The sequence below is a fragment of the Phyllobates terribilis genome, unplaced genomic scaffold (genome assembly GCF_046119375.1).
Source record: "Phyllobates terribilis strain yellow unplaced genomic scaffold, ASM4611937v1 Scaffold_7__3_contigs__length_470593459, whole genome shotgun sequence".
In the NCBI taxonomy this organism is placed as follows: domain Eukaryota; kingdom Metazoa; phylum Chordata; class Amphibia; order Anura; family Dendrobatidae; genus Phyllobates; species Phyllobates terribilis.
In genome coordinates this window covers 422,464,268-422,536,356 of record NW_027362767.1, presented here as the reverse complement: position 1 = coordinate 422,536,356, position 72,089 = coordinate 422,464,268, and the positions used below count along the sequence as shown (strand labels likewise).

At 44.3% G+C, this 72,089-nt stretch overlaps 1 protein-coding gene across 2 annotated transcripts; it reads right to left on the bottom strand.

Moving 5' to 3' along the window:
* Positions 1–17,062: 17,062 nt before the first annotated feature.
* LOC141155137 (regulator of G-protein signaling 3-like) lies at positions 17,063–56,862 on the bottom strand. Of its 2 annotated transcripts, none has more exons than XM_073641815.1 (7): positions 56,788–56,862; positions 40,433–40,873; positions 31,288–31,364; positions 30,802–30,870; positions 29,064–29,125; positions 25,647–25,813; positions 17,063–18,659 (listed from the first exon to the last, which is right to left on the bottom strand). In XM_073641815.1, the coding sequence occupies exons 1-7, from the start codon at positions 56,842–56,844 to the stop codon at positions 18,480–18,482; spliced, it is 1,053 nt and encodes a 350-aa protein (XP_073497916.1). In that variant the 5' UTR covers positions 56,845–56,862; the 3' UTR covers positions 17,063–18,479. The 2 variants fall into 2 exon arrangements, with proteins under 2 accessions (XP_073497916.1, XP_073497915.1); XM_073641814.1 differs by lacking the exon at positions 56,788–56,862 and adding an exon at positions 56,528–56,773 and having other exon boundaries at positions 17,077–18,659.
* Between the last annotated feature and the right edge of the window lie 15,227 nt (positions 56,863–72,089).

Here is a 72,089-nt window from a genome sequence, read left to right as displayed (position 1 = left end):
AACAAGAATTGGGGGTTTTGTAATTTTATATAAATCTATATATCAATACATGTTTCGTAATAGTATTCAATCAAAGACCCTGATGAAGCTCCCAGTACAGGGTCGAAACGCATTGATATTGTATAGTACTGTGGATTAAAGTATGACTCTTGGCAATAAGAATTTCTTTCCAAAATATCAAGCCAACAAGGTCTGGCATTGGGGTATTCAATATGGGTTCTCCCTGAGATATTTATCGTGTCTGAATTTTTCATTTGCCATCTCCAAACATTTTGACTAAGTTTTTTCCTAAATATTTTTTATTGGTTTTATTTTTCTTCTTCCCTCCATAGTATTGATGAAATGTTTCGCTCCAGCTTTGCACTTCTCTGGATCTTCTGTTTGAAAGGTTTGCATCTGTTTCCTAATTTCGAATATTGAATAAAAAAGTCAACTTTTTAGTTAAATGACATCGAGACACAAATATTTATAAAGAAAAATACAAAAAAATATACAAACCAACAAAATACTCAGTGAAGAGGAATTGTAATATATTTGGTTAATATGCCATAGAACAGGAAGCACACGAGTAATGGGTCAAAGACATCGGTTTTCGCTGGTCAGGTCTTCCTTGGTCATCATTTGGGTCAATAATTCTATATGTATACTCCAGGTTTTCGATTTTCCAACAAATAAAGGTGACCATGCCGAATATTTTTAGAAAATAATAATAGAAATGTTATATATAAACATCCTAAAAACAAGTAATACAATTCTTTGTGTTTCAATATTTTTGTCATTTTTTAAAATAATTTCTGAAAGGACAAGAGCAATATTATTTAGTTATACATATTCAGTCATAACATTTAAACCCCTGACAGGTGAAGTGACTAACGCTGATTATCTCTTGAATCTTTTGAAATTGGAATTTGCCAAATTTGTAGAATTTTTCCCAACCATTTGATTTGCAGATAATCGATTTGCCACAAATCGAAATACTGGAAAGTCTCTAATTGCCCATAAAAAAATGTGTGTAACACTCTGAGGTCTCCTAGGACTTTATTGAACCCTTTTCTAGCTCTTTAATGCAAACACAGCCTTAGTAATGTCAAAGTGACCTCCACATGTCTGGCTGTGGGAAATCGGATGGAAACTGGTGGTAATCAGCAGCCTGATTAACAAGAGAGTGCACAAACAGACTTTAGTGCTTTTTAAAATGTAAAAAGGGTACAAAAATTATCCCTTTTTTGGGGCAGATGACTGCTGTGCCGAAGTTTATATACCTTAGATTCATATGGAAGAAGCTGTGACTTTTTGGCAAGCGGTGGTCCAAAAATTATCCTTGTTTGGGGAATAGCAACAGGTTTGTTGTTTGTGAAATGAAGAAGCATTGACTATTTAACAAGCCTTCCAAAATTATCCCTATTTTGGGAGCAGCAACAGGTTATGGTTTGGGAAATAAAGACGCCATGGCTTTTTAAAAAGCAGCGCCAAAATGACCCCCTTTTTGGGAGCAGATTTACACTGTACAGGGTAGGATTCCAAGCAGCAGCACAGTATAGAAAACATTGGACAGGCAAGAGATATGGCTGTCTTAACAACAGTGGCAGCGGCAGCAACTGCACAATATATAGGGCCAGCTCAGGTAGCAAAGCATAGATACAACAGGATGGACAGACAGATGCGTAGTTGGGCAAGTGGCATCATCAATGTCAGCAGCAGTACAGTGTAGAACACAATGGACAGGCAGTCAGATGCTACTGTTTATGTAATCATTAGTATTAGCTGCAGGTGAATGAAAGTCGGCACTGATTCATTTTGAAAAATGTAAGGTTTTACACACTTGCGGAGGATAACTTGGTCTTCGACGGGACAAGGCCACCGGTTGTGCTGAACACCATCTCTGGAAGCACACTGGAGGCTGTACATGATAGTACTGGACTAGTGGCAAGAACTGGCCCAATTTGTTAACCCACAAGTCAATGGGATGGAGGCTCACAGTATCTGCTGGGGAAAGAATGCAGTCACTGTTCAGTCGGTGAGTCGCTGTTAGTAGAAGTGCATCAGGTTATGGCAGAAGCAGATAAAACATCTGGTCCATCCTGTCACATATATTGTAATCGCTGCTGCCTCAGCTAATTATTGTAGCTGTAGTGCTGGCAAAGGTGAGAGAGCGTTAGCTCTGCAGGTAGTGGTCAGACTTATGGTTGGACGAAAAGCTTTGCTAAGCTGGAACACAACTTTTCCTGTTAATGCTCCAATTTTGACTCCCTTTCAGAGGGCAGAAACAATTCACCCATTTTGTTTTTATGATGAGGGTCTAAAAGCATGGCTATCCAATAGTCAACTCTTTGCCTGATGCTAATGATACACCTGTCAGCTCACAGGCAGACATGCATGCAGCTTACCATGCTCGCCAGCACGACCAAGGGCTAGGTTGGTTCACCTTTCGCACCTTGATACAACGATTGGTGCTCACGGCCATGGTTGACAAATGTATTTCACACTGACTGTCAGTCTCGTCCCCTGCCTGTGTCTGGGATACTTCGATGTTTCCCTCCAGATCCACCTGCTGCTGCTTCTCCTTTTGCTCCACATCCTGTTGCATGTAACATTGACCTTGAGGGTCCCTAACTGCCTCTGGTTGTTGATAAACATGTAGAAGTTGTTGTTCTTCTGCCACATGAGCCTTCTTGGCTGATGCAATCTTTTGCTTTATGTAAAAAAGAGTGGCAAGCATCTTTTTAGCGGCTCACGCAAATTGAACCACTAACTGTAGTAATTTGCCAGGTCTAGCAGATTTCCTAAGATTGTACACAATTGTGATTTGCATCAAATCAATTTACTGATTTATATTCATGACAATGGCACCTGTTAGGGGTGGGATATATTAAGCAGCATTTGAATGGTGAGTTCTAGAAGTTGATTTGTTAGAAAGGGAAAAATAAAGGGGGAAGCATAAGAATCTGAGCAATTGTGATGGCGAGATGACTGGGAAGGGCTTACAAAAAAATAAATAAATCTGGATTTCACTACTCCAGGGGGTTCTAGATGTGGCTCACAACCTTCTCTCAGAGCTGAGTGTGTCCCTCAAGGTAAGAAATGTTGGGGATCACTGAGTAGGAAACAAAAATCTGGCCATGCTTGCATTTTTGGAAAGGATTTGGTGGGTGCATTCTAGCAAACGGATCATCTTGGGTAGGTGGCTAGCGGTTATAGAAGCATAGTCACCAAAATTTTGTGCTGGTAACTTAGAGACAGTTTAATCTCACCCTCTTTAATACTTACACACAACAGCCCATTTGTCGGTGTCGATTGTATAAATCTTATCCTTTTGGTCCAAGATGCAACAAATTTGCCATGATTGTTTCTGAAAAAATGTGACAGTCCTGGCAAATTTGTGAAAACTGTCATATATGTAGAAGCGCAGTGGGAGGACAGAGAGGCCACTATTGGTGAGCAGGGGCTTGGTGACTATAGCAGAATTGGAGGCTGATGATCATAACATTGCCTTTAACAATACTAGTGTCCTTTCCTGTGGCTCAGGGAGCTGCAACTGTTACCTCTGCACTCTCCAGCTACACATTTACATTTTTGGGGTATTCTACAGCTACACTTTTACATTTTTTGGGTTCTCTCCGGCTACACTTTTTGGGTTCTATCTAGCTACACTTTTTCACTTTTTGGATACTCTCCAGCTACACTTTTTAGGTTCTCTCCAGCTATGCTTTTACACTTTTTTGGTACTCAACAGTTAGTTACACCTTTTGTGTTCTCTGCAGCTACGCTTTCACACTTTTTGGGTACTCTCCAGCTACACTTTTACACTTTTGGGTACTCTCCAGCTATGCTTTTACACTTTTGGGTACTCCCCAGCTATACTTGTACACTTTTTGGGTACTCTCCATTTACGCTTTTACACTTTTTGTTATTCTCCATCTACGCTTCACACTTTTGGGGTATTTTCCAGCAATGCTTTTTGGATACTCTCCAGCTAGGTTTTTACACTTTTGGGTACTCTCTAGCTATGCTTTTATACTTTTTTGGGTACTCTCTAGCTGCACTTTTTGGGTACTCTACAGCTACGCTTTTACACGTTTGGGTATTCTCTAGCTACGCTTTTACACTTTTGGGTACTATCCAGCTATACTTTTACACTCTTTGGGTACTCTCCAGCTAAGCTTTTTGGGTTCTCTCCAGCTACGCTTTTACACTTTTTGAGTACTCTACAGCTACACCTTTTGGGTTCTCTCCAGCTACGCTTTTACACTTTTTGGGTTCTATCCAGCTATGCTTTTACACTTTTCGGTATTCTCCAGCTACGCTTTTACACTTTTTGTGTACTATCCAGCTATGTTTTTACATTTTTTGGGTTGTCTCCAGCTATACTTTTTGGGTTCTCTCCAGCTACGATTTTACACTTTTTTTTAGTACTCTACAGTTACACTTTTTGGTTTCTCTCCAGCTACTCTTTTACACTTTTTGGGTTCTCTCCAGCTACGCTTCTACACTTTTTGGGTATTCTAGAGCTATGCTTTTACACTTTTTGGGAGCTCTCTAGCTGCATTTTTTGGGTACTCTGCAGCTACGCTTTTTACACTTTTTGAGTACTCTCCAGCTATACATTTACACTTTTTGGGTACTCTCCAGCTACGCTTTTTACACTTTTTGAGTACTCTCCAGCTATACATTTACACTTTTTGGGTACTCTCCAGCTACGCTTTTTACACTTTTTGAGTACTCTCCAGCTACACATTTACACTTTTTGGGTACTCTCCAGCTACGCTTTTACATTTTTTGGATGAAGGGACATGCAGACCTGAGTGTCCTTTTTTATGGGCCTCTCTATGATACATAAGGTTATGATTAGACTCAAAGCAAACATAGTGTTCCCTCGAAATTCACAACTTGTTTGCTGCCTTTATACCAAGATTGTGATCTCCCTTTTTATAAATATCCGCCCATAATCTTTTCCTGACCTGACTTATCCACAACCGTCTAACATGGACCTGTCTGGCCTTGTCTCTTGCGTAAACCTGCATTCTCCAAATGGCGAGCGCTCACAACAACTACAAGGTAATGTCAGATTGGACTTCAGCCAAACTAAATCTGATAGGCGACATTCCTCAGAAATCTGCTCTGCATCAGACCGTACAAATTGATGATGTGTGACATGTTGTCATCTATCCTCTTTGCACGGTTTAAAGGGCTTCTACAGAACTAGAAAAACATTGCAGCTTTCTTCCAGAGACAGCGCCATACCTGTCCTGAGGTTGTGTCTGGTATTTCAGCTCCGCTCCATTGAAATGAATTGTCTGAGCTGCAACGCTGCATATAACCTATTGACCGTTGTGGCGCTGTTTTTGGATGAAGAAAGTGTCTAAATTCTATTTTTGTCTTTCTTCCTGCCTCTCCCAAAAGAACGAAAAAATTGATATACTATAATATAATTGATAAGTCATTTATTCATTTTTGCTCCAAATATGAAGGAGCGAACCGGATGCTGGACCACGACAGCGCCGATTTTTATTTTTTTGCTCAACTCTACCAAAAACAATGGCTATGTAGAGGAAAAGATATAAAAAAGTTTTGGCTTTTGAAAAGATTAAATAAAATTGCTTGGTTCTGAAGATCCAAAAGGTGTTGCGCAGTAGTTTGATATTAAAAACATCTTTGGTCCGTTGGGAGTCCAACACCTGGCACCCCACCTATCAGTGTTACCAACTCTGGTGGTGGCCGGATGTGCACAGTGTATAACATGGCAGTAACACAGACATGTCCGCTGAGTAGTGGTCGGTGTCGGGTCCCTAAAAAAATGTTTTTGTAAATTTTGTTGTAAAAATTAGAAATCGCTGGTCAACTTTTAACCCTTATAGCTCCCTAACAAAAAAAAATGTTGTTCCAAAATTGTGCTGATGTAAAGTAGACATGTGGGAAATGTTATTTATTAACTATTTTGTGTGACGTATGTCTCTGATTTAAGGGCATGAAAATTCAAAGTTTGAAAATTGCAAAATTTTCAAAATTTTTGCCAAATTTTTTATTTTTTCACAAATAAACGCAAGTGATATCGAAGAAATTTTACCACTATCATGAAGTACAATATGTCACGAAAAAACATTCTCAGAATCAGGGGGATCCGTTGAAGCGTTCCAGAGTAATTACTTCACAAAGTGACAGTGGTCAGAATTGAAAAAATTGGCCTGGTCACGAAGGCAAAAACAGGCTGTGACTCGAAGTGGTTAAAGACTATTGTGACCAAAGGGATCCAACCTCCATTGGTCTTGAGAATGAGGGGCTGCTACGCCGCCACCAAAATGGGAGCTATGAAAGTAGTGAATTCGAGTCATGTTAGCGGTATGAACAGTGGTTATATGTATGACCAGTATATATCCGCATAGATAACTACAGAGAAGATGAAAATCTCGACATCCTGTGGCTAGTAATGGATGGATAAAAGTAGAGTGTGACCACATAGGTGATGGCCGGTCAAGTGTTTCCTGCTCGCACTGATGTTTTAGCTTCTAAATACAGCATATGCTGTTATATCAGGGCCAATGCAACCGGGCCCCCAATATTACATATCTTTAATAGTATTGGTCTTCTCATATGGGCCTTTTGGGTCTCACCCTAGGATCCTCAACCTCTTCACTCACTCTCGTTACGCCCCTGTCCTGGGCTTGGGTTGCATGGACTTACCAACTTTTCAGAAGGGCCATCAGGGAGATTTTGGGTCTTTCTGATCTCCCCAGGGACACCAGCCCAATATACGGCATTTGCTATAATTTATCTCAAAAATAGCAAATGTTTATAATTTACAGAGGGTCATGGAGCAGTTGGCAGATCTTTTGGGTGCAGTCATAGCCTCCGAGAACATCCCGGTAGGCAGGTTTCAGAGTCTTCATCAGTGGCTTAAGCACATTCAGTGGTCACGGTAGAGGAGTGAAGGAGGTAGGAATTTGGTGTGGTATAGACTTGATTGGGCAGGACCTAAAAAGGGACCACAAGGGATAATTTTTGGGAGGTGCCTAAAAACTACCCAAATTTTGCAAGTGTGTAAATATGACCTTTTGGACCTCAAAATGACAACACATAAAAACCTTCTAAAAACATATGCAGATACCAGACCACCCATTTGCAGACTCCAAACTACTCCTTTGCCAATCTCTCCCTATCCCTGCACTCCGTAGATGTGAGCAGAAAAAGTCAGGTGACAGGCTACAACCAATTGGTGTGAAGATGCAGAGCTTCCACGGACTGGGCTATGTGTCTGCCATTTTCTACGTCCGAGAGATCTCCCCTATTTTATTTTTTTTTTAGTCTCCTGTACCTTTGGGGAGAGTTGACATATATGGGGTAACAATGGGTCTGAACCTTTACTATGGGACCCTTAAAGAGAGGGGTTAGTGCCATTCCTTTTGCTTTTGGGTTGAAATATCCTGTCAAGACTCCCTCCAAAGAAACAAATGGGTGTGGTATCAGCCCATGGGTCATAGGAAGGTGATAAAAAATGTATTTATGTTTGGGGATTAGTATTTAAATGACCATCGTTATTAGTTGATGCAAAAAGTAAAAATCAAGCCAAATAGAAAAAAATTGTATGAAAAATGAAAGGAAATCCGCAAATGTGTAACTACTAGAGAGCTCAGGGCCGAGCTGTGGTTAGGCAGCGTTGCTGTAGACGTTGCTTTGTGGTCCTGGCCTCGGACTACTGCTCTGCAAAGGTGTGAAACTGTGTAGAGAGCAGAGAACAGGAAAGCAACAGCGGTGCACAGCAGGGGAGATACAAGTAACCACAAACCTGTCAACAAGGAGCTGTATTACGAATTATAATGTGACATTTAGAGGGGAATTCTGGTTTTGGAAAACCCCATATTGAAATACCCAATTAGAGACTTTGGAGATAAGGAGACCCCGGCGAGGAGACTGGCTGCAGAGAGTGTACCTCACTCTGGATGACCCATTGCATCCATCCATTACATGGACAGCCCATTGATTTAAATACTAGATATGTAATACTTTATTTGCCCTGCGGAGGTGCTGCTGGGGAATTGATTACTTACTTCCCACAGATTACTGCTTACTTTTTTTTTTGGGGGGGGGGGCGGGGTGAGTCCAAGCAACCAGATACCTGTTGATTAGCTTATTTTTGGGGGACCTTTCTAACAAAAAGGCTTGTCCAAAACAGGAACCCTCTCTAAGAGCAGGTCTCCAATCACGATCTATTAGGATGCAACATTTACACTTTATGGCTTTGATGTAAAATACAGTAATATTTTATCTGATTATTAAAGCTTCTACTGTTAGTAGTAGAGTTGGTGTGAATTGATTCTCATGACCCGGTCCATCAGCCATGTCAGTAATCTCTGGGGAGCCATAAAAAAACTTTAAATGGGGCTCGTTACCGACCTATAATCTCGACTTTTCTTGGTAATCCAACTATTTGGATTAATTTCTCACTTGTTTCATCCTCCATCATCAACGAATATCACTGACTACCAAGTTACTTGTGCCCCCTGTATTTACTGGGCCCCATAAGCCTACTACCTACTATATGGGAGGGGGTTAGTGTAAGAATGGCTGTTAGCTACTCCATAGGGAATGTCTGTGATCTAAAATGGGCACATCTGGACATAGTAGTACGCTATCTACTACTGGCGTTGAGTGAAAAATTAGAGACATGTAGACCCCACTGTCAGGAATGAAACCCCAGTTTTGGGCATATTTTTGCTAAACTTCACCTTTTTTTGTGGACAATTGTCAAGTATATACTAGGGAGTATGGAAGTGTCCAAGCCTCAGGAGCTCCTGACCTCATATACGTGCAGGTGGTCTGGTCTTGTGGTGCATGTACCGTCCCTGTTTCACGGATATGTGAAACGAGCCATAAAGAAGACTGGTGAAGAAAGTACTAGAAAAATAGAAAGCTAGTGGTTGACCGAGTGACTAAGGACAGTGCTCCATAAACCTTCAATATGGCTGACCATGGTTGCAACTTCCAGTTGTCGGTAGAAGAAACAGCTCTGGAGCACAAACTGCTGCTCCAAGTAGAATGAATAGCAGGCAATAAGCGCCCATACACATTAGACTGTTGTCCAAATCCATCGGTATTGGCCAACAGTCTAATGTGTATGGAGATCTCCCAACTCTCCCCGACTGATGACGTCAAGGAGGACAAGGATCCAGCCTATTACATCTCAGCATTTTTTTCTGCGAGAGATACAAAAGGAGCTTGGCCATCGGGTTTGTGTTCCTGGGCATGGGGAAGAGACGGGAGAGGTAGCCAATCATTCAGCCGCCATCTAATGTGTATGGTGGCCTTCTCCGGGTTCCCCAGTGAAGACAAGTTATCATCTATCTGAGGAATAGGTAATAACTTGCTGATTGGTTTGGATCTGACTGCTGGGACTCACAACGATTGGCGAAATGGAGAATTTTTGTGCGTTTCAAAATGGATGTTCCACCGCCGCTCCATTCATTCTCTTTGGGGTCGCTGAGTGCCATCCTCGTTTATTTCCAGCAGCCCCATGGAAAATGAATGGAGTCGCTGTTGGGCGACCAACCTGCTGCTCCATTTTGATCGTTGCAGGTCCCATCGGTCAGAACCCCTCCGATCCAGACAGCCCCGTTAAGAGACGGGTAACACTATGTACACATTACATGCATTTAACCTAGACTATATCCTGTATATATCACATGCATACAGTACCAGACCCTATGCGTATGGAGTATTTTGAGTATTTTGCCCGCCCTCCCCCTCTCGGCTTTGGATGGATTTTTATAGTCATGAGACTCGAGGTCTGTTCTTTGAGTTATACTAAATTAGCAACAACATGAAATAAATATTTGGCTGCAACGAAGCAATTCTCCACGGTGAATATTTAGAACAATAAAGTAGAAAAAAAGTTTCCCATGTCGGGGGTGGGGTTCAGTTTGGGATTTGCCAGTCTAGATCTTATCGAGGAGGTGTCGGCCAGGCTTGTGCACTCAGCAAGGCATTGTATGCTGATACCTCAGGGATTAGCGCGAACGCCGCACAAAATAAACATGAAGCAAAAGCAGAGGAGACCTAGAAACTAAACACAACAGTGCCCTTTTCCCCTAGAATTCCACATTAGGACCCCGCAATCCGGTTAAGAGATTCCCTTATCCTGTTATATTGCTTTTTTTCAGCATATTTTGCCAGTCTAGTGAAAAAATGGGCAAGCGATCTCCCGAGTCAGAATTGTGGTCCTGGTAGTTGCCGCAACTCTTCTCGGTGTATCCCTAAGTGGGGGACAAGAAGGAGCACAGGAAAAGAAGTCTTATTGCTTTTAACTTCCCTTAAAGGAATTGTCCAGTGAAAACAGGTTAGCGCTTATCCGTAGAATAGATGATAACTTACTGATCGGTGGGGGTCCGACCGATGGGATCCGTACCGATCGGCAGAACGGAATGGAGCAGTGAACGAGCTGGACCGCCGCTCCGTTCAGTCTTTAAGGGGCTGTGCCGAGCACTGCGCTCTTTTTTTTTTCCCTGCAGCCCCAGACAATCCCTTTAAAGGGTTATTCCGGTAAGACATTATCACCTATTTACAGGATAGGTGATAACGTCTAGATTGGTGCCAGTGACCCCCTACGAATACCAGAATGGAGAGGTAGTAGTGCACATACTACACCGCCGCTAAATGCTCTCTCTATGGCACTGCCGGAAATGGCCAAGTACAGCCCTCAATGTCTATTAGCGGGGGTCTCGGTGATCACATGAAGTTTGGTGGGTAGGTGATAACTTCTTCTCACTGGAATACCCCTTTTAACTCCATCCAAGACCATAGTTGGAGCACACTGACTTACTACTATGTCGAAAGCCCAGGAGGAAGGATGGCGAAACACAACCTCATTCCCTCTGCTATTGATTCTGTGCCAAATTCTGGACAATTGGTATTTTTTTTGGACTTCTGGATGCTGGACTAACATACCTTTCATGTTTTTGAGATGTAAGATCCGCACAGGTCACTAAAAACATTCTAACCTTGGCCAACATTGACCACAAAACCACTCCCCCCCCATAAAAAATGGTTCACTCTCATGTATGTAGGCAAACGCCAGATGAGCTTTCACACGGGTGTTTTTGAGTAATGGCTTATGTTGTGCTCCCGTCCATACAAGTCAATATTAACACAATTATTATGTCCTCTCGAGGTTCCAAAAAGTTACTTTCCAAGACCAGAAACCCCCGTGTGGTGCTGATCCTGAGCGTTTACCCTTTGGCACCGGATTTTTGTTGGCAGGTCCCAGTGGATCTGCTGACAGTTTGGTATTTTGGGGACCTCTTTATGGTCACAGGAAGGAAGAATCCTTTATTCTCTTGGTGTTTAAAGGGGTTGTCTACCTTTGGTGACAATTTTTGTTTACAACTCGCATTGATTTTTTTTTTTGCTAAATATCATTTTTGTAATTGGGTTTCAGTAAAAATTTTGCACCGCTTTTCTTCTATAGCCTCTGTGTTGCTCTGTTTATTGCTGGCTGCTGAATGGGCTAACTGAGAATCTGTCAGTGACCTCATTCTGATCATTTTTTATCACTTATTCTGAGCTTCTCTCGGCTGATTTATGACCGCAGACTCCATGAAAGTTGCTAGCGTAGGGAAACAAAGAGCCTGTTAAAGCCAAAGGGTGCAAAATGTTTAATGAAATCCAAGTGGAGAAATTATTTTTTAGCCCCAAAGCATTTGGACTCCTAAACTGCGCAATAAATTGACTCTTCTTGGCCCCAATGGCACCACATTAGTGCAAAAAATTAGTGACAAAGTACTATGGCTTTATTTATGTAAATCATGACACAGTGCCTGCACTGGTAAATTAAATAAAGCATAAGATTCCCATTAAAGGAATAATACAAATGATTTCCACTAGATGGCGATGACCTGCTTTATACTTCTGTAAACATTACCAAAGTAATCTAATCCAGGACTTAAAGATGACCTGTCAATTGCAATAAATATGTATTTTTTTGCCTGGTGTAAATGCCGCTGTTCTCCTGAATCCGGCGATGTTTTCCTTTTGTTCCTGCGCCTCTCCGTTCCTGAGATATGGTCGCCTCTTCCCTGTGTATAAATCTAGTCTTGCTATCAAAGGGGCGTGACTCTCAGAGGAACACACCCACTTGACTAACACGACTAGATTTATACAGAGGGAAGAAGAGGCCATATCTCAGGAATAGAGAGGCGCAGGAACAAAAGAAAAACATCGCCGGATTCAGGAGAACAGCGGCATTTACACCAGGCAAATTTTATTTTACATATTTGGTATACATTTTTTTTTTATATGTTACAAGTGTGGCCGATTTCCCAGAGCTTATTTTTCGATTATGACACAGGTCGTATCTCAGCGTCATCTGTTGCAATCTGCCATTTAATTTCCTCTCTCTTCCCCTCCGCAGTCGCCTCTTGTTCCAAGGTCATTCAGCATCCAAAATCCTTAAGTGTCCAGGAGGGAGACCTCACAACGATCAACTGCACATTTAACCACGGGGCCGAGCGTCTAGCAGCTTCTGCCGAATTCTACCGAATGCCGGACGAATCGAACCCCATGAACCGTTCCACGGACGGACGCATTACTTTCACCTCCACTGACAGCGCTCTCGTCATGACCATCCGCAGGGCCAGCGTTTGTGACTCGGGATTATACGTCTGCAAGGTGAAGTTCTTTTACGGTGAGGCCCATAGGGCTGATGGAACCACCTTACATGTCATCGGTGAGTTGACTTCAATGGTCATAGCACATTTGGGGCAAGAAAGTGCAGGATATAGTTTGACATCCGCCGATCTCGGTTTGCCGCCATGTTGCCAGGCCTGACTCTCCCAGCTGCTGCGTTTACCAACTTTCTTTTATTAATGTCTTTTTTTTATTACAGAATATAATGGAACTGAAAAAATATCTTACAAAGCACAAAAGATTGTGGAATTGATCCGTATTAGCCTCCTGGCGGTGCTCATCATCCTTACCTTCATATTACTTTGCAAATTTTGGTAAATTCATCTGATATAATAAGAAGAGAAGATTATAGATTAAAGGATATGGCTAGAGTTGAGCAATGCCATGACTGCCATCCCGGAGACTAGTAAATGCCAGAGGCACCCAAGATACCGACTGCCGTAGCGAAGACTGCCCTGGTCCGGCTGCAAGGGAGGACAAGACTGGATGCTGGACCGGGCGGCGCAAATTATTTTGCTGAACTCAAAAGTAAAAGAAAAAAAAATTGCAAACAATGGACTCTAGTAGATGATACTTTTCCAATTCACATACAGGTGCTTCTCACAAAATTAGAATATCATCAAAAAGTTAATTTAGTTCAGTTCTTCAATACAAAGAGTGAACCTCATATATTATATAGAGTCATTACAGAGTGATCTATTATATAGAGCCATTACACACAGAGTGATCTATTTCATGTGTTTATTTCTGTTAATGTTGATGATTATGGCTTACAGCCAATGAAAACACAAAAGTCATTATCTCAATTAATTAGAATACTTTATAACAACAGCTTGAAAAATGTTTTTAAAATGCGAAATGTTATCCTGCTGAAATGTCTGTTCAGTAAATGCCCTCAATACTTGGTCGGGGCTCCTTTTACATCAATTACTGCATCAATGCGGCAATGTGGCATGGAGGCGATCAGCCTGTGACACTGCTGAGGGGTTATGGAAGCCCAGGTGGCTTTGATAGAAGCCTTCAGCTCGTCTGCATTGTTGGGTCTGGTGTCTCTCATTTTCCTCTTGACAATACCCCATAGATTCTCTATAATAGATTCTCTATGGGGTTAAGGTCAGGCGAGTTTGCTGCCAATCAAGCACAGTGATACTGTTGTGTGTAAACCAGGTACCAGACCTCAAGCAGCTTGGATTGTGGCCTCTCCACTCTTCCTCCAGACTCTGGGACCTTGTGGAGTGTGTCAATGACTGCCTTCTGGACATCTGTCAAGTCAGCAGTCTTCCCCATGATTGTGGAGCCTACTGAAACAGACAAAGGGACCTTTTTAAATGCTTAGGAAGTCTATGCAGGTGTTTTTTTTGTTAATTTTTTAATTTACTGAGATAATGACTTTTGAGTTTTCATTGGCTGTAAGCCATCATTATCATCAACATTAACAGAAATAAACACTTGAAATAGATCACTCTGTGTGTAATGACTCTGTATAATATATGACTTTCACTTTTTGTATTGAAGAACTAAAATAATTTAACTTTTTGATGATATTTTAATTTTGTGAGAGGCACCTATATATAGGGTCTGGAGAGGATGAAAAACTAAGGCCAAGTTTGCAAAACAAAAAAACAAACAAAAAAAAAAAAAAAGTGAAAAAAAAAATCCTCGATGGTAGCGATAATCCACATATATCATTTTCTAACTTGTAGAAGTTTTGGATCATCTATACTCTTGAAAATGAAAATAAAAGCAAACCAAAACAGTTAATACATATTAAAGGTGTGCACAATGTTTATTTATAAGAACTTCCCTTTAAAAGGAAACATCAAGGGCTCCATAAGGCAGAAGCAAAGAAGGTTGATTGCTGGGAAATCCCAGACACCAGGCAATAGACCCGAAGTTTTGTGTCCTGGAACTAAAAACTACGAGCATGAAGAAAGAAAAGGTCAAGATCGCATGCAACACACGTGTCTAGAAATCTACAGATTCCTACAGAGTAGATGTCATTCAGGGAAAACCCCTTTAAAAGTGAATGTATTATCAGAATATGACCCATCGTCTAGTGCCCCTCCTGTCGCGGCCAATTTTCACTTTTTGTAGTTGCATTTATTCCTCTTTTTCCAAAGACCATAACTTTTTTTGTTGTTTGCTTACAGTGGCAGAGATTGACAGTGGCATTTAAAGAGTTAAATGTCAGCGATCGGCGCCGGCGCCAGTCGCTGCTGTGTTTGGCAGATGTTGGCTGTGTAACAGCGCCTGAGCCTGCGCCTTACACCAGCACCCGACATAGCATGTAATAGTGCAGCCGGAGTCTGGAAAGTGTTAAAAAATTGATGTGTACTTTATTAAAAATGCTGATAATGTTTTTATTTTTCATTATTTATATAAAAAATATTTTCCCACTGGTCAGTAGGCGGAATATAAGAGTCCGATTTCCTGGTGGACACATAGAAACTAGCAGCCATAGACTAAAACAAACCATGTCTGCTTGTATAGATATATCACAGTATGTTCTGATCCGGGCAAGTAGGAGGAGGTGAGCTGTGACATCACCTATTGTGAATGGTGGATCCTGTGTTATCTACTGTATATAGAGGTGTTATCAGTCACTGTACAGGAGGAGGAGGAGAGCTGTGACATCATCTATTGTAAATGGTGGATCCTGTGTTGTCTACTGTATATAGAGGTGTTATCAGTCATTGTACAGGGGGAGGAGGAGGTGAGCTGTGACATCACCTATTGTGAATGGTGGATCCTGTGTTATCTACTGTATATAGAGATGTTATCAGTTATTGTACAGGAGGAGGAGGTGAGTTGTCATATCATCTATTGTGAATGGTGGATCCTGTGTTGTCTACTGTATATAGAGGTGTTATCAGTCATTGTACAGGAGGTGAGCTGTGACATCACCTATTGTGGATGGTGGATCCTGTGTTATCTACTGTATATAGAGGGGTTATCAGTCACTGTACAGGAGGAGGAGGAGAGCTGTGACATCATCTATTGTAAATGGTGGATCCTGTGTTGTCTACTGTATATAGAGGTGTTATCAGTCATTGTACAGGGGGAGGAGGAGGTGAGCTGTGACATCACCTATTGTGAATGGTGGATCCTGTGTTATCTACTGTATATAGAGATGTTATCAGTTATTGTACAGGGGGAGGTGAGCTGCGACATCACCTATTGTGGATGGTGGATCCTGTGTTATCTACTGTATATAGAGGGGTTATCAGCCATTGTAAAGGAGGAGGTGAGCTGTGACATCATATATTGTGGATGGTGGATCCTGTGTTATCTACTGTATATAGAGGGGTTATCAGCCATTGTAAAGGAGGAGGAGGAGGTGAGCTGTGCCATCTACTGTTGAATTGTGGATATTGTGTTATCTACTGTATATAGGTGTTAACATAATATCCACCATTCAATAGGTGATGTGACAGCTCACCTCCTCCTCCTGCACAATGACTGATATCACCTATTGTGAATGGTGGATCCTGTGACATCCACTGTATATAGAGGTTATCGGTTATTTACAGGAGGAAGATGCGGAGGTTTTTTTTAAAAAAAATATATAGGAAACTGAAAACATTTATTTTTTTATTTAAATACATATAACCTTAAAACCCAATGTATTCTGATTCCCTTTAAGGGATGAATTGCTGGAATTTTTAGGTACATACATTATATAATATAGGAGTTTCACTTTTTGGATTGAAGAACTGAAATAAATTAACTTTTTGATGATATTCTAATTTTGTGAGAAACACCTGTATGTATTTTCTCTTCTTTCTTCTTAATACTCTTAGATTACCTGGGTACCAGAAGTTACATGACAGTACAGTCTCAGTATCGCCAACACTCGAGACCTATACTCACTAGACCTCACAGGCTCTCTCTCCCATATAATATTAAATAACACTTATTTAGATAGTCATCTATAAAAGTGTAAACTTTTTTTATTCAATTACTCTCCATACATTTTAAAGTTATGATTTTTTTTTTGTCATACACTTCATTATTACCTCATTTTTGTTCCTTCTCTCTCAATGCTTTTCACGCTCCTTTCATCTGCTGCTCGGCTAAGATCCTTACACCATATTCAGATAGTCGGAGTATGGGAATTCCCGTCTTAGCAGAAAGGCTCAGACAGAGAAAGTCCTGTACACAGACTGTCTGAATGTGGATCTTGGCTGGGCAGCAGTTCAAAGGAGCTTGTAAAAGGATGAAGGAGTTTCCCCAAATCCATCATTCTCATAATATAAATTCAGCAAAGATTTAAAAAGTTATTTTAACCCTTTATGTTGAATTAATTCGCCATCCAGTATGAGTAGGATTTGAGTGTAGTGTATGAAAGAAATGGGAACCAAGTTGGGAAATGAACACTTGGAGGCACAGGCCAATACTGCATATCTTTATTCAGTGCTTAAGACTAAGTACAGATTTACTCATAAAAAACATTAAGACTTCATCGACCGAAGAACCACATTTTTTTCCTGATTTCGTACTTATAGCCACAAAAAAAATAAAAATAATAATAATAATAAAAAAAAAAAAAAAAAAGAAGACGTACAATACTCTACAGGTCTCAAGCACGAGGAGTCATGAGGAGTGGGGGGGGGGGGGATGTAGCAGGCGGTAACAAAAAGTCATGTAGGTGAGGCCTGGAGATGGCGGACACTTCTTCAACGTGGAGACTACAGACACATGAACCAATAAAAATACACGTAAAATGGAACGACGCTGAGAGGTGACGGCCATGTTTTACCGCAGCCACTGAAACTGAGGCAGCAACGTGCGTAACGGTGAAAGGGGAGGAGGGAGGGGAAATGGCTTCAGTGCATCAATATGGAGGCTTTAAAAATGGCAGAGAAGGCGCAAAAGGTATTAACAGTGCAAAGAAAAAAAGGCGCAAGGCTCCTAAGGTTATCCATACCGTTACGAGTGGTAACTATTTTGGGGGTTGGAGGGGAATCGGGGGCGGAAGGAACGACATAGCTTACAAAGAAATGTACACCTTCCATGAAGAGTTCGGAATGGCCGACTTCCAGCAGATGAAACACTATGGATCTGAAAACCCGCCATGCCCAACTTCTCAAGAAATAGTTTTGGCAGACGTTTCCCTTCCGTCCTAAAACAATGGGTGTATAAAAAAAATATAGCAAACGGAAAATGTTAATCCCCCAGCAAACCCCTGAAAAAAAAGGGTAAAGCCTTTGGAATGGATTACGGTCTACCTAAAAAAAAAAAAAATCCCAAAAAATAAAAATCAAAGATGGCTTAATAAAAAATGAATAGTGTTCCAAAATGGCCACGGTTACATGCTTGGGGCCTACATCGGAGGCCAAAGTCAAGCCAACATGGCAAAGAAACCAAAAACATTTCTGTTGGGTCTGCATATATCCATTAGTGTTCAGGTTAGCCAACACTATCACAGACAAGAAGCGCTGACATCACGGACTCCATCTTGAATCAAAATGGTCACGTCTGACTACGTCCTGATTCAAAATGGCTGACAAGGCAAAAAGCTCTACAGTTCAAGAATGGCTTAGCCTAGCAGGTTATGGCATAGAAGCATTTTAGTCCATTTTTTGGATCAAAATGGGGCATACTTGAAGAGATACTCATTGATCAAAATGGCCACTCCTGACAGGCTTTGGCATCACTGAACCCAACCACGACCTGGGTCATGCAGTCCTTCAAAATGACCTTTCATATTTGGTCCATTCAAGTTCGGAAAGCCTGCTCCCATAGTGGTGGGTCAGGCCAGCTCCTTTATTTTTCCATCTCTCCGGGGTCACCACTCTTCTCTTCCCTCAGCACGCCCCATTCGGAGGATGGAGCATGCTCTGATAGAGATCGGAGCGCAGAAACCGGGGATAGGAGTCTCGCTCCATTAGGCCGTAGATCCGACGTTGCGCCTCGTTGAAGGCTGTACGTGTTGGGAGGAGAAGGTTGTGTTCAGTCAACTCTCTTGTGCTGGCGTCTAGGTTGACCTAGAAGTAGAAACGAAATGGAATATCAATAATCACATTACAGTAAAAAATGTCTGGTGGTTCAAAATGACAAAGGCTGACTGCTCTTACTGAAAAGAACCCTTCTACATTTAATATGGAACCACTTTCCTTCTACTTTTACATGATGTCCTCCTGCCTTTTGTACATTGTTTGGAATAAATTGGTAAATTTCAAGCCCTTTTCATTAATAGATAGAAGCCTCCTTCCCCACCCCCATACTAATAATACGATGTCAAGAAATGATTTAAACACACAGGTGCCGGAACAAGGATACCGTGACCAGCAGGGTGGCCGGAACAAGGATACCGTGACCAGCAGGGTGGCCGGAACAAGGATACCGTGACCAGCAGGGTGGCCGGAACAAGGATACCGTGACCAGCAGGGTGCCCGGAACAAGGATACCGTGACCAGCAGGGTGCCCGGAACAAGGATACCGTGACCAGCAGGGTGCCCGGAACAAGGATACCGTGACCAGCAGGGTGCCCGGAACAAGGATACCGTGACCAGCAGGGTGCCCGGAACAAGGATACCGTGACCAGCAGGGTGCCCAGAATAACACTACCCTGACCCGTAGGGAGCCGGAAAAAGGATACCGTCACCAGCAGGGTGCCGGAATAAGGATACCATGACCAGCAGGATGCCGGAATAAGGATACCATGACCAGCAGGATGCCGGAATAAGGATACCATGACCAGCAGGGTGCCGGAATAAGGATACCATGACCAGCAGGGTGCCGGAATAAGGATACCATGACCAGCAGGATGCCGGAATAAGGATACCATGACCAGCAGGGTGATGAAATGACCCGCAGGATGCCGGAATAAGGATACATTGACCAGCAGTGTGCCAGAACAACATATTACCGTGACCCGCAGGGTTTCATGAATAATGCTACAGGGATCAGAAGGGTGCAGGAATAATGCTAATGTGGCCTGCAAGGTGCTGAATAATGCCACCGTGATCCACAGAGTGCCAGAATAACGCTACCGTGACCTGCAGGATGCCGGATTAACTGTACCGTAAACCCACAGGGCGCAAGAATAATGGTACCCTGACACACAAGGTGCCAATCTAAAATATACCTGCCCCCCCAATATTTTAGGCACCAGAACACATGAACAGAGACGCGGAGCTTCTTTAGCGCCGACACTGAGGTTTACAACAGACTAATTAACATTAAAGCTCCTCCAGACATCGGCACCCTGACACACCAGGTGCCTGGACATTGTCACCCTTGTGTAGAATTGTGAAGACTCTATCTGGATGCTTCCAATTATTACAGAGCAGCGGTCACATAATCCCCTTGGTCAGCAGAAGACGTCCCCGGATTCTGCGATGCTTCCCTTACACCGGGCCATGTTGTCTCCTTGCATAAGAGCACGGTAACATTACATTACAGGCCTGTGCAGTGACCTGCAGCCTCCTGCAGGGGGCACTGATGAATAGTCATCGCCTCGGGAAGTGCTATGACTAAGGGTTTGAAACGCGTGAAGCCTTCACCCGCTGTATATTCTCCACCATCTATTTTCTGCTCCTTTTCACTATTTTTACTCCATACGAGGTGGAAACAAAGATCCAAAACGGGAAATCTAATTGGAGTATTGGAAACGTGTGAGCCAGATTTGTTCCATAACCCGCGGAGGCTTATAAAAAGCTCCTCCGCAATTAGGCGACTTTAGCGCCTTCAATGGGATGACGGAAATCTATCACTTTATTTTTGTATTTTCTTCCTGTGATTATCACGGGTTTCCAGAATTTCTGCAAAGCTTTTTGTCAGGAATAGAATCGGTGCGCGCCGTCCGTCTATATCCGGCTCCTTCTCATTTATCTATAATTTGGTTTTCTTTTATGGTTCCCACATCTCCGACTTTCTCTCCTTGTACTATTGTCCTTATGCAGATATTTGCTCCATTTAGATATGACCATTTATCACATTTGTCGGTTGAACATCCATCTATATGATATTTATTTCTAGACCGTCCATTCGTCCTTCAGATATATTTTCACAGGACCTTGGTCCGGAGGCCAGATCAGTAGTCCATGGCTGCCGGACAGTCGCCCTGCGAGCTGCCTCCTGCCGGCCGGCCGCCCCGATGCCTCTTCTGATTACTACGGCTCATGCAGACGTCCCTGTGTCTCGGTCTGATCACGGACCACAATACATGGACTGGCCACGGGTTTCGTGACCAAAGTATGACAGCTTCATATGTTTCTATAAAGGTGTCACGCTTGGGTCAGGAGACCCATGGCTAGTCCATGTATTGTGGTCCGTGATCAGACCGAGACACAGGGACGTCTGCATGAGCCCTTACTTATAGTTTACACTGTGGAGTTCAGTTTTGGGTGAAGATACCACTGAACGAGGGTCCGGCGAACAATCACTCATCTCTAATAACTGTTGAATTTCTAGTACTCTCTCATATATCTCTCTAATTTGTTTCTGTCTGACACCCATTTACTCTCTATTACTCACTATCTATATAGCATCTATGCAGTACCCGTGCATCATCTATCCATCCACCAGTATATATCCATTTAGCAAGCATGTCGTATCCATCTATGGAGATATTATTCATCCTCTTTAAATTTGTTGACTTTGGCACAGAAGAGACAAATCTAATAGAATATTGGTACCTTTAAAGAACGGGGCTCCTTGTAGTGGCTGGTGGGCACGCATAAATTGGCCAATTTGTGTGCCAAGTAGCTCAATTCTACAGGTCTGGTCTATATGGCAGTAATGCAGTTTACAATTCATATATTCAGTGCCTGCATGTTTCTCAGCGCGGTGTTTGGTATGTACATACTGTATGTAGCCATCTATCAATATTGTGTATATCTATGTATCTATCTACTTCTCTATCCATCCATTTTAACATTTGTTGAGTTTGGTCTGGGAGGGTCCCATAAAAAAAGGCACACTTTTGTCAATTTGTATGTGCCCACCAGCCACGACAGTTTGTGTGCCAAGTACCTGAGTTCTATATGGCAGTTTACATGTATCTCGGCACACAGGAGCTGAAGCACTCTTTGTTATGTATATACGCATCTGTCCATCCATCTTGTGTCACATCCGGCCCTCTTGCAGTTCCAGCCTGGACAGATACAGCTCAAGGGCTGAAAACACTGGCCCACGGGCCGCACCATGCGTCCAGATTTCACCGCTATCCGCATCCTCAGGATGGCACATAGCATTGAATACAATGGTGGAGGAAGGAGCAGCTGGCTCCTTCTTCCACCAATCAACGTGTGTGACAGATAGCAGACGTGATATCGTCATTACATCACGTACTGTATATAGGGGCAAAGTGGGGTCTTATACTGAATATAGGGAGGCTGTGAATGTTCATACTGTATTTAGGGGCTGTGTGTGTCCCCACTGTATATAAGGAGGCCAATACTGCATACAGGGGGTGTTTGCATACTTAATTCTGCTCAATATTAGGAGATGCAATTAATATGTTAATAAAAATATTGAGTACAATTAAATTCAGCCTATTGGTTTGGCCTCCACAACAATCACGGTCTCTCGTGGCCCCTCGGAAAAATTAATTCCCCACCCCTGCTCTAAGGTCTATATATCTATGTATGTGCTGACCAAATTCAGACTAGAACCAGACCCCCACAATCTGAACATTAGATCAGATATCTCCTGTATATTACGGCCGCTCCACCTTCATCCCTCCGATACATCGTTATCCTGCATTCTCTCCTCTTTACGGACCGGCCTTTTTCTTGTGGCATCCCCCTCCGCTTTGTGTCATATGACATTACCACGTCCTCCGTCTGATCTCTGGGAAATCATTAGAAAACCGAGACTGTAACAAATTCAATATAGATGTAGAGCGGCGGAGATGAAAGCGTGCGCCATCGCCGAGCGAGAAGTTACGTGGGTGCCATCCACACGACGGGGGTGGAGGGGCAGCGTGCAGGCAGGTACCCATGTAATGAGCCTCCTTCGCTGCTGATACTTTTCTCTACAGAACGGCTTCAGAAAAAGGAGAAGAAACTGTAACCGGACCGGAGATCCAGCCAGGAAAGTACAGATCAGGGTGATTAATTTTACACCGACGGCTGGACAGAAAAGCCGCGTAAAATAAACATTATTACTAAGCCGAGGACTCTTTTAAGAGATTCTTTGTCATCGGAAAAGTATGCCCTTTAAAGGAGAAGGAGAGCCGAGACGTCGGCTGCTCCCGTACGACCGGGCACCACCAACAATTACAAGAAGAGCCCACCATGTGTGACTGTGCCACTGTTCAGGATCACAGGGGCATTAGCGGCCTGTGATGGAGACATATTTTTTTAATCCTATTACACAAAGTCTCTATTTTTGAAGGGTCTGATCAGACTTACAACTTTTTCTTCTAGATAGTATTAAAGCTCCAACACAAATTTATTTTGCACAAAATTGAACTAGGCACAAACATGAGATAGATATATATATTTTTGTGACGGGATCCAACGAAAATCCCAAATTGTTGGGCCTGCCATATGCAAAAAAAAACATATATGTCTTTAGGAAGCAAAGAAAGGGCCCGCATGCTAGGGTTGTATTCACACACTATGAATATGTAGTGTTACTCCATAGATGTGAATTAGATTTTAGCAAATCCTATTTATGGGTTGTGGTAAAAAAAAAAAAAAAAGAGCACGGGTGAAAAATATCTATTTTTTTTTCAACTGGTGTAAATGCCGCTGTTCTCCTGAATCCGGCAATGTTTTTCTTTTGTTTCTGCGCCTCTGCGTTCCTGAGATATGGCCTCCTGTTTCCCATATATGAATCTAGTCTCGTTAGCCAAGTGGGTGTTGGGGTCTTCTTAAGGATAACGCCCAGTTGGCTAAAGCGACTAGATTTACATACAGAGAAGAGGAGGCCATATCTCAGGAATGGAAAGGAGCAGGGAAAAAAGAAAAACATCGTTGGATTCGGGAGAACAGCGGCATTATGACAGATTAAAATTAATAATAATAATAATAATAATAATAATAATAATAATAATAATAATAAATTACAAGTGATCGGTCCGCTTTCAAATTGGTTGCCCACTTTGTACAACACTTTGTTTTGTTTTAAGGGTCTTCAAAAATTTTTTACTATAGGCAGTCTTACTGCTGGAATCCCCAACAATCAGCATTAACTTGCTTGGAAACCTTATAGCAAGTTCTCAGTTTCCTTACAGCGCCGTCACAGGAGAATTAAAGTATTGCAGAATTCTCACTGACATTAATGAGCTATGTGTTTGTCGAGTCCTCCAGAGTGCTAGCCTCTTTGCACCGGCTCTTCGTTCGGGCTAATAGATGAGGATCCTGAAACAGGGAACCCCTTTTACTAAAAACCCACCTTACCCTGGGGCCAGGTTCCCCACCACCCCCTACATAAACAAAACCTTACTATATTCACACAGAGATTTTTGAGTTTTTATGAGAAGACAATCCAAAATAATCCAAAAATTGCTTGTTAAATTCTTCCTACGGCGTTCGATTGTCAATTTGAGCGTTCGATTGTAAATTTGAGCATTTTTTTTTTTTTTTTCACCTGATGACTTTTTCAAAAACATCTGGCAGAAAAAATCCCAGAGCATGACACTTATTTGAAGTGATTCTTGACCGAATTGGGTCCAAAACTATGAATTGTCCAATCAAAAGGCTGCAAAAAAACAAAAAAAACCACACAAAACCACTACAAAAACTTCCCAACGAGGAGCATTTCCTGAACGGACTTCCGCTTGAAAAACTCATCTTTTTTTGAACACCAAAAAAGATCTAACACCTCAAAATACTCCTGCTCATTTTTTTGGTTTTTGCTTTAGGCTCTTGTACTCAGTACAAACAAGGGTGTGACCTCCCTCTGCTGGGTGTCCACAGTCGGGCCCCGCTCCTGCTCGGCCCTTATTCACATTAAGGTCATTTTTTGACACATGGTTAGGTTCTAACATTAGAGATAGTATAGGACTGTCCCGATTGGGTACACCTTGACGAGATGGGATGGCTTTTATGCTTTTTTTAACTATCAAAAAGTTTGTTTACTAAGTACCCTATGTTATATGCACTATTATTTTTTTTTTTTTGCTTATTTTGTTTCTATCTTTGGCTATTAAACAGACAAAACCTCAGTGTGAACACGCTCCTATACGTTGCCTGTATACAAACTTATACTCCGGCTCATTTTTTTGGGGTTTTGTCCTTTGTGAATGGTGCTTAAGGATAATCAATTGCTTTCCTCTGATTAAAAGCTGGAACAAATCATCACCTATCCACGTGTGATTGGGATCTCTTGGGACCCCCCCCCACTGATCGCCAGTAGGGGGCACCTTTATTCCCATTCGAATAAAGCGGCAGTGCACATGCTTGACCGCAGCGCCATTCATTCTTTAGGGACTGCCAGAGCGATGTATTTGGCTTTCCCCAGCAGCCCCTAAGGTAATGAATCGAGCATACGCATTGCTGCACCACCTTAAAGGGGATAAAAGTGCCCGTTCTGTTGAATACTGGGAGTCCCAGTGGTCGGACCCCCCAACGATCTAGAGGTTATCATCCATCTACAGGATAAGTGACAATTTGTTCCACTCAGAATACCCCTTTAGTTTTTAGGACTTGGAAAACACTATGATGAAGGTTCTGAAACGCGTGGCGCCTTTACCCCCCCACCCCCCTCTATATTCTCAACCATTCTTCCCTGTCTGCGGATTTTACTATTTTTACTCTGTAAGAGATGGAAACAGAGATCCAATACAGGAAATCTAATTAGAATATTGTAAACTTGTGATCCACATAACATAACCCTCCGGAGGCTTTAAGAAAACAAAACACTATCAGGGTATGTGAAATTTTGTTTTGTCAATCAAACAATTCCTACACAATTTTATAAGGATGAGATTTTTCACTGTCAAAATGCCAAAAATTCCAGACTCAATGAATAGATCATTAGTAGGGGCTCAGTCGGATCCCCTGTACAATGTACTGTACCTCTTTAGGGGACTGAAACGCGATGTAGTGCTGATAGATCTTGCGCGCTTTGCTGTGCAGGATAAAGTTCGGGTGTGTTTCTTTATAGTCTTCACAAGCCAACCAGAAATCCAGGTTCTCATCACTGAACTCGGACTGTAGGAACACACGAAACACAGCGCGCCCATCTGTATGGTGAAAACACACGCGTTACTTGATCCTAACGCATTTCGAGGGATAGGTGAAAGTTTACATAAAACATTATTTCTCCAGGTAACATATATTCACACACTGGGTATATACTTCTCAATATTGAAACTGCAAAACGAAGAAGGAAAAGTCGCAGAAATAGAGAAGTCACAGGACGGAGATTTTACTGGTCTTCAAATGATGAAAAGAAATGGAAAGACTCCAGACTGGATATATCCAGTGGTTTTGATGATTTTGAGCCACATTCAAAAATCCCGGCACTTCCAGCCTTCACCATCACTGAGGTTAATGGTCGTCTGAGGAAGGTTCTGCCTCGGACTTCACTTGGGCAATTCATCAAGATCCGCTGCTGGCAGCTCCTGTGTAGTCACAGACCAATGACGCTCCCGATGTGCTCGATGGAGACAAGTCTGGAGATGCTGCAGCCATCGGAGCACATTTAGGCTACACAGGCGGCTCACAGCAGGATGAGGAACATGCGGCCTGGGGTTGTCCTGATGAAAAACGTCCTCCTGGGTAACTTTGGATAAATGATGGAACCAATGGTGTGGCCATTTCTCCATCCGGTGCAGCAAATTAAATTAGACGTCTCATACCAAGCCCAAGACATCACACAAGTCAAGTCCAAGTCTGCACAAATCATCAGAAGTTGTTTGAACATTGGCATTGGGCTACGAGCCAGGCGTACAGCTATAGGTGTCTGTTGATCGCACAACACTGCTCTCAAAGGCCATAATGGTGCAGAGCAAGAGGGCAATAGAGGTTGGAGTGGAGGTCTGTCCTCTCCAGCAATTCCTACTTTTGTCTTGCAGGCAATGATAGCCGGAGATTGGTCTGGAGACTACATGGGCAATGCCATAAGAAGGCCTTCACGATGGGACGTCACACCAGCACAAATAGCTATGCGATACATTGATTTGTTGTGATGCGGCCATTTCTCCAGTGTCCCAGGAGCCTTTTTTTTCAACACGACAACTCCAGGCCGAATGTTCCTCATCCTATTGTGAGCCGCCTGTGTGGCCTAAATCTGCTCCAGTGGCTGCAGCGTCTCTGGACTTGTCTCCCATTCAGCACATCTGGGACGTCATTGGTCAGTGATTACACAGGAGCTGCCAGCAGCGGATCTTGATGATTTGCCCAAGTGCATTCAGCGGCAGAACCTTCCTCAGACGACCATCAATAACCTCAAAGATAGCAGCCGAGGCTGGAAGTGCTGGGATTTTTGCACGAGGCTCAGACTCATTTTTGACCTGTGAATCCATATAAATATTCACAGGTCAAATATGGAAGATAAAAATATAAAATTTCACCCTTCTAGTATGACTGCCTGGAAAAAAAAAGCAGGACACGATGCTTGAGGAGGAGGCCTCTTCACGACTGCTGTGAATATTTGGAACAGTTTCATTAATGGGTTAATAAATCTATATTATAAACCAAAGCCCCGTCCCCCCCCCCCTGAGCCCAGGAAACAATATCTCCGGCTACAATGAAGGAGAACAGGCCAGGTCCTTATCTGTCCGCACCAGATACAAAGCAGAAAACAGCCTCCATTCAGGTCCAGTCACCGAGTACGACTAGAATGACACAATGTCGCTTTATCACACCGCAATACAACAGACGGCAAATCCCCAATCCTCTGCTCATTAAAAAAAAAGCACAAAGCCTCCATGATAAAAACTGGATAATGCCGTAGTTAAAATATCCTTGAGTTGTCCTTTTTTTCTCAAGGTGCAAGGAATTTATAAGACGACGGATGTTGTTTTTTTTAAGCTTTATTTATTTATTTTTTAAAAAGGTATTACGCTGTGGAAAAATATATATATATTTTTTAAAAAGATTCAAATTGGTTAAAAAATAAAATCAAAAAGTATTAAATAGTCATCTCCACCGATTCGCCATGTGCTCGGCTGGTCTGGTTGGACTTTACTTCCTGATCAATCGATAAACCAGATTTGCAGTGCATTAAAATGGATCCAAAAAGTAGAGAGTTGCAGGATATTATTTGTTTTTTTTGGTACCAGTCTGAACCCTTTTAAAAAAAATAAAATAAAAAAAATGTATCCACTGAACCACCCCTTTAAATCGGACATTAAAAGTGGTCACCCAGCTTTCCCAGAAATCTGATTGCCAAATCTGCTCAATTATTTAATAATGCAATTAACCTATTCACAGGAGGACAAGAACAGGGTTTCTTGTTGACATTTTATGAGGTCCGTAGATTTTTTTAACATCCCCCCCCCCCCCCTTCAGTTGAACCACAAGAAGGTTTGTTTTTTAATCGATACCATTTTGGGGAACAGATGACATTTTGATCACTTTTTACTAATTGCTATAAAAGTTGAGCTATAAGCTGGGTTTCATAGAATAACCAAGAGGACCGCGATGGGGGCCTTCAACAGGCCAAGGTAACCCATGATAGCTTTGCAGAGGGTCCGATGGGAGCCGGTAAACATCGGCAACCAGGCCATTTAAAATGCTGCTTTCTTGACTTATATGATTAATACTTGCAATAGGTGACACTACAGATCCTCTTCTCTTCCTCTGAACAAGCCATTTGCATTCTTAATTTCCAAGGGAGCATTGCATGGCCTACAAGTCTTCTCATGCCAGCTTAGCAGTCTCTACATTGTTATGCAATGATGCATTCTTTTTCAGCATTGCTGCATACCTGCTGCTCTGGGCTCTAGGAAAGGTGGGTGACAATGCCTATGGGAGCCGTATGGTGGGCATGTTGGTTATCCTCATAAGCAGATAAAGCTACACCAATGTACAGGGTTTCTAGATTTAAACCATATAGTGCCCGAAATGTGGAGAGTGTCTAGTGCCCAGAAAAAAAAATTAATTGTCCAGAATGCGCCTGTTGGGATTTGTAGTACTACGGCAGCTGCACAGACAAGATATTGCTGCCTCTGCGCCGTCTGGATGATGGAGGTCAAGAGACCTTAATATAAAAGCACTGATAACGTCCCCAGGTGATAAGAAGGTAATTACAAACTGTCTCCATCAAATACTCAGCAGAGACAGCGAGCGACATCCAGTTCAGGGCAAAGGTGGCGGCAAGATTTGTGTTTCCAGAGGAGTGAAAAAAAAAAAAAAGTGAATGCAAAACACAAAAAAAAAAATAGAGAAAAATCAAAATGCAAAGTTAATAAAAACACAAAAAATATTTAGAGAAAATGTAAAAAGAGAGAGAAAATAAAAACACAAGAAGTGAATTATTTTACTCACATGGATGAGATAGGAGAACATCAAGTGACTGTCCCCAAGTCTGAACTTCTTCTATACTTGGCCTACAGTGGAAAAAGACAAAGTACATCAAGCAAAAGAGGTTAAATTATATACATTACACACACTGTGTGTACACACAATGGCTTGAAAAAGTATTTATACCTGGTGAACTAACACATTTTTTTCACGTTACACAGACAAACTTAAATGAATTTTATTGGGATTTTATGTGATACCAACGCGAAAGTAGCAAGTATGTGACGTGTAATGGAAATGATTGAGATTTTTTAAATAATGAGAAAACCATGAATGTGAAAATTGTGACGTGCGTTTGTATTTCAGCCCCTCTGAGTCAATACTTTGTAGGACCACCTTTCTCTTCAATTGCTTCTGCAGGTCTTTTGGGGTCTGTCTCTACCAGCTTTGCTCATCTAGAGGTGACATTGTTGCCCCTTCTTCTTTGCACACTCGCTCTCGCTCAGTGAGATTGGATGGAGACGTCTGTGAACGGCAAGTCTTGCCACAGATTATCAATGGGATTTGGGTCTGGAATGTGAGTTCACACACATAAATACCCTCTGATGTAAACCATCTATTGCAGCTCCGGTAGGGTGATTATGGTCGTTGTCCTGCTGGAAGGTGAACCTACGCCCCAGCCTCAAGTCTTTTGCAGCCTGTAATAGGTTTTCCTCCAGGATTGTCTTATATTTAGCTCTATCCATCTTCCCATCAACTCTGACCAGCTTCCCTGCCCCTGCAGAAGAAATGCCTCCCCACAGCGTGATGTCATCACCATGTTTGATGGTGGGGATGGTGTTTTCAAGGTGATATGCAGTGTTAGTTTTCTGCCACACAGAGTTTTGAAATTAGGCCAAAGTTCTACTTCGGTCTCATCTGACCAGAGGACCTTCTTCCACATGCTCGCTGTATCCCCTACACGGCTTTTTGCTAACTGTAAACAGGACTTCTTATGGCTGTCAAAAACGGCTGTATTTTTGCCACTCTTCCATAAAGGCCAGATTTTTGGAGTGTACTACTAATGGTTGCCTGTGGATAGATTCTCCCACCTGAGCTGTGGATCTCCGCAGCTCCTCCAGTGACCATGAGACTCTTGGCTGCTCTCCTTGCTTGATATGTCAGTTTAGGTGGACGGCCACGTCTTGGTATGTTTGCAGCTGTGCCATACTCCTTCCATTTTTGGATGATGGACTGAACAGTGCTCCATGAGAGGTTCAGAACTTGGGCTATTTATTTTTTATTGTATAACCTAACCCTCCTTTACTCTTCTCCACAACTTTATCCCTGACATGTCTGGTGTGTTCCTTGATTTTCATGATGCTGTTTGATCCCTAAGGTTCTCAAACCTCTGAGGCCTTTACAGAACAGCTGTAGCTATATTCAGAAGAAATTACACATAGGTGGACTCAATTTACTAATTATGCGACCAATTAGGTGACTGGTCACTCAGGATTTTATTTAGAGGTTTCAGACTATAGGGAGCTGAATACAAATGCAAGTTACAATTTTTAGATTTATATATTTTTAAAGCAATTAGAAAACCCTGTACGATTCCCTTTACACTTCACAAATGCTTGTTAGTTTGTGTTGGTATATCACATAAAATACATTTAAGTTTGTGGGTGGAATGTGAAAAATAAAATGTGGAAAAGTTCACGGGGTATGAATACTTTTTCAAGGCACTGTACACACAAACACGTATTAGAATAGAGGTAATTACCGTGTAATTTGAGACGAGTGCGAGGGCCACAGTCGGAACAGAGACAAATGACTTCTTTTGTGCTTCTGTCTGAGAGAAGGAAGGCGATACATCATATATATTATATATACACACCCTACATACCACACTTTCCTACCTATACACTCACAGAAGAACATTGAGGAGAACAAGGCTGGATTTGGCACGGGGTCCTGACGCCTGTGCCTCACACTAGCGGAGACTTACATGTGACTCATTTCCTGAGTTAATGTCATATTTTTCTTTTTATTACTAAAAGGAAATTTGCCGAGTACATAACAAAACTCCACTAATGTGGCTGGAAACATAACCGGAGTGTTTGGCCTGCACGCGGGCCCGACCAACAGCAGAGATTTGGGAAAGATTCACCCTCATGGCGGACCACCATTATTCTTTGCCCTGGTCAGGCCGGGTTCTGGCCCCCCACCGTATGTCCGTACATGGCGCCTTGGCCGCAGTCATACTCACTCCTTCTTTTTGTGTCTCGGAGCTCTGTCAGTTTCGCACACGGATCCAATATCTGTTTCTACACTGGAAGCCAACGACTGCAAGAGACGGGATTAGAGGAGATTAGTGTCAACGCACAATTAAGACCGCGTCCGGCGCTTGGCAGGACCTAGTCGACGTTCCTAATTTGGTCAGATCATTTCAACAATTTGTGGTCCGTGATCTTCTAACAAGAGATCTTCAAGAATGCAACGTTGACTCTTCAGGACCGTAACCACAGTAGGTCAATCGAGAACAAGTGGCACCATCATGGATGGCCGTAGACTGGGTTTCCAAACATCAGTAGTAACGGGTCAGACCCAACCAGCGATGTGGCCCCAGTTGGAGTGTACGATCAATCCCACACAACATCAAGCACATACGATGACCAAAAACGATCCCACGGGAACATTTTGGGATCAGATGTAGCACCAGATATCCTCCATTGCTTCTGTACCATGTCATAAACTCTGGATAGCCTCAGATATTGAAACAAGCCCTTATGGGTGCGCGAACTGGACTTCTAGTGGAGGATCACCCCAGATGACCTGGCACTGGAGGCTTGTGACCACCAAAGACATGTGATGTCCAAAGCTGGAGGTCCCACCAATCACCTTGTTCTACTCTACTTCCTCCAGCAATGAACGGAGAGGCCACAGAAGAACATTGCTGGAGGAAGAGGACCCCTGTCCTAATGATCAATGGGACCCCCAGTGATCAGACATTTATTACCCGTCGTTGATAGTATAGCGGTAGTATTTAGACATTTTATTGCATGGGTATCAGACGACTGTATAAAGCCGTTATGCAGTCACTATAGGTCAGTATTACTTGACACTCTATGGCGATATTCACATTGTTATTTCATTGTCATTTGTAGCCTCGCTTTTTTCTCTTTTGCTCATTACTATTACAGCCATATAGTGGTGAAAAAAATGGCAATATACCACAACAACATCTCCTCAGAATAGGTGATAAATAACTGACCACTGGCCTATTAGGACAGTGGCCTTGTTCCTCCAGCAATGCGGCGGCACTATAGACAAACTAAGTGGCGTCACGTATGTTCGACCACACCGCGCCATTTATTTACAGTAGGATGTGAGCAGGAACACTGTATAGCACTTATGTGGTCACTGCATGTTGATATTATTTGAGCACTGTATAACGGTAGTATTGCATTGCCACTTCTACAATTTATTTTTCTCCAAGGGAAGTACAGCCATAAAGTGCTCAAAAATACCAAGTTACAATTGCTGAATAACATATCCACAAGATCTGTTATATATAAATATCTGAAAGTTGGGGCTCTCATCGATCTCTAGAATGGAATGGGGGTCTTGTGTTTTTCTGGCAACGCGCTTGGCCATCTACCACAGTCCTATAGACAAAAAATTAAGTGGCCTCAGGAGTTCTTGACCACAATGCTCCATTAATTTCAGTAGGATAAGAAGGGGAATTATGATCCAATGGAAGTTCCAGAGGATAAATCCCCATCATTTAGACATTTATCATCCATCTTGGAGGGGTAAAACCTCTAATTGTATGGCGGCATTATTTGGCGGTGTTATGTATCATTTGAGCACTGTTTGGCGGCATTTGCATGTGTAACAATGCAACTTTTACAGTTTGTTTTTTTTAATCCAAGTGAAAATCCCGACCTATAGAGCTCAAACATACCCCAATATACAGTGGCTGAATAACAGATCCACGGGATAGGTGATCCAGAATTCATATATTTAACACCTATCCTGCGGATCTATTACTCAGCCACTGTACATTGCTATTTTTTGAGAGCTCTATGGTGGGAAGTCAACGGGGGGAGGGGAGTGGAGAACACAACTGTACACGTTGCAATTAAATGCATGTAAATACCGCCATATAGTGCTCACATGATACCAACATACAGTGACCACATAATAACAGTGTCTTAATACAATAAAAAAAAGGTCTTTCTACCAAAGACAGATGAGGAACGGGGGTCCTGCTCATCTGGCAATGCGCTCGACTATCTTCTACAGTCCTAAAGATAAAGAACGAAGCGGCATCGCACATTCTTGACCAAGCAGTATTCTGCAATATCCATTTCAGTAGGAAGTGAGGGGCGAGAGCTCTTTTGCAGATAATTATCATCTGTTTTTGAATGGCGGTATTATTTAGACATTTCACAGCACTGTTATAATATGGTCACTGTATGCTGGTATTACATTAGTGCTGTATGGCGGTCTTTGCATTGTTGCTTATATGGTTTTTCTTATTCAGAAACGGTGGCAGCACTATTTAGAATTGTTACTATATGGCGGTATTATTTATTTAGGTACTACATTGCACAACATCCATACTTGCTTTTTCTTCCCTGCGAGTACAGAGGATCATCAGGACGAGGCTTATATAGAAATCCAAGATTTTCCAATAAACAGTGAAATATGTCAAAGTTCATTACGAGTTCACTAAATAAACAGCGGCCGTCTCACTGATCGCTCCTTTAAGTAAATAGAAAATTCACATTCCCAGGGCTAATAAAGCAAGGATCACACCCTAGCCTTCCCAGGCGGCAGAAAGTGACATATACATATATATATAGGCTAAAGAACACGGAATCCTACTGGGAGAACTTCCAGGAGGTGTTAACCCACAGCCTATAAAGTAGGTATATACAGCGTAAGCACACTGCTTTATTGTCCGCTTTGCATAAGTGATTGCATGGAAAAAAAAGCGATCAGACCACATTCCTTGGAGAAAGGAAAGGTTCAGGATGTACCATACACTCCTAGCCGAGATACCATCACATTACCAGTGCCAACGGCTGCAGATTTGTGAAGCCGGCGCTAAGTTGGTGTACCAATGTCAGCCATGCGAGGAGTTTAAAGACATGTATACCCGCGGTCACTCATATTGTCACACCGTGCAGCCCAAGGCTAGGGGATAGTAACTAAGTTCTGGTTGCGATCCATTCAAGGACGACAAAAAAGCATCTACAGTTTCAGAGGGCAGAGAACGCAGTGAAAAGTGGGTGGGAGGAAAAAGCATCTACAGTCTCAAAGAGGGCAGAGAACGCAGTGAAAAGTGGTTAGGAGTAGAAAGCATCTACAGTTTCAGAGAGGGCAGAGAATGCAGTGAAAAGGGCTTGGTAGTAGAAAATATCTACAGCTTCAGAGAGAGTACAGAGAAAATATGGAGAGAAAGCAAGAAATTCAGTGCAGTTTTGGAGCTGTGCTGATAAATGAAGGCATGTGAAGCCAGCAGCACCTTGGATATACACAGAGCTCACATCCAGCCTATATTACTGGGAAATACACTCCCACAGAGAAAAATCTGAAACTTTGATCAGACTGCAAGCGAGGGGGGTGGGGGGAGGGTTATAAAAGAATGAAGGCTTGAAGACTGCAAACTGCAATTCAATTAGCGAAAGGTAACTACTACTACTGTGTAAAAATGATTTATTTTCCAGGTAAAAGGTGTCCACAGCTTTTAAAGAGAAGCCGTTTACTCTCCTAATTCTGGTACAGCAATTTTTTTTCTATTCCCCAGATACCATTCATTGCGTTTATGAAACCCGGAGAGGCTGGCATGATCTCCATTGACTTCTATGTAATACATCTGCCAACCATCATAGGACAACTTAGTGCAGAGCTATGGACGAGACTAGGACATCCAGAGACGTCTTCGAGCCTGGCCCTATAGTGCGGGCCTGATCTATACTGACTATAACTCTGTCGCTTCGTTTCATACAGTGCCAATCTGTCAATAGCTTTTCTACAGCTCTGGCAGAGAAAGGGTTAAAAGTCAGAGGTCATGGGAAAACAGCTGTGTTATGAATGCCGCTGCTCCGCGGGAGGGGACAGGAAATAATGGGTCAGATTATAGAGACCCTAAACATCCTCCTCATATAATCTGACACTGCCTTCATATATCAGATCTGCACCTCGCTCTGCCCACTCCTGTATGTACGGTACAGGCAGGTGATAATGTGAGAAGTCTGCATGTGCGGCCTATTTATTAACCCTTCACCTTCCCCACGCACTTTGTTTGGCAGAGGCAGATTTTTAAGGTTTCCTTTTAAAACTGTCCCACAATAATGAGAAAACAGGTCACAACCAGCAGCCGTGTGGGGGGCGCCACTCCGTATTCTGTACAGATGACTTTTCAGTAGTTCCATCATCATTACAGATATAGGTGTTACCTGCAATTGAAACCTTATACACATACACACAATATAGTTATGTCACAGCTCACCTCCTCCTCCTACTGTAAAATGACTGATAACACCTCTATATACAGTAGATAACAGGATCCAACATTCACAATAGGTGATGTCACAGCTCACCTCCTCCTCCTGTACAATGACCGATAACACAGTATTTGTCAGGTGAATCGGGGCCATATAGTTTGATGTGAAATGTGCACTTAGACAAGTGACCACAGCAGATCACGTCCTGTAAAAATCTAGGAGGTTGGACAAAGAAGACAGTCCCATTTTTAAAGGGAATGTATCATCAGAAAATCACCTGTTTAGATCCATGTTAAATGTATTCTTAAACAAAATAGTTTTTTTTTTTTCGAATTTCTGAATCTTACAAATTTCACACTGGACAATAGATCTAATATTAGACTCCTACTTCTGTCCTTTCCAGAAGGCAGCAATATACTGGCTCAGACACCGTTGAGTTGTATGGACGTATTTTCTGGGCATGCTCTGATCTGGGGACTGTACAGGAAGAGGAGGAGGTGAGCTGTGATATCACCTATTGTGAATGGTGGATCCTGTGTTATCTACTGTATATAGAGGGGTTATCAGTCATTATACAGGAGGAGGGGGTCAGCTGTGATATCTCCTATTGTGAATGGTGGATCCTGTGTTATCTACTGTATATAGAGCCGTTATTGGTCATTGTACAGGGGGAGGAGGAGGTGAGCTGTGACATCACCTATTGTGAATGGTGGATCCTGTGTTATCTACTGTATATATTGGTGTTATCAGTCATTGTACAGGAGGAGGAGAGGAGGTGAGCTGTGACATCTATTGTGAATGGTGGATCCTGTGTTATCTACTGTATATAGAGCTGTTATTGGTCATTGTATAGGGGGAGGAGGAGGTGAGCTGTGACATCACCTATTGTGAATGGTGGATCCTGTGTTATCTACTGTATATAGAGGCGTTATCAGTCATTGTACATGAGGAGGAGGTGAGCTGTGACCTCACCTATTGTGAATGGTGGATCCTGTGTTATCTACTGTATATAGAGGCGTTATCAGTCATTGTATGCCTTTTGGCATACAGTGTAATAAATATAATATATTATATATTTTTTTCCTTTTCAATTTGGTCGACTATGGTTCTCTACGCTCCTTTATGGCTACCTTATGGCATCTTAAAGCAGCCTGAATACACATCCCCTTTAATGACTAGTTTTCTAAGCGAGTATAATGCATATCCATGAGCCATCGCACGATCCGATAGAAGCCTGTGTAATCATAATACGGCTTGGACGGCGTACAGGGGGCTCCCGGCCCACCGCCTCTCCCAGTTACCGTAGCAACAGATGCAAGAGTCTGTAAAGATGGTGCCTGCCAGTGTGGAGGGAACTGACGGTGCTAGGATTTGGCACATGTTAATAGCGAGTTAAATGAAATGTGACAGTACACAACACATGGATTACCGGTCTGTTATGTTCTGTGGTTTGTGTTCATTAGTGAACCGAAGAGTAAACATTACTCCGCGCAGATGAACTCGCTGCGGCAGACGAGGAAGATGAGGATGGGAGGAAATCGCTGCAATATCCGACAAGTACCTGTAATGTACATTTCTTAAAGGCACATTTTAAATATCGGCCATGATATCATTCCCCTCGCTTGATCTGTCTAGAGTGGAATCATCATTATCATTTTTATTTCGTAAATCAATATTACACATGAAAATAAGAAGCTTTGTAATATATATTAACAGAGAAATCTGCTTCTTTCTCCTCCTGGACTGATCCTTCATTCTCAATTCATCACTAAAATTTGTCTACAGTGAAGACAAATTTTCAAAATGACTAAAATAGGAGCTGACAGTTGGTGCTCATAAAGTTCTACGGAGGGGGAGGAGCTAGAGGTCAAAACACAGACATTCTACGGTGCACGGTTCTTCATAGAACTTTGTGAGTATTAACTGTCATCTCAGTAATGGGGGGCAAAAAAAAAATAAAAAAAAATCTATATTCGTTGAAGACACATTTACCTGTGAATCGAGAATGATCGTTCAGTTCGGGAGGAGAAAAAAAAAAAAGCTAATTTCACTAATAATGTGTATTACAAAGTTTCTTATTTTCACGCATTCTTGATTTAGGACAAAAAAAAAAAAAAGTTAAAATGATGGGTTACTCTAAAAAATCCCAATCATTAGGGTGAAATATAAAAGTTTTATGTGAAGTTCTATGTTCTAAAAAGTTTGACCCAAGAGGAAACTTGCTGGAAAAAAAAAAAAAAAAAAAAAAGGGTGGGCTCACTTCAGAGATACCAACCCTCACCCTTTTAGCTAAGACCCACCTACAAAAATGGAAGGGGATCAGTGGCTTAACTTGAAGCTTATGGACCCCGTTGCAATTTGTTTAACAAGGCCCTCAACCATCACAAGTCTTTAATAGTATTGGTCTTCTCATGTAGGCCTAAAGGAGGCTTTGGGTCTCCCCTAGGCTCAAGGTGCGCTACTATAGTGGTTGGAAAGGTTGCAGTGGAGTCATGGGGGGGCCAAGTTGAGAAGGGTCCTAGTTGGTTTATATTAGGAGGTTTCAGTATTAAAGGCAAATTGTTAAACGGGTTCTCCGATTAAAGAAGAGTAAATCCTGGAGGGTGGTCGGGGCTCCTCTTTTAATGAGGACTTGAAGCATCTAAGGTGAGCGTTCCCAACTCTGGAAGGAAGATCTGACCTGTCTAAGCATTATTAGACAGGCACACTATTAATTTCAATAAGCAAGGTGTAATACTTCCTTTCCCCTGCAGAGGCGCTGTATGGATATTGATGCCAACAAACATTTGAACCAATTACTGGGGGGGGGGGGGGCGCAGCCACAGGTAATTCAGTAACCAACCTTTGCATTGCGAGAGATTAGTAACAAAGAAAAAGAAGTTTGTAGTAACTTGTGATATTGTTGCTCCTCCCATCTCGAGTCTCCTCCCCCGCGGAGCCGTTACGAGTAACAAAGCAGCCATAACCTTAAAGGAACACATGCCTAGGCCTGCATGGATGGAGTGACCATTCGAAGAGCCAAGTCATTCCTAAAACTCACTGATGTAAACCACTCACTTCACCCTTGACTGTTGCAAATTTTGGAACAATTTTCCTCCTACAATGGCACTCCCCTTTTCTTAGCTGTATTTCTCTCACGCTTTACCCCAATATTTCTTCCTCTCTCTCTTACAAAACAATCTCAGGATTGTGGTTAAACGGGATCCTAAACCTTCAATCACCACACCACCCTCCCACCGTTCCAGCCCCGGGGAGCCCAAACGTCTCCGATGGTTCAAAGCTTCTATTTTTGTCTATTTCTAGACTCCCCCCTCCCCGTAAGTATCTTAGGTGTCAATATACAGACTGGACCAGTTCTATCAGTTTCTAAAAGAAACACTGCAAGAAATCCCCCGGGGCTCGCTGTTTGTCACCGTCTACAGAAGATCGTCTATCATACTTGGCTCTTCTGGAAATAGGATCTTTGCTGTGCTGGTTTCTCAGTTGACCTTTGGTGGCCAGTAAACTATCAGATCTGTAGCACCATGGATTGTGATGGATGAGCAGACTTATAGATCCTGTCTACACCTGTCACTGTGCAAGTCTTAAAAAGGTTGTTCCATAAACAACATTTTTCACCCATTCACAAAATTGGTGATAAACGTATGACCACTGGAGGTCTGATCAATAGGAACGCCACTGATCGTGAGAATCTCAATTCTCCATGTCAATAAAGCAGCAGTGAGCATGTGCGACCATTCGCTGTCTACAGGACTGGTGGTCGCACATGCTCACTACTGCTCTGTTTGGGCCTTCTCCTCTGCAGCTTGGTGGGGTCTCAGCAGCCAGTCCACAAAGATCATAAGTTTATCATCTATCCTGTTAATGGGACAACCCGTTCAAGGCCCCCATCCACATTAAAGTTGGCCAAACCTTCCGATTTTGGCATGACTGGAGGACTATCGAAAGTGCATGGGACCTCCCAATTCTTCCCTGAAAAACAAACATATGCTTACTCTGCGAAATGATCCGGCAGCTGTCTGAAACATATGGCTACCTTAAAAGGGGTTGTCCTAACTCATACATTTAGGATATATCCACAGGCTATCCCAAAAAAAGGTATTCTAGATGTGGGTTCCTCTGCTGGTTATACCATACATTTACCAGAACTGATGCACATGTCATCTCACACAGCTAACCAGAACCGTACAGTAGACTGAAGAAGGTCCGTAACTCCTACACAATGATGTCTGAAGAAGGGCAACACTTTTTAGGCCCAGGTAATGTTTGAAGAGGACTTGCAACAAGTCAGAAGTTTTTTTTTTTCCCCCAAATCCACCATACGGTTCCATAGATATTAGTCTTTTTATTTGGTGCTAACTTTTATAGTCTTCACCAAGGGGGCAAAGCTCACAGGGTAATAATGCAGAAAAGCCCCTGAGGATCCTGCGAGCCATGCCCCCTTAGTGAATACTATGCAAATTTGCACTTAATAAAAACGCCCATATCTCTAGAATCGTATGGCGGATTTAAGAAAACAAAAGATTGAATACTCAAAAAGATCAGCAAGAATAAAATATGAGTAAAAACTGGTGACAGGTCTTCTTTAAAGGATCGGATATTGACTTATTATAGTCACTCATAAGTGGCACTAGAGAGACAGATTACTTCCTCGGGGATTGAATTTACTTTGAATGCTCCCCCCCCCCCTCATGAAGCATTGATGATGCCGAATCTTCACAAGGAGGAACAGTTCCTTTCAAGAAAGGTTGAGGTAGGACCTCTTGAGGCTTATGCTGCAGAGATGGTACTGTCATAGGGGCTGCTGGACAAGTTCTTCTAGGTTTAGAACATTCAACCTTTGGTGCCATTTGCTAAAACTGTGGGGTAAAGGGTCATCTCACCCTGTAATTTTACCTTAAAGGATCCCATAAAAAATGACAAGAGATTCTGTTTTGCAGCGTTGACTTTTGCAGCTCTCCTCTTCTTCCTCAGTGTCTTTGGTGACGGCAAGCTCCATCCACTGCTAGACTTCTTCTTTTCCCCAAGGGACTCTACCCTGCCACCAGAGTCCAAATGCGACTCACTCCGTGTCCTCCACATGGATCCGGGGACCCCCAGAGTTCTATGATCTCCCCCTTCCTCTTCATCACTGTCACAAACTAAGTTACCAGCACTGAATGATCGCTCCACTCTCACTTCCGGGACGGGCAAAGATGGGGCATTGGGAGCAGAAGGATCAGGAACATTAGGAGGTGGTTGTCTTCTGATAGCTACACGCTTCCAGTGTTGAGGGTTATCGGGAGAGAGACAGGTGTCACTGCCAGACTTTCGTAGTGGGTTAAATACATGAAGCATCTGTAGGAAGAAAAAAAAATGGGGTGTTAACATTTTGGCTATAGGTTTTTCCTAGTAACATATGACCCAATTGTAAGTCCCTACACAACCTGTAGGAAATGCTTCATCCATTGATGGACTCTCTGGATGGAGAACATGTGGTTTTGATTGTCTAATATGTTTGTATGGTCCCAAGACAAAAATTGGATTCTTGGCCAGTTCTTTAGATTGACTCAAACATCAACCAAACGTGTCCGTATTCAGTTGACCAGACTTACTACCCTAATTTAGGAAAACATGGCCAATTTGACATTTTTTGGGTTCTGAAATGGGACTTCTGAAAATGAACAGCCCAGTTGATAGTGGCCCAACACACTTCATAAGAGGTCTATCCCCCACCACGTGGGTGTCTAGGACAATCATTTCATTTTACTAGTCTTCATGGATCACTTTCAATGATCAGCTAAAGATATCGGCCCCGAATCATCATCATCATCATCATCACAGTAAGAAGCGCGTCACCTGGAAGAACGCAGGGCAGATGTGGGAAACGGTGCACCAGAGCAATGCCTAAGGGTATGATTGAATGGGCTGCAATTCTGAGGAGAACTCTGGTATATTATGTGTGCTTATATATAGGTTTTATGTTTGTTGTATGCCTTTCCTCACCAGAAAAAAAAAATTAAATTAAATTAAAACACACACACTGATCACTTGATTGGCATCCAATGAAATTGGCCCCAGAGCGCATGCAAATGGTCAACGTGGCTGGAGCCTAAACAAAATATGACTTTACGGCCAAAAGCCCTGTTTATAGGGTCTCAAGTAGCATAAAAAAAAAATAAAATTCCTTCAGCTTGGGACGGACATTTGAAATTTCTTCATTTTAAAGGAGGATACATGGAAAAGCTATGCCGGTTTGGGGTGATCCTGCCCATAGGTTGACTAAGCTGATTTAGGGTTATCCCTTCATTGAGCGGACCGACCATTCTGTTTTTGAGTTCTCCCACCCCTGAATTGACCACATTGATTTAATATTATTCTACGCTTGAATTGACCCTTTTGCTGGTTATCACACCTAGGGATTGACCATGTTTTTATTTTGGGTCATTCGCACCATGGATAGACCAAGCAGTTTTAGGTTATGCTACCCATGGGCTTACAATACTGATCAATTTTTGGGTTCTCTCATGCATGAGTTGACCATGATGTTTTTTGGGTCATCCCACCTATGGTTTTACTTGGCTGTTTTTAAGTAATCCCATCCCAGGTTTGAAGGAGCTTTTTTTTTTTTTTTGGTTAATCTAAAAACCATGATGGACCTCAGGGTGGCATAGGCAAATAACCACACCATTGTTGGCTTGACAGTGCTGTTTAGCATGGCAAGTCCATGGGTAGAAGAACCCAAAACAGTTCGCTCAAACCATGGTTGTGATATCCAAATCATGGGCTTATGCTGACCACACAGTTTTTGGGTTCTCTCATTCAAGAGTTGACAACAATTTTCTTTTTTTGCTATTCCTGAGGTTCACCATTTCCCCCTTCTTTTTTAGATTATCCAAACCATGGTTTGACCAAGCTTTTTTTTCTATTTGAAGATATTTTTTTGGTTTTGTCACATTTATGTGATGCCCTTATTTTTGTCTTTTAGAATTCCCCACTCAAGAGGTTATTATCACGAGTGGAAATCTCTGCAGTATCCGATAGGTTTTCTGGCTGGCAAATTTACAGACCTGTCTCTGCTAAATGGTCGCGTGTAAAGACAAGCAAGGGAGGTTTATGTGGTTATTTCGGGAGGTGCAGCTGCATAATAAAGGTTAATAAAAACAAACAAAAAAAACATCTTTAGATAATGTGAAGTGCAAAGTTTTTGTACAACTCTTTTTGAATGAGCAAGTCCCTTTGTCACAAGAATTTCGCCATAGGATTTTATTGAAAAATTGGCACACTTTGACTTCAACAAACTGGCTGCAGAATGAGTTAACTAAGGATCAGTTAGCGAGCCCCCCCCCCCCCCAACAGGAGTGTTTAATACGTTTATCTTCCTTCCTCTGAGCACCTCTCAGCCGATCTAGGATCACAAAAGTTGAGCTGAACTTTGTAGGCATAAGTCAGCCGAGACGAGTTCAGAAGATAAAAGTTAGAGATGAGCGAACCCGAACCATGAAAGTTCGGCGTTTGTCCAGCCATTTGGTGACTGATGCTAAATGCTGAACATGGACTTTTCGGAGAGAGAGAAAACAAACAAAAAAAAAAAAAACCTTCAGCTTAATAATCTCACTCTTTACCACTGGAGGCTGCTGTTGTGTTCTGCAATTGCCCTTTACTAAGATGGCAGATTCTGAACCTTTGGGATCCGCCTGGTTTCCTGTTTGGGCCTACTTAAAGCCGCATGGATCTCTTACATTACCTGAGTATTGTGTCTAGCTGTTAGGCTAGTTTCCAGTCTCCAAGCTCCTGAACATTCTTACCTAGATTGTTCTCACCCATCTACGTATTGTTTCCTACAACTCCTTTTGCTAACTACAAGATCTTCTACTATCGCTTGCTGACCCTGCTCGTGCTCCTTGGGCCACTGGTTTCGAGCAGTACTACTGCAGTATCGTAACAGAGAAGGAGCTCACTGATTGCTTCTCAGTTAACTCATTCTGCAGCCACTAATAGAGATATAAGCTATAGAAGGGAAAACTGTGCAAAATTATTAATGAAACCTGAATTCAAGATTTATTTTTAGTTATAAAGTACAAGTAAAATTAAATAAAACTACATTAAAAAGGAAATGGGACACTTTTTGGAGGAATTTTTTATTTTCACCATTTATATTGCTTACATCACCCTGGGGGGGCGCTAGTGCACAGGGATATTCAGAGCATTAAGGGATCAGGTGAACGCTCATCTCTACAATTTCCATGACGTATGCACAGGGAGCGCTCTCCGTGATGCCCACCTTAAAAGGGGCGACCACCTAAATATTTGTACCTTATAAAAGGGGCGGCTGTAGCTTTACGACAAGAGCGTCTGAGATTACTCACACTTACGTATGTTGCAGAGACCTTACAGGTCAGCTTGTAATGGCTGATAACAGAGAACAATAGTCCGCAAAGCAAACAAGACAGACAGCAGGTTTAGGTGCATTGCTTCTGCTGTGGTTTCGGAAAAAAAAGATAAAATAAAAATGAACCGTATCTGTCAACTTGAAAGCAGAGGCGGCCATATTGTGGGAAACCACACGCATTTCATTACCGGTGACATCAGACTATGAGGAACCAACGTTCGCTCGTTCCGTGTGCGGCTCTGTGGACTCTGATGTTTGACTGCAGGGTCATAAAATATTATCTATATATTATATTTAGCTGACGGCAATGTCATCAGAATAAACCAGAGACTATTTCGCCACGTTTCCGCTTGTATGTGCGCTGCACGTGACAGGAGAAGTTCCGGTACTTTGTAAATGTGCTTTTCAATTGCTCATCAGATGAGTGGAAGCATACGCGCTTGTTACCAAAGACTAAAACCTGGTCCTGATACTTCTCACAGCTGAGAGTTTGTCACATTGTATGGACTCTGTGCTGAGATAGAAGCCATCACGATTACCCTCAACCTCTTTCCACCCAAAACTAGGATGTAAAGCCTTCCAGATGCCTCCTAGGAGGTCCTTGGAGAGTGTGGCCCAGCCCCGTCTGGTCCAGTCATTTTTATTACTCGGTGGCAAGAACCTCCCATCACCAGTGGTACAACCGTACCAACAAAAAGGGGATGGAGAATTGGCGCAAGGGCCAATAAAGAGTGAAACAAGCACAAGGCCCATCTGTCCTGGGTGGCAAAAACCAGCAACTTGACTGGAGGCTACACTTTTAAAAAACACACCATTGCCCTTAAAACTCATGTTTGTGCGATCGCTGCAGAGTGAGAGGGGCGCGGGGCAGGCGCCACTGCAGCACAGCAAGCGGGAGGGGCGCGGGGCAGGCGCCACTGCAGCACAGCGAGCGGGAGGGGCGCGGGGCGGGCGCCACTGCAGCACAGCTGGCGGGAGGGGCGGGCGCCACTGCAGCACAGCTGGCGGGAGGGGCGGGCGCCACTGCAGCACAGCTGGCGGGAGGGGCGGGCGCCACTGCAGCACAGCTGGCGGGAGGGGCGGGCGCCACTGCAGCACAGCTGGCGGGAGGGGCGGGCGCCACTGCAGCACAGCTGGCGGGAGGGGCGGGCGCCACTGCAGCACAGCTGGCGGGAGGGGCGGGCGCCACTGCAGCACAGCTGGCGGGAGGGGCGGGCGCCACTGCAGCACAGCTGGCGGGAGGGGCGGGCGCCACTGCAGCACAGCTGGCGGGAGGGGCGGGCGCCACTGCAGCACAGCTGGCGGGAGGGGCGGGCGCCACTGCAGCACAGCTGGCGGGAGGGGCGCGCGCCACTGCAGCACAGCTGGCGGGAGGGGCGCGCGCCACTGCAGCACAGCTGGCGGGAGGGGCGCGCGCCACTGCAGCACAGCTGGCGGGAGGGGCGCGCGCCACTGCAGCACAGCTGGCGGGAGGGGCGCGCGCCACTGCAGCACAGCTGGCGGGAGGGGCGCGCGCCACTGCAGCACAGCTGGCGGGAGGGGCGCGGGGCGGGCGCCACTGCAGCACAGCAGGCGGGAGGGGCGCGTGGCGGGCGCCACTGCAGCACAGCTAGCGGGAGGGGCGAGGGGCGGGCACCACTGCAGCACAGCTGGCGGGAGGGGCGCGCGCCACTGCAGGACAGCTAGCGGGAGGGGCGCGGGGCGGGCGCCACTGCAGCACAGCTAGCGGGAGGGGCGCGGGGCGGGCGCCACTGCAGGACAGCTAGCGGGAGGGGCGCGGGGCGGGCACCACGCCCTTTTCTGAACCTCACCCCTCAACACCCAGTTCCTGCATGTCCATGCCCCCCTACACTTGGGAAGGCACCGTTTCCTGACTCTTTGGATGGGTCTACTTATGGGGGGCGCTTGGTCTCAGATCATTGCGCATAATCAGAATCCTAGGGCATGAGTTTTGTGCCAAAAAATGTCTCGAAGTCGCCCACATTAGAGTGCTGATCATGTTTCAGACAATATTTAAAAAAAAAAAAAAAAAAGTCAGAGGGAAATCAAATTTTTATGAGATCCCTAGTTTATCTTTAAAGATAAAACCTATTTTAAGTCCAGATGAAACCCAGACACACAGATGTTACAGAGAGCAATGTGCTAATAATGCACAGTCACACGATGGTTGTGCAGGACTTAAAGGGGAACTCCATCGACGAGGGGTCTTGACACCACTGACATAGTGGATTTTGGATAATCAGAGGTTAACAGCACCTCCACCTAAAATTCTTGACCGTTCTTCAAAAGTTTCTTTTCACAGTTCACAAAATCCTCCAGTTTACCCTACGTGTAACCATAGAGAGGACCCATTGTGGACTGGGCACCCGCTAATTACAGGCCTACGTGGCCAAGAATCAGGTATGCTCCACAGAGCAGCCATGCAAAAACAAAAAAAACCCTATAAAAATGTGAGCAGCTCTATAAAGAAGGATCACATTCACTGGTCCCGGGAAGGAATTCGACAGACCTCAAACAACCCTTACTTTGCATCCCAGGCAGCAACGATGTCCTTCAGGAGGATGGAAGCATGGCGGAGCACCCGACATTCCCGCACATATAGATTACATGGCGATGCTTCGTGAGCTAAGGTCAATACATATCTAGAAAAGATCTATTTAGATACCAAACAGAACTGCAGTATAAAGCATGGTGGATGGTCAGAGCAGAAGCCAAAGTGAAAAAGGATAAGGATGATGAGTAGGGGTCCAGCTGTTATACAATATCAGAATAGCGCTTACCTTAAAGGGTTATTCCCACTTATGATCAGTAGATAACATATCCTTTGAGGGTCTGACCTTTAAGACCCCCACGATCCCTAGAATAAAGCACTGTATCATTTGTTCTCAAGCCATCTGTATGTGTAGATTCCATTCTATAGGGTCAGAGTGGATGGCACGTGCACTGTAAGTCCCCTTCATTCTCAGAATATCAGACTCCCACCGATATTGTGCCATCACTATGTGAACACCCCCTTTAAAGAAAGTTTTGATGACCCGACTCAGCCACCAGGGGGCACATATATAATATACTGGATTTGCAGGGAAATTTACCCAGTGTTTGGCGAGTAGGCAAGAATATCATTTGCAGGAAAATCGGCACCTGCCTTAATGCCAGACCAGATTATTTCTCATCAGATTTTCCTCTTTGAATAACATTATTTTAGGAATTATCATTTATGCAATTGTTCAAATGTTAAGAAAACTGCTCCAAACTGGGCATTTGCAGTGCCTCAATGCTAACCCAGGTCATACATGCAATTCTGTTATGGAATTGTAATTTAAAGGGGTTTCCGCTAGGAACAAAAGTTAATTTTACTCAATAGATCTTGGAATAATAATAAGTTCCACAATTCGATGTATTTAAATAAAATGTTCCTGTGCTGAGATAATCTTATAAATGTGGCCCTGCTGTGTACTGTGTAATGGCTGTGTCTGATCGTGCAGGAACATGGTCTGATCATACCACATCTCCTGGGCAGGGGAGGAAGCAAAAGAGTATACAGACAATACAGGAGGGGATCACAGCTGATTCTTTTTGTAAGGTAAAACATATCACTGTCTGTTTTTAAATAATGTTTTCGTTCAAAAAAAAAAAAAAAAGTGTGATCCCCTGCTGTCCTGTCTGTATACTCTTTTGTTTCCTCCCCCACCCAGGAGATGTGGTATGATCAGACCATGTTCCTGCACAGTCAGACACAGCCATTACACAGTGCACAGCAGGGGCACATTTATAAGATTATCTCAGCACAGGAACATTTTATTTAAACACATCCAATTGTGGAACTTATTATTATTGATTAAAATGAACTTTTGTTAGTAGGAAAACCCCTTTAAGCGATGTTCAGCATGCTGATAATGGGTAAAAAGAGGGTCTCTGCTCAAGTTACACCAACTCCATCTTCTCAACGAGTAAAATGGCATGAATTATAATCACAGAACAATATTCCAACCGGATATGAAAGCAGAATGAGGCTTTTCTTCCCATTTTATAGGAGACTTCCTTTCCGGAAACAAGGTTGGCACTGCCGCCCTGCCCGGCTATTTTGGAAGGCCTGTTATTATACAAGGACATACTTGTTTGTGTGCGCTTATAGTTTTTTGGAATTAATCCTGCATGGGGACAACACAACCGCTCCGCCAGGGGCATTACCTACGCCCAACCCGTGTCCTAGATATATAGGTGGGTACATGTTACGTTGTGATATTTGATGCCCAAACAAATGGCAGCAAAAGGAGGAGATGTTATTGCCAGCTATGTGGACAACCAAGTAGGGCATTTGGGACCTTCTAATACAAAACGGTGAAAAACGAGATGACCCATAAAATGAGGGACATTTCCACAGACAGTCACACTGCACGGTCATCATCTTGTAGAGAAGCCGGAAAGAGCTGAATCAATGTCACCATGAGGATTCATCATGAATGTGTTGTGGTCCTGAACACGATTTTCACCGCATGCAGACGTACCCATCACATACACAACTGCAGGGCCAGCCCCAGGCTTATGCGGACCCTTGGTAAGCAGAGCCCCTCTTTGCTTTTGATCTTTCCTCCTCAACTTCCAAGAGCTATAACTTTATTTTTCTCTCAACAGAGTAGTATGTTCGTTTTCACAGTCATTTTTAGGTGTAGGTTTGTATTTTTTTCCTTCTTTTTTTATTGATTGCAGTGCAAGTTCTAATTTTCAGCATTACCATTTTGGTGTCTATACAACTGGTCTACTTCTGTTTCCCTCTGTGAGGGAGTGTAGCTTAAGGGAGCAAAAAGAAAAAAAAAATTATAATTTATATATACACACATACATACATACATAGTACAGACCACAAGTTTGGACACACCTTCTCATTTAAAGATTTTTCTGTTTTTTTATGACTATGAAAATTGTACATTCACACTGAAGGCATCAAAACTATGAATGAACACACGTGGAATTATATACTTAACAAAAAAGTGTGAAACAACTGAAAATATGTCTTATATTCTAGGTTCTTCAAAGTAGACACCTTTTGCTTTGATGACTGCTTTGCACACTCTTGGCATTCTCTTGACGAGCTTCAAGAGGTAGTCACCGGAAATGGTCTTCCAACAATCTTGAAGGAGTTCCCAGAGATGCTTAGCACTTGTTGGCCCTTTTGCCTTCACTCTGCGGTCCAGCTCACCCCAAACCATCTCGATTGGGTTCAGGTCTGGTGACTGTGGAGGCCAGGTTATCTGGCGTAGCACCCCATCACTCTCCTTCTTGGTCAAATAGCCCTTACACAGCCTGGAGGTGTGTTTGGGGTCATTGTCCTGTTGAAAAATAAATGATGGTCCAACTAAACGCAAACCGGATGGAATAGCATGCCGCTGCAAGATGCTGTGGTAGCCATGCTCGTTCAGTATGCCTTCAATTTTGAATAAATCCCCAACAGTGTCACCAGCAAAGCACCCCCACACCATCACACCTCCTCCTCCATGCTTCACGGTGGGAACCAGGCATGTAGAGTCCATCCGTTCACCTTTTCTGCATCGCACAAAGACACAGTGGTTGGAACCAAAGATCTCAAATTTGGATTCATCAGACCAAAGCACAGATTTCCACTGGTCTAATGTCCATTCCTTGTGTTCTTTAGCCCAAACAAGTCTCTTCTGCTTGTTGCCTGTCCTTAGCAGTGGTTTCCTAGCAGCTATTTTACCATGAAGGCCTGCTGCACAAAGTCTCCTCTTAACAGTTGTTGTAGAGATGTGTCTGCTGCTAGAACTCTGTGTGGCATTGACCCGGTCTCTAATCTGAGCTGCTGTTAACCTGTGATTTCTGAGGCTGGTGACTCAGATAAACTTATCCTCAGAAGCAGAGGTGACTCTTGGTCTTCCTTTCCTGGGGCGGTCCTCATGTGAGCCAGTTTCTTGGTAGAGCTTGATGGTTTTTGCAACTGCACTTGGGGACACATTCAAAGTTTGCCCAATTTTTCGGACTGACTGACCTACATTTCCTAAAGTAATGATGGCCACTCGTTTTTTTTTTACTTAGAATTTGTATTATGGCAAGAAAAAAGCAGCTAACAGTCTATTCAGTAGGACTATCAGCTGTGTATCCACCAGACTTCTGCACAACACAACTGATGGTCCCAACCCCATTTATAAGGCAAGAAATCCCTCTTATTAAACCTGACAGGGCACACCTGTGAAGTGAAAACCATTTCCGGTGACTACCTCTTGAAGCTCATCAAGAGAATGCCAAGAGTGTGCAAAGTAGTCATCAAAGCAAAAGGTGGCTACTTTGAAGAACCTAGAATATAAGACATAAGTTCAGTTGTTTCACACTTTTTTGTTAAATATATAATTCCACCTGTGTTAATTCATCGTTTTGATGCCTTCAGTGTGAATGTACAATTTTCATAGTCATGAAACTGCAGAAAAATCTTTAAATGAGGAGGTGTGTCCAAACTTTTGGTCTGTACTAGATATATATATACATACACACCTCATAAAAATACAGGGAACACTCAAATAACACATTCTAGATCTGAATGAATGAAATATTCTCATTGAATATTTTGTTCTGTACAAAGATGAATGTGCTGACAACAAAATCACACAAAAAATGGAAATCAAATTTATTAACCAATGGAGGCCTGGATTTAGAGTCACCCCCAAAATTAAAGTGGAAAAACACATTACAGGCTCATCCAACTTTGATGTAATGTCCTTAAAACAAGTCAAAATGAGGCTCAGTATTGTGTGTGGCCTCCACGTGCCTGTATGACCTCCCTACAACGCCTGGGCATGCTCCTGATGAGGTTGCGGATGGTCTCCTGTGGGATCTCCCCCAGACCTGGACTAAAGCATCCGCCAACTCCTGGACAGTCTGTGGTGCAACGTGACGTTGGTGGATGGAGTGAGACATGATGTCCCAGATGTGCTCAATCGGATTCAGGTCTGGGGAACGGGCGGGCCAGTCCATAGCTTCAATGCCTTCATCTTGCAGGAACTGCTGACACACTCCAGCCACATGAGGTCTGGCATTGTTCTGCATTAGGAGGAACCCAGGGCCAACCGCACCAGCATATGGTCTCACAAGGGGTCTGAGGATCTCATCTCGGTACCTAATGGCAGTCAGGCTACCTCTGGCGAGCACATGGAGGGCTGTGCGGCCCTCCAAAGAAATGCCACCCCACACCATTACTGACCCACTGCCAAACCGGTCATGCTGAAGGATGTTGCAGGCAGCAGATCGCTCTCCACGGCGTCTCCAGACTCTGTCACGTCTGTCATATCTGCTCAGTGTGAACCTGCTTTCATCTGTGAAGAGCACAGGGCGCCAGTGGCGACTTTGTCAATCGTCCTGCACGGTGTTGGGCTGTGAGCACAGCCTCCATCTGTGGACGTCGGGCCCTCATACCACCTTAATGGAGTCGGTTTCTAACCGTTTGTGCAGACACATGCACATTTGTGGCCTGCTGGAGGTCATTTTGCAGGGCTCTGACAGTGCTCCTCCTGTTCCTCCTTGCACAAAGGAGGAGGTAGCGGTCCTGCTGCTGGGTTGTTGCCCTCCTATGGCCCCCTCCACATCTCCTGGTATCTGCTCTATGCTCTGGACACCACGCTGACAGACACAGCTAACCTTCTTGCCACAGCTTGCACTGATGTGCCATCCTGGATGAACTGAACTACCTGAGCAACTTCTGTGGGTTGTACTGTAGACACCGCCTTATGCAACTGTACCACTAGGGGTGAGAGCAATGGCAAAATGAAAAAGTGACCAAAACAACAGCCAAAAAGGATGAAAACAGAGAAATTGTCTGTGGTATCTTGCTAATTGCCGATCATTTCTAACAGTTCTCTGTTCCATTTGCACAACAGCTGGAGAAATTGATTCACAATCAGTGTTGCTTCATAACTGGACTGGTAGATTTCACAGAAGTGTTATCTGTCTCCTATGAAGCCCAGCCACAGGTTGCACACCATTAGGCCAGATTTCATAGGTGTATAAACATGGCGGACAAGAAGGCCTTCAGTAGGCCCCTCGCTGCTATGACAATGCCATTTACACCTCATTTCCAACATAATCCCTTTTTTTATTTTTTAAACTATTTATTTGCCCCTCGCTATCAGACATGCAACCGAACATTTTGTCACCTGAGCCCCCACAAAACATTGCCCTTGATTTTAGGTCTAATCTGGCATGTTTTTTTTTTGCAACATGGGGCCTGTTCATGAAATTGACCCCAACAATAAAATAGGCCTTATTCCCCTTAGCAACCAATCAGAGCTCACTTTATAATTCTTTAACAGCTTTGGAAAAAAGAAAGCTACGCTGTGATTGGTTGTTAATTGCAACAGTTAAAGGGGTATTTCCCAACTCTGAGATCCTATCCCAATATGTAGTAGGTGTAATAATAATTTTAGGAAATATCTTCAATTAGAAACGTAGTATAGTTCTGCTGATTCGTTATGTCGCTTACCCCATATGCAGGACATTGCAGTAGCTTAGGTATCCATGGTTACAACTGCTAACAACTAACTGTCACTGTGGTCATAACAATGGATACCTAAGCTACTGCAATGCTCTGCACATGCGGATAGTATAGTTTTGAAGATTCGCTATGTCACTTACCCCATGTGCAGGGCATTGCAGTAACCAAGCGACATAGCAAATCAGGAGAACTATACTACATTTCTAATTGGAGGTATTTGAGAATATTATTATACCTACTACTTATTGGAATAGGATCTTGGAGATGGGAATACCCCTTTGAAGTTTTTCTGAACAGTTAATCAATGGAGCCCGTAAAGTGACTCTAAGTCTGAATACTGTGATACGACCATTAGGAAAAAGGATCAACATGTGTCGCTCGTAGCAACCAATCACAACTCTGCTTTCATTTCAACAAAGCAGTTTGAAAAATAAAAGCTGAGCTCTGATTGGTTGCTATGGGCAACATAGACTTGATTAATCAGGCGGTATAATATTATTATTATTGAGCCGTAAAGGCATTTCATCCCCATAAAAAGACAAGGATTTTTCTAAAATAAAAAAAATATATACAAAGCCATTTATCATGACATCACGTGACTGAGCCATCGCCCCCCGACGTTCAGCATCAGTAAATTTATGGCCGTTTACAGCTTTGTCATAAGCAACTATTACATCCAGCCTTGTTGTGATTATCGACATGGCAGACGCACGCGTGCAAGGCCGATGTGTCCATGCACGTCTGCAGAAGTATGCACGCCGCGCTCGCAGAGCATCGCCTGCCATCACCATTGTTTACATGGATATACAGATGTTCCTCGCCAAGTGATAATTAGATCGCGCACAATAAACACTGCGCAGGAATAGCAGAGATGGCTGCGGGGCAGGAAATGCGCGGGGATGATGGGGAGATGGGATGGAGGGTGAGGGAGACATGGGGTAGGATAGCGATGGCGGGCGGCTTGTGCCCACTTGAAGTGATGGATAAGCTCTTGGAGGGTCCTCTAGAGAGATTGCGCGGGTTAAGTGTTCTGAAGACTGGATGCTACAGAGCGCCATTGTCGGGGCCTGGCTACCAGAGAGGAATGCTCAGGGGCCCCCCGGGTATACCGACATGGGGCTTCCCGGCTGTATAGGTGCTGTAAGTGACCAGACCCCCAAAACAAGAGCTCCCAACAGGATATCATACATGTTCATGGTATAGAACCATTATTTAAGCAATATATGGCAGTACTATATACGATGGGCACGATGACGATTTTATTTAGAGAACTGCATAACATTGTTTGAGGACTGCATAGCAGTGCAATTATGTGTTCACTATATGGCAGCGTTATATGGACACTGTATGGTGATACTATAGTATAGTAATATTTGAGCACCATATAGCCAGGCTATTATGTATTCACTATATGGCAGTGTAATATGGACACTGCATGGTAATACTATAGTATAGTAATATTTGAGCACCATATAGCAGTGCCATTATGTATACAGTATATGGCAGCGTTATCTAGACACTGTACAGTGATACTATAGTATAGTAATATTTGAGCACCATATAGCCATGCTATTATGGTAATATGTGTTCACTGTATGGCAGTATTATAGGCACTCTAAGGTGATACTATTTAGTGAATTGTATAGCAATGTTTTAGGCACTGTATAGATATTGAATTATAGCATTTATGCACTATATGGCGGTATTATACGTGTACCATATGGTGATACTCAATTGGGATCTATATGACATTAATATTTAGCAACTATATACACTAATGGTACCATTATATATGCATGATATGGTAGTATTATTGGGCACTATATAGAGATTCTATTTAGGGAACAGTAAATCATTTTTAGGCCGCATATAGTAATAAAATTATGGCACTGTTACAGGAATCGCTGTATTATGCAGGTACTATATGGCAGTAGTATAAGAGTACTATATGGCAACACTATTTGAGGATCTATATATCATTTGAGCACAATATAGCAATAGTATTATGGTACTTACTTTATGGTATTATGCATGCACTATATGGCAGTATTATACAAGTACTATATAGCTTTACTATTTAGGATCTATAGAACATTTAAACACCATATAACAATGCTATTATGGAAATATGTGCTAATTGTATGGCATTAAGAAGTATGCACTATATGGCAGTATTATAGGCAATGCATGATAGTAATATTATACCGTTCCTAAATAGTATTATTTAAGCACTATATATAGTAATGCCATTATAGCAATATTAGGTGTTCACTAAAATGGCACTATTATGCAAGTGCTATATGGTAGGACTGTATGGTAGTATTATTTTACACACTACACCATTTACTGCTTATCAAAACAAATACAAGACGAGGACCCCCAAATGCAGTTACCCTGCGGCATCCACAGATCCGTATACTGGACTTGAAAGGTTATACGGGGGTGGTCTCGATCGATGATCATTATAACACAACCGGAGGGCTGGAATATAAGGGGCTGGTGCAGGAATAGCATTAGTGACAGGGTACCAGACATCATGACGCGCGCTGCGAACCCGGGATCAGCAGAGTGTGAAGATTGTATGGACATATTAATGATAGCTATAGGCGGCACATAATGACGGCGCAGGAACAGCAGACACATCACAGTTAATAACATGGCGGGGGTGCAGAGGTTAACGCAGGCTGATACGACAATATTGTAGGTTTAATCGTGCACGCTGCGGAATAGCAGAGTTATCCTCTGACATTGAGACGTGTGTGGAGGTTACAGGGGGATGAAAAGGAGATAAAGGCTCGATGTCTATGCGTTACGATGAGGAGAGGGAATATGGAGCGTGACGCCAAGTCTGACACGCAGGATGACGCCGTCATATAATGATCTGTGTACATAGGATATAGCAGAGGCGAGTTCGTCATTAGCTATGGCACATTGTGACAATAACCGTGGCTTTCTATTGAACTGCAGGCAAACCTACTACATTATCACAAGCAGAACAGAACAAACGGGTTTAGCTCTGCTACATCTGGATGTAGAGCAAGAGGAGAACGGGTCAGGAATCTTTTGTAAACTTACTCGAGAGGAAAACACGGAAATTATAGTGCGGTGCGGTATGGAATAGCAGAGCAAACATTATATAGTGCCGCTCAGGAATAGCAGAGACGAGTAAACGCTGAGTTAAAATAAAGGTGGAGTTAGGATGTGGTGATTTACAGGTGGGTGTCTGCAAGATAATAGTGCAGCAATGACAGCTAATTATATCCCATCATTGTAGGGATGGATGGGGTATTCTCATCACGGAATAGCAGAGCGCAGCTACAGCAGAGATACCGGACAGGTGGAGAAGGATGTAGTGATTTATCAGTGTGCAGGAATGGTAAGCTGGATGTAGTAGTGAGTGTCAGGGTGTAGTGTCACCATGGAATAGCAGAGCGAGAGGGCGATTTATAACTCTGCGCAGGAGTGGCAATCTGAGGTGCAGCAGGGTAGATGTAGCAGTGTGGATCGCTACAGAGCTGCAGGGTGTAGTGTCACCAAGTAATAGAGTGAGAGGACAGAAGATGACCGATGTAACGGTAGGGATAGATCATCATTTAGGGCAACGAGGTCTAGGTCTTAGTCTAGTTATTGCAGAGTTGGATGAGTGCAGTAAAAGAATGTTGCGCCGTTGAGTTGGGTTTGTGAGCTGCAGGAATGTATTGGATAGTGAGGGTCTAGTAAAAGTCAAGGTTAAAATATGTAGTGTGAGTTAAAGGGGTTAGAAATAAAATAAAAGGGTCAATAGTGGAATAGCAGAGTTGGGTAGAGATGCAGTGGGAATGAATGCAGGAATGGCAGATTACACAGCATGCACTCAGTGCTGCAGGGAGTAGTGGAATAGCAGAGTTGGAGAAGGGTGTAGTGCTTGGTAATTGTGCCAGTGCAGGTACCTGACTGATGGGATCACCTGGGTGATTGCAGTGGCACCAGCAGAGCCCCGTGGATTAGGAACTGTGTGGTCAAGGTCAGTGTTGTGCCCTGAGGAACAGACTGACCACTAGGACTGAACCTGCAGGACTGGCAGCCTGAGCCCCTCACAGCTGGCACTGCCCCCCATGCCCAGCTCTGCCCCCTCAGCACTCACCTTGCAGAGTAGATTGTCAGCTCCTGTGCTTCCCCTGCAGTGTCTGGGAGTCTCCCTCTGCTCTGTCACTGCAGTGTCTCTGTGTATGTGTGTGAGTGTGTCTTGTCTGCCTCTCCACCCTCCTCCATGACGTTCTTCCATCTCTCCACCCTCTGCTCCTCTTCCCTCCTCTGCTGCTGCCCCTGCCACAGCTACCTGCTGCCCCCCGTGCCAGTGCAGGAGCTGCCCCCTGATCCCCCCTGCAGCTGCTGCCCACCTACCCCCAGGTGCAGGGGGATTCTCTGTCCCCCTGCAGACATTGCTGTCCTCTTCCTCATTCCCCTCCTGTTCCTCCACCTCCTGTTTACCTCTCTGTCTCCTCTCCTCCTTCCTCTGTCTCATTCTTCATTTCTCCCCCACCTTGCCCTTTCCTCCTCTCCACCTGATCCCTATCACCTGGACTGCAGCACTAATGATGGGAGTTGTAGTGGAGAATGAATCCTGATCCTTGCGTCATTCTCTTTCGTCAACTTCTTACTTTCCTGGTTCTGTGTGATGAATAATGAAAACCACATTATCATGGAGTAAGACCACCGCCCAAAAATAACCCCAAAAAACAGCAAAAAAAAAAGCCATAATAAATTTGGTGCAGAAATAAAAAAGTCCAAAATTCTATTAAAAAAAGGCGCAAAAAGAATAATGAATCAAGACTTTAATCACTCTTTTTGGGGGACTTAGAGGTCGGACCCCAAAGGTCTAGTAGTTATCCACTATCCTATATTGCTCATAGAACTGGAATATCCCTTTAACGACATCTGCCATTCAGGATTTGGGGAAAGGTGGGCAACAATCCCCCCTTATATTCTCTTGACAGTTTGCTACAATGTATCAGTCTGGAGTCCCCGCTGTTCTAGGGTTTGTTTATATGTTGCAATTTTTTTTTCCAGATTTTTTTTCCAAAATTGTGGTTAAAAAAGTGTTTTCGTTCACTGACAGCGAGCAGAGATCTTGAAGATGGTAAAATGTTAAAAAGGTAAATTTCACCTATGTTATTAATAGACTGCCTGAGAGATCTACGCCTGCCCTGTGCAAAAGAATTAAAAAAGCGCCATTTTCCAGCTTTTAAAACTTTTGTTGAGTACAAAAAAGTTGCAAATTATGGAGAACGTCATGTCTGCGTGATATTTTGCAACTTTTTCCACTTTTTTTTTAAATGTGGCTCGTTAAATTGGGAAAGGGGGATGGGCCGCAAACTCCTCATAGGGTTTTGATTCTGAGGGCCAGGTCTCTAGTTGTTGCAATGACCTGTATAAATATGTCTGCACAGAGCTCCCTCTAGTGGTGACAGCAGATGAGTGCAGTGCATTGCTGTCCATATACTGTATACTCAGCCGCGTCACTGACCATTCGATTATGCAGGGGGGGGGTTCACTAAGTTTTTTTTTTTTTTTTGCTCAATGATTTTGCCATTTTTTTCTAACTAACAGCGAAACATACTCAACAGCCTCAAGCAAATCATTGTGATTCTGCAAAATCAGCTCTGCTACATCTTTTCCTTACATGATGTAGTATGATAACACACTTGGGCGATGCTTTCTGTGCATTATGACAACTCTCTCCGGGTTACCTGCAGTCCTATGTAAATCCCCTTTTACCGTGTGTTTGTCTTCAGTCCTATGCAAATCCACCTATTGCAGTGTTGTTACCATGTATATCATACTCGGCTCTGCTACATCACCATATATCGTTGTCTTACGTGAATCAAAATATGCTTTGAATTAATTAATATCCTTATCATAATGCAGCAGGGTTAAATGCAGTCCTATGTAAGCTCACTGAAGATATATATGAGTTTAGTGAAATAATAAACTCAGCTCTGCTACCTCTGCATTAGTTCCACATCTCTAGTAAAGATTTGTTCTTCTCGTCACTGACATATTTTCAATTTATTTTTTGTGATAATTAGCAGTCTCATGTAAAACCATTTGCGATAGTATGCAGTCCCATGTAAAAAAAACACAGCCATTAAATCACGTTATCATGAATGCTTCCAAATATAAGACTCAGCTCTGCTATATTTGGATACATAATGTAGTTTTTTTAAGAAAGGCAATATAAGTATCTGCAGTCCTATGTAAGACCAATATACACTATTATCACACTCCCCTCTGCTACATCTCATGATCTCTTTATGCACTAGGATACATGCAGCCCCATGAAAAATAAAGACAACATAGTAGCATACAGGGGCTACAGCCATGCTAATGGAATGAGCTGATCTGCAGGCCTATGTAAAACCACACATGATATATTGTGATATCAAACTCAGCTCTGCTACATCTCCAGTAATTGATGTTGTCAATTTTCATTGCCAATGACTTATTTCCAATTCCTACAACCTTCTTTTTACCTGCAGTCCCACTGAAAACCACAAATGGAGCAATGTGATCACCATGAATTGAGCTAAATAACAAACTCAGCTCTGCTACATCACCAGTAATTGATGTTGCAGGTTATTGGATCTAATGTTGATTAATATGTTTTAGCAGCATCCCTCCATGTCCATTGATGTGTTTATTTGCACTCTCATTTAAAAAGTCAGTATCTGGATGAGTTGTGCCAAATAACAAACTCAGCTCTGCTGCATCACCAGTAATTGATGTTGGCGGTGTAGTGTCGATTCTCATCACGCAATGTCCCTTTGATCTGTTTACTTGCAGCCACATTCAGAATCAAAGACGATGCAATGTTATCACTATGAGGAATGCTAAATAACAAACTCAGCTCTGCTACATCCCCAGTAATTGATGTAGAAGACTATTAGATCTAGTGTTGATTTTCATTTTCAGTATCATCCCTCCATGTTCATTGAGGTGTTTACCTTCACTCCCATTCAGAAGCACAGATGAGACAACATTGGATTTTGATGAATCGTGCCAAATAACAAACTCAGCTCTGCTACATCATCATCAATTGATGTTGGCAGTGTAGTGTCGATTTTCATCACCTGATGTCCCTTACATCTATTCACTTGCAGTCACATTCAGAATCAAAGACGATGCAATGTGATCACTACGAGTCATGCTAAATAGCAAACTTCTCTCTGCTACATCACCAGTAATTCGTGTAGGAAATAAAGTGTCAATTTTCATCCTCTGATGTCCCCTCACCTGTTTACTTGTCATCTTAATCAAAACCACAAGTGATTCAATGTGGTCACCTTGATTTACGCTAAATTACCAACTCAGCTCTGCTACATTGCCAGTAATAAATGTTGTGAACTATTGTTTCTAGTGTTGATTTTCATTTTCAGTAGCATCCCTCCATGTCTAATGATGTGTTTGCCTGCAGTCCCATAAAAAAAACACATAAAATGCAACATGATGTCACAATGTGTTGTGCTAAATAGCAAACTCAGCTCTGCTACGTCTCCAATAATTGATGTTTGGGAACTAGTTTTGATCTTCAATGTCCCTGATGTTTCCAAAACCAGGTAACTAATCCTGTTTTTACCTGCGGACCCATGCAAAACCACAAATGATGCAATTTCCTGAGTTGTGCAAAATAACAACCTCAGCTCTGCTACATCTGTGTTGTTGTTATTGCACACGCCCTTTGCACCGGCTAATCCGCATGACGTGACTCATGTGTGAAATGACTTGTGGTAAATGTGGCCCATCTTCACGACTCAGACCCGTCCTGCGCTTCCAGAAATCATTGTTTTCCGCTTTGCTGCGCCGCTTCTCCCTGGTCAAGGACGCGTCTTATCACAAATACCTGCGCGCTGTGTTTTTCATCCTTGACTAGTTGTGCAATATGCAGCGACTGCATCGTGCGACCATCCCCCCTATCTGACGCAGCCCCCTATGCAGAAATAATCCCTTAAAGGGAACGTCCATATGTCCACTATTAGCAAACTGCAAGCGGACGTCTATTGAGAACAATACAGTAAATGTGTGGTGCTCTAGGACCCTGATGCATTGGACGCTGTGACAAACTCACCACTGCTATCACTGACTCAACTCTGCTGTACCACTGCCAACTGTGCACTTGGCCCTATGACAAACTCCGCTCTGCAATTGAAGAGTCAACTTTGCCGCACCGCTGCCAGCTCTGCACTGAACTCTGTGACAAACTTAGCTCTACTATAACGCCAAATCAATTTCACTGTTCCACTGCCATCTCTGCATTGATCTTCTATAAACTCAGCTCTGTAATTGAGGAGTCGGCTGTGTCGCACCACTGCCAGCTCTGCATTGAACGCTGTGACAAACTTAGCTCTGCTGAGTCAACTTCACTGTTCCATTGTCAGCGCTGCATTTAACTCTGTGACAAACTTAGCTCTGCTGAGTCAACTTCACTGTTCCATTGTCAGCCCTGCATTTAACTCTGTGACAAACTTAGCTCTGCTGAGTCAACTTCACTTTTCCACTACCAGCTCTGCATTGATCTATTTGCAAACTTAACTCTGCTGAGTCAACTTCACTGTTCCACTACCAACTATTCACTGAACTTCTATAAACTCAGCTCCGCAATTGAGGAGTCAGCTCTGCCGCACCGTTGTCAGCTTTACATTTAACTCTGTGACAAAGATAGCTCTGCTTAGTTAACTTCACTGTTCCACTGCCATCTCTGCAATGAACTTCTATAAACTCAGCTCTGTAATTCAGGAGTCATCTCTATTGCACCACTGGCAGCTCTGTATTAAATTCTGTGACAAACTTAGTTCTGCTGAGTCAACTTCACTGTTCCATTGTCAGATCTGCATTGAACTCTGTGACAAACTTAGCTCTGCGGAATCAACTTTACTATTCCACTGTCAGCTCTGCATTGAACTCTGTGACAAGCTTAGCTCTGCGGAATCAACTTTACTATTCCACTGTCAGCTCTGCATTGAACTCTGTGACAAACTTAGCTCTGCTGAGTCAACTTTACTATTCCACTGTCAGCTCTGCATTGAACTCTGTGACAAACTTAGCTCTGCTGAGTCAAGTTCACTGTTCCACTGTCAGCTCTGCATTGAACTTTGTGACAAACTTAGCTCTGCTTTACAGCTGAGTCAACTTCTCTGTTCCACTGCCGTCTCTTCTATAAACTGCCATCAACTTCTATAAACTCAGGTCTGTAATTGACGAGTCATCTATGCTGCACTGCTGCCAGTTCTGCATTGAACTCTGTGACAAACTTAGCTCTACTGAGCCAACTTCGCTGTTCCACTGTCAGCTCTGCATTGAACTCCGTGACAAACTTAGCTTTGCTGAGTCAAGTTCACTGTTCCACTGTCAGCTCTGCATTGAACTCTGTGACAAACTTAGCTCTGCGGAATCAACTTTACTATTCCACTGTCAGCTCTGCATTGAACTCTGCAACAAACTTAGCTCTGCTGAGTCAACTTTACTGTTTCACTGCTATATCTGCACTGAACCTCCATAAACTTGGCTCTGTTACTTCGATGAGTTAATTCTGCTTCATCACTGGTTCAGTCATGCCTTGGAGCCTCTTGTGTAACTCAGCTCTGCTTCACCGGTTCCTCAGTCTCCTTATTCCCTTGTGGACTATTGTGGTGTCCTACCTGTTAACGTTTTCTCACTTCTGCTTCATTGGATCCAGTGAACCTGTGATTCCCATTTGCTTCCAAAGTGCCATGCAGATCTCTCTGCTGCGCCAACGTCATCAGTCCGTGCTGTATCACAACCGCTCATCCGGACCAAAAGCTTTGAGAATCCACCTCATAACAATATCTTGGAGAAAAGGGGTTACTACGTTTGTAGATGCTCCTAGTGATACCAACCTGCCCCCTATTATACTCAATAGCGTGATGAAGGGGCAGGTGGCAATATCCCTGTTGGTCTACATTGATCAAAGGTTGATATTACTGAATAATAAAGGGGTTAATGGGGATACAATTTAACACTGATGTAATATATATTATATCTAACACACTGCACCAAATCCCCTGCACAGCAGAGTTTCATTAGTGCTGGAGTAAGATGCACCAAATTTATTAAAAACAGGTTCATTAGTTTGGTGATATAACTTCTCTGACCACTAGATGGTGATAGTGCATAGTGCCTGAATACATTCATATGTTTGGAGCTCCCCCTAGTGTTGGCCAAAGGTTGCAGAATGTTTTCAGCTTGCTGAGGAGTGTGCGTGTTTTTGGGTACTAGGAATCCCATCATTATGGTGCATATAGACAGCAGGAAAGGGAGCTGATAAAGCGGAGTGATACATAACTGAGAAACATCGGTCTGCATGGGAGCTGCGTGCACAAAACGGCACATTCCTAATTAAGACCATTTTATATTTGAAATAATTTATAAAATTAGCTCAAAAAGACATATGGGGGTTGGGTGGTAGGGTTGGGGATACAGATTAATTAACTGACCCCCCCAAATAAGAGCATACTAGAAATAATGGGAGTGGGATATATAATTTCAATACGTTCATGAGTTAGAGATTTGGGGTCAGAATTCTTCTAGTGGGGTCTAACTTTTGGGTATTAACCACTAGATGTGTGAGGTGGGGGGTCACTATATTCACATGTATAATCATTGGGAGCTCCCCCTAGTGGTGAGAGCAGGCGGCCAGAGTTGTATCATTTACATCACCCTATAGTTGTGTGATGGGATGCAGTGGATCGGACGCCGTGCACACAGTGCTGTTTCTGGAATGAGAGCCCCCTCCAGCCTGAAGCAATACAATGCTGCTGCTATAATTACTGGCACGGGATGAATGGAGTGAAGCTTTGTGTATTGGCAGCGGCTCGATCCCACAGCGCTGATGCCGTATGCATATTTAACCATCAGATATTACTGGATCAATCTCCGTGGCTGCATATTCTGGAACTGGAGCAAACTATGAAGAAGAGGATAATCTACGGGGAGTAGAGGCAGGGCCTGTGACTGCTGTTGGGCCCATGGTGAGAGGGGCCACGGCACAGAAGAGACGTCTCTGATTGCTGTGACACTTTCATAGCAGATACTCGCTGCCTCCACCAGAGGGAGCTCACTAATTTGAGATTTATGCAGCACTGATAGCGTTTAAAACAGTATTTATCCATAAGCAAGCAGCTCCCCCTAGTGGTGGCTGCAATGTATTATTTATCAGAAATCCAGTAAGCATAGAGACGGCTGAGCTGTTATATCAGTGAGAACCTGCACGTATCCATAACAAGGGTAATAAACTGTATCTGCTACATCTACAACCTTGCTGTATCTAAAGTTTTCTATAGTGACATACACTATATGCAAAAAAGTATTGGGAGTGGGACATGTATCCTAATGGGGCCAGACTTGTCATTTGACCCCATTGCCCACCGGTGTATAACATCCGACCCCATTATTCCCAGTGTACAACATCCAGCCCCTCGCCCCACTGTATAACACCCGAGCCCATTATCCCCAGTGTATAACATCAGGCCTTTCGCCCCCGGTGTATAACACCCGACCCCTTTATACCCGGTGTATAACATCTGGCCCCTCACCCCAGTGTATAACACACGACCCCATTATCCCCAGTGTATAACATCTGGCCCCTCACCCCCGGTGTATAACACCCGACCCCATTATCCCCAGTGTATAACATTTGGCCCCTCACCCCCGGTGTATAACACTCGACCCCTTTATACCCGGTGTATAACATCTGGCCCCTCACCCCCGGTGAATAACACACGACCCTATTATCCCCAGTGTATAACATCTGGCCCCTCACCCCCAGTGTATAACACACGACCCCATTATCCCCAGTGTATAACATCTGGCCCCTCACCCCCGGTGTATAACACCCGACCCCTTTATACCCGGTGTATAACATCTGGCCCCTCACCCCCGGTGAATAACACACGACCCCATTATCCCCAGTGTATAACATCTGGCCCCTCACCCCCAGTGTATAACACCCGACCCCATTATCCCCAGTGTATAACATCTGGCCCCTCACCCCCGGTGTATAACACACGACCCCATTATCCCCAGTGTATAACATCTGGCCCCTCACCCCCAGTGTACAACACACGACCCCATTATCCCCAGTGTATAACATCTGGCCCCTCACCCCCGGTGTATAACACCCGACCCCATTATCCCCAGTGTATAACATCTGGCCCCTCACCCCCGGTGTATAACACCCGACCCCATTATCCCCAGTGTATAACATCTGGCCCCTCACCCCCAGTGTATAACACACGACCCCATTATCCCCAGTGTATAACATCTGGCCCCTCACCCCCGGTGTATAACACACGACCCCATTATCCCCAGTGTATAACATCTGGCCCCTCACCCCCGGTGTATAACACCCGACCCCATTATCCCCAGTGTATAACATCTGGCCTTTCTCCCCCGGTGTATAACACACGACCCCATTATCCCCAGTGTATAACATCTGGCCCCTCACCCCCGGTGTATAACACACGACCCCATTATCCCCAGTGTATAACATCTGGCCCCTCACCCCCAGTGTACAACACACGACCCCATTATCCCCAGTGTATAACATCTGGCCCCTCACCCCCGGTGTATAACACCCGACCCCATTATCCCCAGTGTATAACATCTGGCCTTTCTCCCCCGGTGTATAACACACGACCCCATTATCCCCAGTGTATAACATCTGGCCCCTCACCCCCGGTGTATAACACACGACCCCATTATCCCCAGTGTATAACATCTGGCCCCTCACCCCCAGTGTATAACACACGACCCCATTATCCCCAGTGTATAACATCTGGCCACTCACCCCCAGTGTATAACACACGACCCCATTATCCCCAGTGTATAACATCTGGCCACTCACCCCCAGTGTATAACACACGACCCCATTATCCCCAGTGTATAACATCTGGCCCCTCACCCCCGGTGTATAACACACGACCCCATTATCCCCAGTGTATAACATCTGGCCACTCACCCCCAGTGTATAACACACGACCCCATTATCCCCAGTGTATAACATCTGGCCCCTCACCCCCGGTGTATAACACACGACCCCATTATCCCCAGTGTATAACATCTGGCCCCTCACCCCCGGTGTATAACACCCGACCCCATTATCCCCAGTGTATAACATCTGGCCACTCACCCCCAGTGTATAACACACGACCCCATTATCCCCAGTGTATAACATCTGGCCTTTCTCCCCCGGTGTATAACACCCGACCCCATTATCCCCAGTGTATAACATCTGGCCCCTCACCCCCAGTGTATAACACCCAACCCCATTATCCCCAGTGTATAACATCTGGCCCCTCACCCCCGGTGTATAACACCCGACCCCATTATCCCCAGTGTATAACATCTGGCCTTTCTCCCCCGGTGTATAACACCCGACCCCATTATCCCCAGTGTATAACATCTGGCCACTCACCCCCGGTGTATAACACACGACCCCATTATCCCCAGTGTATAACATCTGGCCCCTCACCCCCAGTGTATAACACCCGACCCCATTATCCCCAGTGTATAACATCTGGCCACTCACCCCCGGTGTATAACACACGACCCCATTATCCCCAGTGTATAACATCTGGCCCCTCACCCCCAGTGTATAACACCCGACCCCATTATCCCCAGTGTATAACATCTGGCCCCTCACCCCCGGTGTATAACACACGACCCCATTATCCCCAGTGTATAACATCTGGCCCCTCACCCCCGGTGTATAACACACGACCCCATTATCCCCAGTGTATAACATCTGGCCCCTCACCCCCAGTGTATAACACCCGACCCCATTATCCCCAGTGTATAACATCTGGCCCCTCACCCCCAGTGTATAACACCCGACCCCATTATCCCCAGTGTATAACATCTGGCCCCTCACCCCCGGTGTATAACACCCGACCCCATTATCCCCAGTGTATAACATCTGGCCTTTCTCCCCCAGTGTATAACAACCGACCCCATTATCCCCAGTGTATAACATCTGGCCCCTCACCCCCAGTGTATAACACACGACCCCATTATCCCCAGTGTATAACATCTGGCCCCTCACCCCCGGTGTATAACACACGACCCCATTATCCCCAGTGTAGAACATCTGGCCCCTCACCCCAGTGTATAACACACGACCCCATTATCCCCAGTGTATAACATCTGGCCCCTCACCCCCGGTGTATAACACACGACCCCATTATCCCCAGTGTATAACATCTGACCCCTCACCCCCGGTGTATAACACACGACCCCATTATCCCCAGTGTATAACATCTGGCCCCTCACCCCCAGTGTATAACACACGACCCCATTATCCCCAGTGTATAACATCTGGCCCCTCACCCCCAGTGTATAACACACGACCCCATTATCCCCAGTGTAGAACATCTGGCCCCTCACCCCCAGTGTATAACACACGACCCCATTATCCCCAGTGAATAACATCTGGACCCTCACCCCCAGTGTATAACACACGACCCCATTATCCCCAGTGTATAACATCTGGCCCCTCACCCCCGGTGTATAACACCCGACCCCATTATCCCCAGTGTATAACATCTGGCCTTTCTCCCCCGGTGTATAACATCTGGCCCCTCACCCCCAGTGTATAACACCCGACCCCATTATCCCCAGTGTATAACATCTGGCCCCTCACCCCCGGTGTATAACACCCGACCCCATTATCCCCAGTGTATAACATCTGGCCTTTCTCCCCCGGTGTATAACACCCGACCCCATTATCCCCAGTGTATAACATCTGGCCACTCACCCCCAGTGTATAACACAGGACCCCATTATCCCCAGTGTATAACATCTGGCCCCTCACCCCCAGTGTATAACACACGACCCCATTATCCCCAGTGTATAACATCTGGCCCCTCACCCCCAGTGTATAACACACGACCCCATTATCCCCAGTGTATAACATCTGGCCCCTCACCCCCAGTGTATAACACCCGACCCCATTATCCCCAGTGTATAACATCTGGCCCCTCACCCCCGGTGTATAACACACGACCCCATTATCCCCAGTGTATAACATCTGGCCACTCACCCCCAGTGTATAACACACGACCCCATTATCCCCAGTGTATAACATCTGGCCCCTCACCCCCAGTGTATAACACCCGACCCCATTATCCCCAGTGTATAACATCTGGCCCCTCACCCCCAGTGTATAACACCCGACCCCATTATCCCCAGTGTATAACATCTGGCCCCTCACCCCCGGTGTATAACACACGACCCCATTATCCCCAGTGTATAACATCTGGCCCCTCACCCCCGGTGTATAACACCCGACCCCATTATCCCCAGTGTATAACATCTGGCCTTTCTCCCCCGGTGTATAACATCTGGCCCCTCACCCCCAGTGTATAACACCCGACCCCATTATCCCCAGTGTATAACATCTGGCCCCTCACCCCCGGTGTATAACACCCGACCCCATTATCCCCAGTGTATAACATCTGGCCTTTCTCCCCCGGTGTATAACACCCGACCCCATTATCCCCAGTGTATAACATCTGGCCACTCACCCCCAGTGTATAACACAGGACCCCATTATCCCCAGTGTATAACATCTGGCCCCTCACCCCCAGTGTATAACACACGACCCCATTATCCCCAGTGTATAACATCTGGCCCCTCACCCCCAGTGTATAACACACGACCCCATTATCCCCAGTGTATAACATCTGGCCCCTCACCCCCAGTGTATAACACCCGACCCCATTATCCCCAGTGTATAACATCTGGCCCCTCACCCCCGGTGTATAACACACGACCCCATTATCCCCAGTGTATAACATCTGGCCACTCACCCCCAGTGTATAACACACGACCCCATTATCCCCAGTGTATAACATCTGGCCCCTCACCCCCAGTGTATAACACCCGACCCCATTATCCCCAGTGTATAACATCTGGCCCCTCACCCCCAGTGTATAACACCCGACCCCATTATCCCCAGTGTATAACATTTGGCCCCTCACCCCCGGTGTATAACACCCGACCCCATTATCCCCAGTGTATAACATCTGGCCTTTCTCCCCCAGTGTATAACACACGACCCCATTATCCCCAGTGTATAACATCTGGCCCCTCACCCCAGTGTATAACAACCGACCCCATTATCCCCAGTGTATAACATCTGGCCCCTCACCCCCAGTGTATAACACACGACCCCATTATCCCCAGTGTATAACATCTGGCCCCTCACCCCAGTGTATAACACACGACCCCATTATCCCCAGTGTATAACATCTGGCCCCTCACCCCCAGTGTATAACACACGACCCCATTATCCCCAGTGTATAACATCTGGCCCCTCACCCCCGGTGTATAACACACGACCCCATTGTCCCCAGTGTATAACATCTGGCCCCTCACCCCCGGTGTATAACACACGACCCCATTAACCCTAGTGTATAACATCTGGCCCCTCACCCCCGGTGTATAACACACGACCCCATTGTCCCCAGTGTATAACATCTGGCCCCTCACCCCCGGTGTATAACACACGACCCCATTATCCCCAGTGTATAACACACGACCCCTTTATACCCGGTGTATAACATCTAGCCCCTCACCCCCGGTGTATAACACACGACCCCATTATCCCCAGTGTATAACACACGAACCCTTTATACCCGGTGTATAACATCTGGCCCCTCACCCCCAGTGTATAACATTTGGCCCCTCACCCCCAGTGTATAACACATGACTCCATTATCCCCAGTGTATAACATCAGGCCCCTCACCCCCGGTGTATAACACACGACCCCATTATCCCCAGTGTATAACATCTGGCCCCTCACCCCCGGTGTATAACACACGACCCCATTATCCCCAGTGTATAACATCTGGCCCCTCACCCCCGGTGTATAACACACGACCCCATTATCCCCAGTGTATAACACACGACCCCTTTATACCCGGTGTATAACATCTAGCCCCTCACCCCCAGTGTATAACACACGACCCCATTATCCCCAGTGTATAACATCTGTCCCCTCACCCCCAGTGTATAACACACGACCCCATTATCCCCAGTGTATAACATTTGGCCCCTCACCCCCAGTGTATAACACACGACCCCATTATCCCCAGTGTATAACATCTGACCCCTCACCCCCAGTGTATAACACACGACCCCATTATCCCCAGTGTATAACATCTGGCCCCTCGCCCCCAGTGTATAACACCCGACCCCATTATCCCCAGTGTATAACATCTGGCCTTTCGCCCCTGTGTATAACACCCGACCCTATTATCCCCAGTGTATAACATCTGGCCCCTCACGCCCAGTGTATAACACACGACCCCATTATCCCCAGTGTATAACATCTGGCCTTTCACCCCCGGTGTATAACACCCGACCCCATTATCCCCAGTGTATAACATTTGGCCCCTCACCCCCGGTGTATAACACACGACCCCATTATCCCCAGTGTATAACATCAGGCCCCTCACCCCCGGTGTATAACACACGACCCCATTATCCCCAGTGTATAACATCAGGCCCCTCACCCCCAGTGTATAACACACGACCCCATTATCCCCAGTGTATAACATCAGGCCCCTCACCCCCGGTGTATAACACACGACCCCATTATCCCCAGTGTATAACATCTGGCCTTTCACCCCCGGTGTATAACACACGACCCCATTATCCCCAGTGTATAACATCTGGCCCCTCACCCCCGGTGTATAACACACGACCCCATTATCCCCAGTGTATAACATCTGGCCCCTCACCCCCAGTGTATAACACCCGACCCCATTATCCCCAGTGTATAACATCTGGCCTTTCGCCCCTGTGTATAACACACGACCCCATTATCCCCAGTGTATAACATCTGGCCCCTCACCCCCAGTGTATAACACCCGACCCCATTATCCCCAGTGTATAACATCTGGCCTTTCGCCCCTGTGTATAACACACGACCCCATTATTCCCAGTGTATAACATCTGACCCCTCACCCCCAGTGTATAACACACGACCCCATTATCCCCAGTGTATAACATCTGGCCTTTCGCCCCTGTGTATAACACACGACCCCATTATCCCCAGTGTATAACACACGACCCCATTATCCCCAGTGTATAACATCTGGCCCCTCACCCCCAGTGTATAACACACGACCCCATTATTCCCAGTGTATAACATCTGACCCCTCACCCCCAGTGTATAACACACGACCCCATTATCCCCAGTGTATAACATCTGGCCTTTCGTCCCTGTGTATAACACACGACCCCATTATCCCCAGTGTATAACACACGACCCCATTATCCCCAGTGTATAACATCTGGCCCCTCACCCCCAGTGTATAACACCCGACCCCATTATCTCCAGTGTATAACATCTGGCCTTTCACCCCCGGTGTATAACACCCGACCCCATTATCCCCAGTGTATAACATCTGGCCCCTCACCCCCGGTGTATAACACACGACCCCATTATCCCCAGTGTATAACATCTGGCCCCTCACCCCCAGTGTATAACACACGACCCCATTATCCCCAGTGTATAACATCTGGCCCCTCACCCCTGGTGTATAACACAGGACCCCATTATCCCCAGTGTATAACATCTGGCCCCTCACCCCCGGTGTATAACATCTAGCCCCTCACCCCCAGTGTATAACACACGACCCCATTATCCCCAGTGTATAACATCTGGCCCCTCACCCCCAGTGTATAACACACGACCCCATTATCCCCAGTGTATAACATCTGGCCCCTCACCCCCAGTGTATAACACCCGACCCCATTATCCCCAGTGTATAACATCTGACCCCTCACCCCCAGTGTATAACACCCGACCCCATTATCCCCAGTGTATAACATCTGGCCTTTCACCCCCGGTGTATAACACAAGACCCCATTATCCCCAGTGTATAACATCTGGCCCCTCACCCCCGGTGTATAACACACGACCCCATTATCCCCAGTGTATAACATCTGGCCTTTCGCCCCCGGTGTATAACACCCGACCCCATTATCCCCAGTGTATAACATCTGGCCACTCACCCCCGGTGTATAACACACGACCCCATTATCCCCAGTGTATAACATCTGGCCTTTCACCCCCAGTGTATAACACCCGACCCCATTATCCCCAGTGTATAACATCTGGCCTTTCGCCCCTGTGTATAACACCCGACCCTATTATCTCCAGTGTATAACATCTGGCCCCTCACCCCTGGTGTATAACACCCAACCCCATTATCCCCAGTGTATAACATCTGGCCCCTCACCCCCAGTGTATAACACCCGACCCCATTATCCCCAGTGTATAACATCTGACCACTCACCCCCAGTGTATAACACACAACCCCATTATTCCCAGTGTATAACATCTGGCCCCTCACCCCCAGTGTATAACACCCGACCCCATTATCCCCAGTGTATAACATCTGGACCCTCACCCCCGGTGAATAACACACGACCCCATTATCCCCAGTGTATAACATCTGACCACTCACCCCCAGTGTATAACACACAACCCCATTATTCCCAGTGTATAACATCTGGCCCCTCACCCCCAGTGTATAACACCCGACCCCATTATCCCCAGTGTATAACATCTGGACCCTCACCCCCAGTGTATAACACCCGACCCCATTATCCCCACTGTATA

What these genes read in the sequence shown, in the direction of transcription:
- LOC141155137 (XM_073641814.1), bottom strand. Translation starts at nt 56,668, where the DNA reads ATGGAAGAACGTCATGGAGGAGGGTGGAGAGGCAGACAAGACACACTC. An exon ending in CTGACAATCTACTCTGCAAG is followed by an intron (nt 40,874 to 56,527) that starts GTGAGTGCTGAG and finishes TTCTTCCTACAG; the next exon opens with ATGCTTCATGTATTTAACCC. An exon ending in CACTCGTCTCAAATTACACG is followed by an intron (nt 29,126 to 30,801) that starts GTAATTACCTCT and finishes TTTCCACTGTAG; the next exon opens with GCCAAGTATAGAAGAAGTTC.